Source organism: Mobula birostris, chromosome X, assembly GCF_030028105.1.
Source record: "Mobula birostris isolate sMobBir1 chromosome X, sMobBir1.hap1, whole genome shotgun sequence".
NCBI classification, from domain to species: domain Eukaryota; kingdom Metazoa; phylum Chordata; class Chondrichthyes; order Myliobatiformes; family Myliobatidae; genus Mobula; species Mobula birostris.
Genome location: NC_092402.1, coordinates 41,375,582 through 41,447,670, shown reverse-complemented (window position 1 = coordinate 41,447,670; position 72,089 = coordinate 41,375,582). Strand labels below are relative to the sequence as shown.

The 72,089-nt window shown below is 38.9% G+C and overlaps 1 protein-coding gene across 4 annotated transcripts; it reads right to left on the bottom strand.

Annotated features, from left to right (window-relative positions):
* Window positions 1–25,596: 25,596 nt before the first annotated feature.
* On the bottom strand, window positions 25,597–70,563 carry stat3 (signal transducer and activator of transcription 3 (acute-phase response factor)). 4 transcript variants are annotated; one of them, XM_072249266.1, is made up of 25 exons: window positions 70,304–70,563; window positions 68,630–68,735; window positions 53,005–53,154; window positions 51,338–51,482; window positions 48,711–48,809; window positions 46,586–46,678; window positions 44,727–44,808; window positions 44,495–44,589; window positions 44,258–44,409; window positions 43,328–43,486; window positions 42,502–42,594; window positions 40,021–40,080; window positions 39,104–39,133; window positions 37,110–37,203; window positions 35,580–35,627; window positions 35,086–35,169; window positions 33,826–33,924; window positions 33,008–33,146; window positions 32,337–32,389; window positions 31,865–31,959; window positions 30,842–30,981; window positions 29,123–29,335; window positions 28,489–28,531; window positions 28,140–28,255; window positions 25,597–28,046 (listed from the first exon to the last, which is right to left on the bottom strand). In XM_072249266.1, the coding sequence occupies exons 3-25, from the start codon at window positions 53,130–53,132 to the stop codon at window positions 27,991–27,993; spliced, it is 2,316 nt and encodes a 771-aa protein (XP_072105367.1). In that variant the 5' UTR covers window positions 53,133–53,154; window positions 68,630–68,735; window positions 70,304–70,563; the 3' UTR covers window positions 25,597–27,990. The 4 variants fall into 4 exon arrangements, with proteins under 4 accessions (XP_072105367.1, XP_072105369.1, XP_072105368.1 ...); XM_072249268.1 differs by having other exon boundaries at window positions 33,008–33,143; window positions 70,304–70,562; XM_072249267.1 differs by lacking the exons at window positions 68,630–68,735; window positions 70,304–70,563 and adding an exon at window positions 66,230–66,247.
* Between the last annotated feature and the right edge of the window lie 1,526 nt (window positions 70,564–72,089).

Below are 72,089 nucleotides of genomic sequence, written 5' to 3'. Positions count from 1 at the left end.
AGAGAATTCACCATATACTACTGAGGTTCATTTTCTTGCAGACATTCACAGTGAAATAGAGAAATACAATAGAGTGTATGAAAAGCTACACACAAAGACTGACAAATAACCACTATGCAAAGGAGGACAAACTGTGCAACTGAAAAAAGTAAATTAATAATACTGAGAACATAAATTGCAAAGTCCTTGAAAGTGAGTCCATAGGTTGTGGATTCAGTTCAGCGTTGAGGTGTGTGAACACATACAAAATGCTGGAGGAACTTACCAAGTCAGGCAGCATCTATGGAAATGAATAAACAGTCGAAGTTTCAGGCCAAGACCCTTCATCAGGACTGAAAAAGAAGGGAGAAGATACCAGAATAAAAAGGTGGATGGAGAAGAAGGAGGCTAACTGGAAGGTGATGGGGGGAATCAGATGGGTTGGAAAGGTAAAGGGCCGTTGAGGAAGGAATCTGATAGGAGAGGAGGGTGGACCCTAGGAGAAAGAAAAGGGGGAGGGCACCCTGGGGAAATGATTGGCAGGTGAGAAGATGTGAAAGGCCAGAGTGGGGATAGAGGAAAAGGGGAGGGGTAGGGATTTTTTTTTAACTGGAAGTAGAAAATGAGATTTATGCTATGAGGTTGGAGGCTACCCAGACAGATGTTGCTCCTCCACCCTGAGGGTGGCCTCATCTTGGTACGAGAGGCAGCCATGGACTGACATTCCAGAATGGAAATGGGAATTGGGTTTAAAATGTTTGGCCACCAGGAAGTCCTGCTTTTGATGGATGGAGCGGAGGTGCTCGATGAAGTGGTCCCCCAGTCTACGATGGGTCTCACCAATGTGGAGGAGGGTGCATTGGGAGCACCAGACACAATAGATGACGCCAGCAGATTCATGTGTGAGAAGTTGCCTTACCTGGAAGAACTGTTTGGGGTCCTGAATGGAGGTGAGCGAGGAGGTGAATAGGCAGTGTAGCACTTTGGCCACTTGGAGGGAAAAGTGCCAGGAGGGAGATTAGTGGGGAGGGATGAATGGACGAGGGAATCATGGAAGGAGCGATCCCTGTGGAAAGTGGAGGGAGAAGAAGGTAAAGATATGTTTAGTTTTAGGATACCCTTGGAGATAGTGGAAGTTGTGGATATGTTGGATGCAGAGGCTCGTGGGGTGGTAGGTAAGGACAGGTGGAGCTCTATCCCTGTTAAGGCAGTGGGAAGATGGGGTGTGCGCGGACATACAGGAAAATGAAGCCATGTGGCTGAGGGCAACATTAATGGTGGAGGAAGGAAAACCAAATTCTTTGAAGGAGGACATCTGAAAGTCGTGTCCTGGAAACAGATGTGGCGGAGGTGAAAGAACTGAGAAAAGGGAATAGCATTTTTACAGGAGACGGGGTGAGAAGAGGTATAGTGAAGATAACCGTGGGAATAGATAGATTTATAAAAGTTGTCGGTTAACAGTTTGTCTCCGAGATGGAGGCAGAGATCGAGAAAGGGGAGAGAGGTGTCAGAGATAGACCATGCAAATTTAAGGGCAGGGTGGAAGTTAGAGGCAAAGTTGATAAAACTGACAAGCTCAGCATGGATGCATGAAGCAACACCAATGTAGTCGTCAATGTAGCACAGAAAGAGTTGGGGAGTATTACCAGGGAAGGCTTGGACCATGAACTGTTCTATGTAGCCAACATAGAGGCAGGCATACAGTAGCTGGGGCCCATGGCTACCCCTCGAGTCTGGAGAAAGTGGGAGGAGCTGAAGGAAAAATTGTTGAGAGTGAGGACCAGTTCTAGCAAATGGATGAAGGTTGTGTGGGTTATCCACATTGTTTCAGGAGCCTGATGGTTGAAGGGTAATGACTGTTCCTGAACCTGGTGGTGTGGGACCTAAGGCTCCTGTACCTCCTTCCTGATAGCAGTAGTGAGGAGAGAGCTGGTCTGGATGGTGGGGATCTATGAAGATGGATGCTGCTTTCTTGTGGCAGCGTTGCTTGTAAATGCACTCAATGGTGGGGAGAGCTTTGCTTGAGATGAACTGGGCCATATCCACCACTTTTGTAAGCTTTTCCGTTTTTGGGCGTTAGTGTTTCAACACCAGGCCGTGATGCTACCAGTCATAATACTCCCCACCCAATTCACCAACAATGGTGCTCCCTGAGGTAATTAGCCTGCTGATTACCTCAGGGAGCATGTTGAGTGTGTGCACCTTTACTGGCTAGGACAGATGGAGTGAGTGCTTCATCGTCTGTCAAAAGCCACACTTGCTTTAAGAGTCAATTGTAGCGCAGGTGGGTCTCGTCAGCCTTGGACGGTAGCCCGCCTAGGAGAAGGAAAACTCTGATTTTAAACCTCTGCTGCCTTGTGGCCACACCCACCCATGGGAAAGGCTTCGGGAGTAAACCCCGAGAAAGAGATCCCGAGCCAGGGTCCCGCAGGCAGTTTGATGTTGTTTACAACTTCACTCTGGCAACCTCTGCGACAAAACTGGTGCCAACCTGTATCGGTGCTTGCCCTTTCCTCGGACTACATCAGTGACATGGAGAGGGGGATCCCACTGCATGGGCAACAGCCGGTTCTTCAAATCTCCCCGCCCAGGCTTACGCCCTGGAGAGGACACGGTCCACCAGAGGCACAAACCCATGATCCCCTGGGATCGACGACTGCCTACTACTGCTAGCACAGGTGAGAGCCAAAGCTCCAAGTGAGGGAGCGAGTTAAGCAAGGCTGAATTGTCTGAAAGAAATTCATCATCCGCTCAGACAGGAGACAACTCAAAGCTGGTGAAGTTTCAGTGAGAGTGACCTGGGCCAAATCAGAATGTGCTTCGGCTTCCCTCCGGTGAGTCGACCTATATCCCTTTGGGAAGGAAGGTTGTCATTCTTGGATCTTCTCCCTCACAATCTGCCATGCCACTGACTGACTGACCTTGCAAAATTGCTGTTGATCTACCACAATACTGAGTGGTTTCTCTTCAGTGGTCCAGGGGCTTGTAGTTCACTCTCTCGCCAAGGGGAGGAAAATCAAACTGGATTCATGTTCCTAATTGTTATCTGGTTCCCCTTTGAATGGCAGGTAGGAACAGGAATGAATGATGCACTTACTAAAATCCCAAAGTAGTTGTGTGTTTATGAGTCAGCAGTAAGAGGCGCTATTAATCCACTAATAATTCAGGCACTGTTAATCCAGTAAGAACTGAGTGACAGGTCTCCTGTCTCCTTAATAATTAGTTTCCCAGCAACAGGCTGCCAACCTTTTCCATCATTAAAAGACTCTTCTTGATAAATGTTAAACTACATGAAAGTTTGACACCCTCTAGAAGAAAACGGAAGGAAGAGAAAGAGGAAATAAACACAACCTAAGGATATTGTGGCTGAAGGAGAACTGCTTAGCACACAATAGCTATTCAACAGAATCTGGCTAACACCCTGACTCAAGAAGAGAATGACTTCTTTGGCCAGCAAATAAGACAAAGTGTTACTGGAATTAATGTGGGAGATTCCCTCTAATATATAAGCAGAGACATAATTTACACAATACATAACTTCTATCATTGTACAACAACCCCCACCTGACCCAAACTTCACCATCATCACCACTTAAACCTCAAGCAGAATATTCCTTTACAGTCATAGAGCCATAGAAAAGTACACCGCAGAAACAGACCCTTCAGCCTATCTAAACTGCTGACTCCCATTGGCCTGCACCTGGACTATAGCCCTCCAGACCCCTACCATCCATGTACCTATTAGAAACTTCTCTTAAATATTGAAATCTAGCTCACATGCACTGGCGTTCCACACTCTTATGACCCTCTGAATGAAGAAGGTTCCCCTCATGTTCCTCTTAAACTTTTCACCTTTCATCCTTAACCCATGACCTTTAGTTGTAGTCCCACCCAACCTCAGTGGAAAAAGCCTGCTTGATTTACCCTATCTCTACCCCTCATAATTTTGAATACCTCTATCAAATCTCCCCTTGAACTTCTACACTCCAAGGAATAAAGTCCTAATCTATTCAATCTTTCCTTACACGTAACTCAGATTCTTTAGACCTGGCAACATCCTTGTAAATTTTCTCTGTACTCTTTCAACTTTCTTTACATCTTTCTGGTAGGTAGGTGACCAAAGCTGTACACAGTACTCCAAATTGGACCTCACTAATGTCTTATACAACTTCAACATAACATCCCATCTCCTGTACTCAATACTTCGATTTATGAAGGCTGATATGCCAAAAGCTTTCTTAACAACTCTATCTACCTTGCTGCCACTTTCAAGGAATTATGGATCTGTATTCCCAGATCCCTCTGTTCTACCCCACTCCTCAGTGCCCTACCACTCACTGTGTAAGACCTACCCTGTTTGGTCCTCCCGAAGTGCAAGACCTTGCACTTGTCCTCATTAAGTTCCATCTGCCATTCTTCAGCCCATTTTTCCAACTGGTCCAGATCCCGCTGCAAGCTATGATAGTCTTCCTTGCTGCCCACTACACCACCAATCTTGGTGTCATCTGCAAATTTGCTGATCCAACTAAACACATTATCTTCCATTCATTGATACAGATGACAAACAACAACAGACCCAGCACCGATCCCTGCAGCACTCCACTCGTCATAGGCCTCCAGTCAGAGAGGCAACCATCTCTCTGGCTCTCTTTGGTTTCTCCCACAAAGCCAATGTCTAATCCAATTTATTACCTTATTATGAATACCAAGCAACTGAACCTTCCCGACCAACCTCCCATGCGGAACCTTGTCAAATGCCTTGTTAATGTCCATGTAGACAACATCTAATGCCTTGCTTTCATCAACTTTCCTGGTAACTTCCTCGAAAAACTCTATAAGATTAGTTAGACATAACCTACCACACACAAAGCCATGCTGAGTATCCCAAATCAGTCCCTGTCTATCCAAGTACTCATATATCCAGTCCTTTAAAATACCTTCCTATAACTTTCCCACTGCTAATGTCAGGTTCATCGGCCTATAATTTCCTGATTTACTTTTAGCGCCTTTCTTAAACAGTGGAACAACATCAGCTATCCTCCAATCCTCCGGCACTTCACTTGTTGCTAAGGATGATTTAACTATCTCTGCTATGGCCCCTGCAATTTCTGCACTTGCCTCCCATAGGGTCCAAGGGAGCACATTGTCAGGCCCCAGGGATTTATTCACCCTAATTTGCGTCAATACAGTCAACCCTTCCTCCTCTGAAATCTATATAGTGTCCATGACTTCGCTGCTGCTTTGCCTCACTTCTATAGACTCTGTATCTGTCTCCTAAGTAAATGCAGATGCAAAAACATCCAGTTAAGATCTCCCCCATGTCTTTAGGCTCCACGCATAGTGAATGGATCCATTCTGATCTCCCAGAGGACGAATTTTGTCCCTTTGAATCCTTTTGCTCTTAACTTATCCGTAGAATCCCTTAGGGTTATTCATCACCTTGTCTGCTAGAGCAACCTCATGCCTTCTTTTAGCCCTCCTGATTTCTTTCTTAAGCGTTCTCTTGCATTTTTATACTCCATACCTCATTTGTTCCTACCTGCCTCTTCCTGCTATACGCCTCCTTTCTTTCTTAATCAGGGCCTCAATACCTCTTGCAAACTAAGGTTCCCTAAACCTGTTATCTTTACCTTTTGTTCTGACAGACACATACAAGATTTGTACTCTCAAAATTTCACCTTTGAAGGCCTCCCACTTAGCAAGTACACTTTTACCAGAAGCAGCCTGTCCCAATCTACATAGCCTGATCCTTTCTGATAGCATCAAAATTGGCCTTTCTCCATTTAGAATCTCAATCCATGGACCGGACCTGTCCTTTTCCATATTTGCTTTGAAACTAATAGCATTATGATAGCTGCACGCAAAGTGTTTGCCTACTCAAACTTCAGTCACCTGCGTTGTCACATTCTCTACCAGCAGATCAAGTATCACACACTCTGTCATTGGGACTTCTAGGAACTGATTGAGAAAACTTTCCTGAACACATTTGACAAACTCTATCCCATCGAGTCCATTTACAGTATGAGAGTCCCGGACAATATGTGGAAAGTTAAAATCGACTACTATAACAACCTTATGTTTCTTGCAGCAATCCGTGATCTCTCTACAAATTTGTTCCTCTAAATCCCACGGACTGTTGGGTGGTCTGTAATATAGCCCCATTGACATGGCCCTTTTTGCCCATTTGGTTTTATCTGTCAGTCTGTTTAATAGATTCAGGATTCAGACACATCGACTAGACAACTCAAGTCAAAGAAAATTGAAAAGAAAAATAGTTTTTCTTAAATACCACTACATAACTACACTCACAAATAGAATTACAGAGACTGGATAAGATAAAGATCCCAAGCAAGCCTCTGAACATATTTTCCACCCCCTTTAACTCCAGAAGCTCAAATCTATTCCTTTATTTTAATCTCAAACTGGGAATACCATTTCAGATTACTTTGCATGGTAAAACTTAAATGATTCCATGCAAAAATATTCCTGTGGTAAGAAACCAGGAGACTGGTCAGTTTGGTTACAATTAGCTCTTTAATTGGCAATCAGACATAGCTGTGTCCCTCGTCACTTTTGCACCCAGTGCTGTCAGAGAATGACAAGCTTAAGTATTCTTAATGTTGTTCTTTACTGCTTGGCAAAAGCTTCTTGTCAATTTTTTCTCTGTTCATTTGATTCTTTAATAACTATTAGGTCCCAAAGTCAAATTCATTGAAGATGTTCTGCTGAATAACGCAGCTGCTTTTACCACAAAGGCACTCACACTCTCTCATTTTCTGATCTGTGGAAAACAACGCTGTTGGCACGGCGATCGACGTTCATTTGTAGCTCGCCTTGAAGCAGGCTGGTACGTGAACTTTGATCAGCTTCCACTACCAGTGAAGTTCCTGCAGCTGCTTTGCTGGTCTCAGCGGTTTTTAAAGATAAAAGATTCGCTTTATTTGTCACATGTGCTGTACATCAAAACATACTATACAATGAAATGTGTTGTTTTCATCAAATTAAATAAATGAGTTGTGCTGGGTGCAGCCTGCAAGAGTTCCAACGCTGCCGGCATCAACATAGCATGCCCGCAACTCACGAACTCTAACTGTATGTCTTTGGAATGTGGGAGGAAACTGGAGCACCCGGAGGAAACCCATGTAGTCTCGGGGGAGAATGTTCAAATTCCTACAGACAGCGGCGGGAATTGAACTCTGATCAGTGATCACTGGTGATATAATAGCGCCAGGCTACCATGCCACTCACCCACGCTGCAAAAATCTAGATGAGACAGAACAATACAATGAGTGTGACAGCAATTTATTCACGTGACAAGGCACAGAAGAAGTCATGGTCATCTACTGCAACCAAGGAAGATCCCAGTTGTGTTGTCTACTCGTACCACTGGACCCAGACTTCCAGGGTCTAGAGAGTGGAACTGCCCAGTGCAACGGCTGTTCCACTTTAGAAAAACTCTTGTGCAGGTTTTTACATGCAGTTCACATCATTTAAGAAGAACTGCACAGATCTAATTGTCATCATTGGATACGATGGCAACCAATCATCCCAAATCAATTTCTGGTTATTTTTCTGTAGCAATATAGTTGCATCAGTACCTTGTGGTCTCTGGTAAAAATCTAGTGTAACTGTACCATCTCTAATCTAAGTTCTCCAATGTTTTGGGGTTCTGTGCCTTTATAACTGCTTCCACCTTTTCTTTAAATGATTGCAATCCATTCACATTCATTTTTAGCCCAAGATAAGCTATATCGTTCTGTATGAGTATATACCTGCTTCTTTTAAACTTTACATTGTGTTAATCTTAGCCAGTTGAACACTTAGAGAGTTCAAAGAATTCCTTTTTTTTGTTTTTGTGGATATTAGTACATCTATTTAAAAGCAAAGACTGTGACCTATATATTATGGTAACTTGTCCACAGTAACTTAAAATATATTTAATTAAAATTTCACACAATAAGATAGTTTTATGTAGAACATGCTTAAGGGTATTAATTGTCAAATATGGTTGACTCTCCTTGTCTATATTGAGTGTATGCGGTGACAGATCTAATTTGGTAAACACTTTAGCTCCTGCCATCCTAACATATAAATCAGGGGATGTCATCAACTGCTTTGTTCAAGATCACCTTGTAATCATAATATAGTTATACACTCAAGCTTCTTTTAAGCACTACTACAATTGGTTTGCTCGGCTTATGTTCATTGGAATTTTATTTGCTTTAGTTTAATCACGGTTTAGAGTAGACTGATTTTACATTGGACTTGATATGGATAGGAGCCCAAGCTATCTGCTGCTCCTGTGTGGTATCGTTGAAGTTTTCTGACAACTTTTTTTTAAATATGATTTTGGAGCATCCATTCCAAGCAGCTTTTTCTATACTGGCAAAAAAAAAATTGAAGCTAACTTTGTCCATCAATACAACGTATGTTGGGACCTTTAACATTTGTGATCTACAACTTGGGTGTGAACTTGGGAGAGATAATAAGAAAGTTTGTCGACGCTATAAAAGTTGGTGGTGTTGTAGACAATGAGAATGATTGTTACAGCAAGATACAGATCTGCTGAAAATTTGGGCGCAGCAATAACAAAATGTGGCACCTCAAGAGGGTGACACCCATCATTAAGAATCTTCATCCAGGGCATGCCCTCTTCTCATTACTGCCATCAGGAAGGCGGTCCAGGAGCCTGAAGACCCATGCTCATTGCTCAATGTTTTAGGAACGGCTTCTTCCCCTCTGCCATCAGATTTCTGAATGGTCCATGAACCCATGAATACGACCTCATCATTCTTTTTTCATGCTCTATTTATTTGGTTAAGCCACAGATGGAGAATTGTGTGCAGTTCTGTTTGCCACATAGTACAAAGAATTGGATTGCACTGGAGAGGGTGTGGAGGAGATTCAGCAAAACATTTCCTGCCTTGGAGCATTTCAGCTTTAAGGAGAAATTGTAAAGGCTGTGTTTGCTTTCTCTGGAGTGAGGGGTGACCCGATAGAGGGACCCTGAGAGGGACTGGCATGGCAAATGGTCCAAATTTATTTCCCATGGTTACAATATCTAAGAGGCCGAGGTTTAAGATGACATATAAAAGAATTAGCAGGGATTTTGAGAGGGAGTTTTTATCACCGAGAGGGTGATGTTTGTCCTGAAAAGACTGTGAAGACATCTTGGAAAGTACTTGAATCACCAAAGGATCAAAGAATTTGGACCAGATTAAATAGATACAGTAAGTAACATAGACACAATAGGTCAAAGGGCCTGTTTCTGTACTGATATCTTTATGTTATTCTACTTCTCACCATTATGGCTGCTTAGCTTTAAGTTTGCATGTTAGGGATATGTGCTCTTTAGTATTGGTTTATTATCGTTGCTGTGGGCACATGGCCAAGTGGTTAAGGCATTCGACTAACGATCTGAAGGTCGTGAGTTTGAGCCCCAGCCGAGGCAGCATATTGTGTCTTTGAGCAAGGCACTTAATCACACATTGCTCTGCGATGACACTGGTGCCAAGCTGTATGGGTCCTAATGCCCTTCCCTTGGACAACATTGGTGTCGTGGAGAGGGGAGACTTGCAGCATGGGCAACTGTCGGTCTTCCATACAACCTTGCCCAGGCCTGCACCCTGGAGAGTGAAGACTTTCCAGGTGCAGATCCATGGTCTCACAAGACTAACGGATGCCTTTATTATTATTGTTACATGTAGCAAGATATAGTGAAAAGCTTGTCTTTCATACTGTTCCTACAAATCAAATCATTACACAGTGCATTGATCCAGAATAAAGTGCAAAAGCTACCAAAGAGTGTAGAGCAGATGAAGCACTCAAGAGTCTGATAACACTGGGATAGAAGTTGTTCTTAAGCCTTCTGCTATGTGCTTTCAAGCTTTTGCGTCTTCTGCCTGATGGGAGCAGGGCGAAGAGAAAATGTCCAGGGTGGATGGGGTCTTTGATGATGCTGGCTGCTTTACTGAGGCAGTGGGAAATATAGACAGAGTCTATAGAGGGGAGGCTGGTTCCTTTGATGGGCTGAATTGTGTCTACAGCTCTCTGTAATTTCTTGCAGTCATGTGCAGAGCAGATGCCATACCAAGCTGTGATGCATTCAGACAGAATGCTTTCTACGGTGCATCGATAAACATTGATTAAGAGTTGACGGGGACTTGCCAAATTTCTTTACTGTCCTTCCTTCCTTCCTTCAAAAAAAAATTTTGCTCTTTTGAAATGTCATGTGGTGGTGGATAGCTTCCATTACATTCACAGGAGTGTTACACACTAGTCCCACCCACCTCAGATTTCATCCCTTGGCGTCATTCTGCAATTGTATCTGCACTTTCATCAGATGGAATTCCTTGTTGCTATTCAGTGCCATCTAAAGAGGGGCTGTAATTTTGAGGCAAAAACACCAGTGATCTTAAAAACTTCCATTGAATTTCTTCATTTATTAAACCACAAACCAGTTATGCAGTGTGCATTCAAAAAAGCCATCTAAATAGCAGTATTGAAAGAGAACCTTTAACAAGGCAATTCATTTCAGTGACAATCTCATCTGGCTTCTGTTTCCTAATTTCACATATGCAGCTCTCTATAATTTCAGATGGTTTCAGCTAGAAATGATCCTGATACTTTTTTTTTACCACCTCACTGTAGGAACGATGTGGCCAAACTGGAGAGGGTGCAGAGAAGGTTCATTAGGAGATTGTCTGGGATCGACTGTTTCAGTTATGAGGACAGAGTAGATTTATTTCCCTTGGAATGATGGAGGCTAAGGGGAGACCTGATAGAGGTATGGGGGGCATCTGGTGGGAAACGTTTTCCAATAATAGCTAAAGGGCATTGATTGAGAGTAAGGGGGTTTACAGGGGATCTGAAGAACTTTTTCAGCTACAAGTTGATTCTACGTCGGTGTAACCAAGCACAGACTAGGTGACTGCTTTGCTGAGTACCTGAGATCTGTGAGCAGCGGCTGTCTGGAGGCCCCGTAGCAGGCTATTTTAATTGACCTTAGCATCCCTCTTCCAGCCTATCTGTCCTTGGTGTCCTCCAATGCCAGACTGAGGCCAAAAACACACTAGATTCTAAATCCAAGCTGTACGAACACTTGTGCTCTAATTTCAGGTAGCCTGCTCAGTCTGTGTCCATTTCTCTCTCCTAATCTACCCTAGTCCTCCCACACACACCCTGCTTTCCCAACCCACCGCTCCATTCCCCTATCTCACAGTTTCTTTCCCCCTCTCACATCTATTCCACCTGCCTATCAGCCACACACTCCTCCCACTGGCTTCCTCATCCCCTCCCCTGACTGTCAGCTTTTCTGCATCATCGCATCGCACCAGCAACAGTCCATTGAATATATTGGGGTACTAATGAATCAGGAGAGATGGTCCCCTCTCTCCCACCCACCTTATCTCCACTGCATAAACTTACTCCATACTAAAAGGTTGTGCAATTCTGAAATATGTCTAACTATAACAGTTTGCATTCATCACTATTATAGCATCATGAAAGTCTAAGCCATCTTTTTTTAAGAAGGATAATCAAAACAACATGTTTGTTTAAAATTCAGGAGGATTACTGGATATGGATCATCAATGTGACACAGTAAACTATTGCTTAAGTCTTCCCGACAACAATGATACTCTTGCCAAAAGCCATCATGCATATCCTTGCCAGATTTTGATCCAGCAACACCTTTGCAAAACGATTATTTGATTTGCTGTGTACCCTTGAAACGTTTATTGCAACATGCAGGTGGTTACATTATGCAATTTGATACACTAGTGAGGATGAGCTATATTTTACTTTGTAGACTAGTATAAGTTTAGTTTTGAAGAATATTCACCCTCCAAATATGCCTCCCACTTTATTCTCAGACTGCCCGTTGCTGAGTTGGGGAAGGGTAATATGTTCCCTTATCACAACAGTTTTGTAGTCAGCAGGAGGTGTACTGAGCAATAAGCAAAGTTGTACACTTTTTTTAAAATGTTATTTATAGATACAGCATGGTAACAGGCTCTTCTGGCTCAACGAGCCCCCGCCACCCAATTACACCCATGTGACCAATTAACCTACTAACCCTTACGTCTTTGGAATGTGGGAGGAAACCAGTGCACCCGGAGGAAACCCACACAGTCACAGGGAGAACGTACAAACTCCTCACAGACAGTGCCGGGAAATGAGCCCAGGTCACTAAAGTCACTTTAGGTTAGCTTTATTTGTCACATGAACATTGAAACATCAAACCATACACTGAAATGCATCACTTACCTCATCGTTTGAGGCAGCCCTAGAGGGTTGCTATGCTTCCGGCACCAACATAGCATGCCAACAACTTACTAACCCTAACCTGTCCATCTTTTTGGAATGGTAGAAAACCAGAGCACCCAGAGGAAACCCACGTGGTCACATGAAGAAGGTACAAACTCATTCCAAAAAGCGGCAGGAATTAAAATCTGGGCTGTTGCCATGTCTGTTCAGATTATTCAGTTTTAGTCAAAATGATTCCGTTTTAGTCTAAACTTTATATATGGGATATTTCCATTATATGCAAGTGTCCCATAAGGAAAGAAAGGATTGGTGGGCTTGTGCTGAGAGCCTCTTGGACTCCTTTAATTGTATAGCTTCCTTCTGTATTTCAAGAAAATATAAATAATATGTTTACGAGCATGTGTGGGCTCGGAAGCCTGATCTGCTCCTTGAACTTTGTCATGATGCACTGTCATCTGCTTCACATGGGGAGTTCTTTAAAAGCCCAAGGCCACGTACAGGGGAATTGAGGCCAAAGATAATGGGTCTCCTCTAAACTTTCTTGCAGACCTTTGCACTCAGGGAATGTGTTTTTAGTCATTTGACCCACACAAGAGAATTGCAAGAGTCAGTCAGTTGAGACACTGAAAAATGTTTTTAAAAAATGGTTGGCAAAAAGACTGTCGACAATCTCAGGAAAATAACAGGAAGCAGTGACTGTGGTTGGCTTTATCATATGTTATAGCAGCAGTAGGAAACAGCAGGAACAAAGATTATTTTTTTTTGGTGGATCTCTTGAGATTATATTCAATCGCTTTTCATAACAGTCAATACAACAGTATTACTCCATCTTAGAAAGTAATGTACCAGCCTTTTACATCTAAGTTCAACTTTTATATTTAGATGGTTTGCATCTTGTCAAGGAATCTTTGCAAAATAGCTTAAAGCATTTATTTTTCAGGATTTGAGCTCTGCAGGCAAGGCAGCAATTGTTACACAAGGAAGAACATAAGCCACACTGTCCTTATGTCTGCTCTACCATTCAGCAAGGTTAGAACTACCTCAGTACCGTCCTCCAGCAGTATCTCTGTATCGCCAGTTGGCCGTGAATCCTATGATCTGTTTCCAATAAGTGTAGTGACCAAGTTTCCACAGGCTGTCTCTGAATGATAAAATTTCTCATCTTGGTTCTAATTCTTATTCTGAATCTGTGCCTTCTGATCATAGGCTCTTCAGTCAAGGAGAATAGCTTTCCTCATCTAGTCTGTCAAGCCCTGTAACAATATTGCAAATTTTAGTAAGATCACTTCTCAATCTTCTTAACTGCAAAGAATAATCTCTCCTCAAAGAACAACCTGCTATCCCTACAACCAGCCTAATGAGCCTCCCTCAATGGCAATTAGTCCTTTCTCAGGCAATGAAACCAAAACTATCCACAATAATCCTGGTGCAGTCTTACCTGGAGCCAATACAATTGTAATAAGACTTCCTGTAATCAAACCCTCTTGTAATAAGCAGAATCATACCAGTTGTCCTCCTAATGGCTGACAACAGTTACATGTACAGTGCCTTGTAAAAGTATTGAGCCTCCAACCCTTTGTTCACGTAAATGAGCATTACTACCAGGAATTTTGATTAATTTAACTGAGAGTTTTTATTTGTAATTCACAGTAGAGCCCAAAAAACAGGGAAAATTCTAAAGCATGGAAATTAAAAATTCAAAAACTGAAATGTCAGCAGTTCAATAGTATTCATCCCACTTTACTTTAGTAAATAGTTGAACCACCTCTCGCAACTATTACAGCTATTACAGTCTTTTTGGATAGGTCTCTATTAGCTTTGCACAATGTGATGGAGCAAGATTTGCCCATTTCTCCTTGAAGAATTGCTCAAGCTGTGCCATGTTAGTTGGGAAGTTGTGGTGGACAGTAGTCTTGAAGTCTTGCCAGAGATGTTTGATCAGGTTCAGGTCAGAACTTTGACTGGGCCGCTCAAGGACATCAATTTTCTTGTTTTGAACCCACGCCATGGTTGCTCTGGCAGTGTGCTTTGGGTCATTGTCCTGCTGAAAGAAACTTCCTCCCCAGTTTAAGTGTTCTGACAGAGGCTAACAGGTTTTAATCCAAGATCTCTCTGTATTTAGCTGCATTCATCATCCCATCAATCCTAACCAGATTTCCAGTCCCTGCTACTGAAAAGTATCCCCATAGTATGATGCTACCTCCACCATGCTTTACAGTAGAGATGGTATTATCTGGCTGATGCACAGTATTAGATTTATACCACACATACCACTAAGAAAAAGCATATCCTTGCTTGTAAAGACTTTGCAAAGCGTCACTTAGAAAATACTGTAAAACTGTGGAAGAAGACCTTGTAGTCAGATGATACCAAAGTGAAACATTTTGGCCTCAACCCCTAGTGGTACATGTGGCGTAAGTCTAATACTGCGCATCAGTCAGATAACATCATCCCTACTGTGAGGTAGCAGTGGTAGTAATACTTTATTGATCCCGGGGGAAATTAGTTTTCGTTACAGTTGCACCATAAATGATAAATAGTAATAAAACCATACATAATTAAATAGTAATATGTAAATTATGCCAGGAAATAAGTCCAGGACCAGCCTATTGGCTCAGGGTGTCTGACCCTCCAAGGGAGGAGTTGTAAAGTTTGATGGCCACAGGCAGGAATGACTTCCTATGACGCTCTGTGTTGCATCTCGGTGGAGGTAGCATCATGAGGGAACATCTTTGTAACAACAGGATCACCAGATGCTGCAGGGATTCACACAGGTGTAGTTTTATTTTTCCTTTTAAAGCATACGTAAAAGGCATTGATCTCATCTGGGAGTGAAGCACCACAGACATTCATGATGTTAGGCTTCGCCTTGTAGGAATTAATGATCTGCAAATCCTGCCAGAGTTGACGTGCATCCGATTCCATCTACAACCTCAACTGGAATTGTTTTTTTGCCCTTTAAATCACCTTGCATAGGTCATATCTGGACTTCTTGTGTAGTTCTGGATCACCGGTCTTGAATACCACACATCTTGTCCTCAGCAGATAATGAATCTCCTGGTTCATTCATGGCATTTGGTTTGGGTATGTCCAGTATGTTCTGGAAGGCAGACACACATCTACACAGGTCTATGCGAAGTCAGTGACCACTGTGGTGTATTCATTCAGACTCAAAGATGAATTCCTGAGTATTGTCCAGTCCACTGATTCAAAGCAGTCCTTTAATAGAAACTTAGAAACAGAGAAAACCTGCAGCATAATACAGGCCCTTCAGCCCAAAAAGCTCTGCTGAACATGTCACTCCTCTGCCTCCCTTGACCACACCTTCTTGATCCTCACCACTGGTGCTGTGGTCTTTAGTCTCTGCCTATATGCTGGAAGTAGAAGTATAGCCAGTTCATCGGACTTTCCAAAATGTGGGTGTGGGATGGCACGTTGTGTTCTTGATGGTGGTATAACAGTGGTCAAGTACGTTTGGCTCCTCTGGTTCCACAAGTGATATGTTGGTGGTTGTTGTTCAGAGGCTTCTTCAAGCTGGCCTGGTTGAAATCTCCCACGATTGGGAAGACATCTGGGTGAGCAATTTCATGTCTACTGATTACGTTGCTCAGCTCATCCAGACGCTGGCCTGAGGTGGAATGTACACAGCTACCAGGGTGATGGTGGAAAACTCTCTCAGCAGGTAAAAAGGATGACATTTGACCGCTAGGTGTTCCAGGTCGGGTGAGCACGACTGAGACAGAACCCAACCACGAACCACAGCAACTACCTACTCTTGCCCACACTGCACTAGAATATGTGGATCCTGGATCGGCATCTACGTCCACCTGAGGACCCACCAATAGACAATCATACTGGACTCGAGTGATCACACTACTACTAGTTCAGATGAGGAACTGGGGTGCATTTTGTAGATGGTATTCATTGTAAACATTGTGCAATCGTGGTGAGAATGAAGTTTTAAGCTGGGCTACCAACAGGAAGACAAATTTGTCCAGGCTGATGCTGCCCTTCTTGAGCGCCATCAGAGCTGAGTTCAAAAGGAGAATCAGGTTTATTATCACTGATATATGTCCTGAAATTTGTTGCTTTGCAAGAGCAGTTCAGTGCAATATGTGAAGAATTACTATCCAACTAAGTAGAGGGTATTTCATGGGTGGCATGGTAGCGTAATGCTTCCTAGTGCCAGTGACCCGGGTTCAATTCTGCGCTACGTGCAAGGAGTTTGTACATTCTCCTTATGATTGCGTGAGTTTCCTCTGGGTGCTCTGGTTTTCTCCCACATTCCAAAGGTGTACATGTTAATAGGTTCATTGGTCACGTGGTTGTCATCAGGCACCACGGGCTCACTGGGCTGAGGAGGGGATGCGGGGGGGTGGTGGGCCTGTTACCGTGCTATATCTCTAAATAATGCATGATACTCCTGACTTACATCCTTGAGAAAGATTTGTGGGTGGCAGTAAAGAGACAATTTTCCACAGCTTCTGCTCTTTTAGCCACAGTACTTGTGACAAATTTCTAGTCAGTGGTAACCCCCAGGATGCTTTTGTTGGGATATAATCGGATATTGTAGGTGGTTTGAAATAGTCACTCACTGGCAGCTTTGTTGCCTTATAGTTACCTGCCACATAGCATTCTATGCCCAATTTTTTGCACTGCAGGCATGAACTAGTTCACGGGTTGAGGAGTTGCAAATGGAATTGTACATTGTGCAATCATCAGCAAACAGCACAGTCTCTAACCTAATCATAGCAGATCGATTGAACGACTACTAGGCCTAGGACACTGTCCTGAGGAACTACTGTAAAGGCTTCCCAGTGGATGGATAATTGATCCCCAACTATCTTCCTTCTTGTGAGGTACTGTACATCTACAACATCAAGGGAATATTTTCCCTTGATGCTCATTGATCTCAGCATAAATGATACATCACTTGGTCAAAAACTGTCTTGACAAACCTTGACAACTACCTAGTCACTTGCCCCTCATCTGCGGAATCTACTTCTTTAATCTATGCATATTATTGGAGAATGGTTGCCACTTAATAGAAGTATCGAAAACATTCTTCTTCATCACTTGACAGGTGATTGACGATTGATTAATTGAGTAGTAATGACCTAGATTAAGAATTGTCTTGCTTTTGTGAAGAAGAAAAGTCAAAAGTCAATCTCAGAGTAGAATTTATTGTCAAAGTATGTATATATGACTATGTATTACTTTGAGATTCTTTTTTTGCAGGCACTTACAGGAAAATAAATACAATAGAACTGACAAAAAGTATACATAAACAAAGACTGATAAGCAACAAATGTGCAAAAGAAGACAAGTTGTGCATATAAAAGAATTAATCTTGAGAACACGAGTTGGAACAGGGCACACCTACGTAATCTTTTACATTGTTGATGTCAATACCAATTTTGTAATATACAGCTCATCCTGGAGTGCTTGTCTTCGGTGCTACAGTTGGGTTGTTGTCTGATTTATTTCAGAATCAGATTTATTATCATTGTCTTATATGATGCAAAATGCATTGCTTTACAACAGCAGTACAGTACAAAGACATTTCATACACAATTAGGGGTAAATAGTATAAAAAGGACGAATGAGGTGTTGTTCATGTATTCATGAGCCTTTCATAAATCTGACTGTGGAGGGGAAGAAGCTGTTTGTGAATCTTCCCTGTGAGTATGGATCTTCCCTGACGGTACTAATGAGAAGAAGGCATGATTTAGATGGTGAATGTTATTAATGCTGTATGCTGCCTCCTTGAGGCACCAGCTCTTGAAGCTGTTTCTTAATATTATATGGGGTGCATTGAACTAACTGAAGGCTGGCTCCTGTAGCAGTGATGTCTGGGAGAAGCTATTTGGGCTGAGTATGGTTGCAAAGGTTTCAGCCTGGTCTTTTGCACTCTTGTTGGGATCTACCATTATTGAAGACATAGATATTCTTGAAGCCTCTTCCTCCCATTTGCTGTGTAATTGCCCACTGTTATTCACAGCTAGATTATAGCATGCAAAACGTTGATTTGATTGGTTGGTAACAAGATTCTTCAGTTCAGTCTATTATATTTCTGCAGTTTAGCACATCTTGTGTTGAAACATGTCATGTTGACACTTCATTTTTAGGTATGCCTTGTGCAGCTTCCAGCAGGCTTATCTCTCATGTTGGTTCATGTACTATTTGCTGCTGACCTCATTTGGGAACTATGTCCTGCAGACTTCAGCCAGCTCGGTCAATGATCTCACTACTGATCCACTCTTGGTCATGGATACTGAAATTTCTCACCCGCAGTGCATTCTGTGTGCTTATGGTTTTCAATACTTCTTCTTTCATGAAACCCATAAGTGAACTGGATGAGGTACTTTCCTCTTGACTGATTGAGCGCAGTTGCAATATCAAACCGGTTGTCCTGAGTGACAAGTTAGCTGGTCCCTACATCATCTGCATGACTACTTCGATTACTTCCAGACTTACAGCATCATCCAACTTGCCTTTGTTTATACCACTATAGTGGTTTCATCCCAACCAATCTACTCAGCAAAATTCTCCACCTTGTGTTCTGTGTCCCTCTCTCCCTTAACAACATTTTTAAAAATTGATCTGCTTGGTCCTAAAAATCTTTGAGCCTTTCAGCTTTAAGGGTTGAATGCCAAGGGTAACTACCATCTGACAACAACTGGCACTTCCCAAGTGCATGGGATACCTACGGCAGAAGAAAATTGCAATACGCTATAGTGGTCTAGTTTGCATTTAAGGAAGTACTTTCTGACCAGGCATAAGGCAGTCCCAAGACATGACTGCGGACATATCTGTATACTACACCAAGTCAGTTTAGGTCAATGGTACAGTCAAGTCCCTTCAATATTTAACTTCCTGTTCCTCTTTTCTCAAACAAAAATATGGTTTGTTAACATTTAAAAATTATCACCAATGACAAATGACAGTTTTACTAAAATGCAATATTTTATTAACAGCATTCAATTTTAAAATTGATTAATACCCGTTTCTTCATTTCCTACTTGGAGAAATAGGTGCATATCAATTTTGTTGATGTTTATGCTGCTCAAAACTTGATAAAAAGGCAAGCAATCCATTTCTGTGGAAACATTTTTAAAAATGCATACTACCTACAATTGCTGCAATTCACCAAAACTCCTTTGAAAGGACCTTTCAAACCCATGATCTCTACCAGCTAGACAAGGGCAGCGAAAGCTTGGGAACATCATCACCTCGAAGTTGCACTCCAAGCTGCATACCACCCTAACTTGTATTACTTTTCCTTCACAGTGGCTGGGTCAAAATGCAGGAACTCTCTTCAAAGCCCTGTGAATATACCCACACCTCGAGAACTGCAGTGGTTCAGGGAGGTAACTCGCCACAACCTTCTCAAGGACAATTCAATGCTGGCTAAGCCTGTAGAGCCATACCCATAAAATGAATTTAATATTTACAGCACCTGCAGAATAATGCTAATATTAAAATACTCAATATTCACAAACCATATGACTTCAGGAAGTTGATTGTTAATGTATATTTCTTGTTCTGTGCTCATCTAAAACCAGCAAAAGTGGGTTATATATTAATGGGGCAGGCAAGACAAGAGTAGGAAAATCATTGCTAAATCATTTACCATGCAACTAAATCCTTCAATCGACTTCACCCACTCTTTAAGAAAGGAAGGAGGCAGAAGTAAGAAAATTATAGGCCAGTTAGCTTGACTTTAGTGGGTGGGAAGATGTTGGACTCCATTATTAAGGATGAGGTTTTGGGGTACTTGGAGGCACATGATATAGGTCAAAGTCAGTATGGTTTCCTTAAAGGGATATCTTGCCTGATATATCTATTGGAATTCTTTGACGAAAAACAAGTAGGATAGGTAAAGGATAGTCAGTGGATGTTGTATACTTGGATTTTCAGGCCTTTCACAACGTGATACACATGAGACTGCTGAACAAGATAAGAGCCCATGGTGTTACAGGAAAGATTCCAGCATGGACAGATGATTGGCTGGCTGGCAGAGGTCAAAGAGTGGGAATAAACTGGTTGGCTACCAATGACTAGTGGTGTTCCACTGGGGTCAGTGTTGGGGAAGCTGCTTTTTACGTTTTACGTCAATGATTCGGATGACAGAATTGATTATTTTGTGGCCAAGTTTGGGGATTATATGAAGTTAGGTGGAGGGGCAGAGAGTGTTGAGGAAGCAGGGAGTCTGCAGAATGACTTGGATTTGGGGATTAGGCAAAGAGGCAGATGGGATATAGTGCAGGGAAATGTATGGTCATGCACTTTGGTAGAAGGAATAAAGGTGTGGACTACTTTCTAAATGGGGAGAAAATTCAAAAATCAGAGGTGTAGAGGGACTTGGGAGTCCTTGTGCAGGACTCCCTAAAGGTTAATTTGCAGGTTGAGTTGGTGGTAAGGAAGGCAAATGTAATGTTAGCATTTGTTTCGAGAGGACTAGAGTATAAAAGCAAGGATGTAATGCTGAGACTTTATAAGGCATTGGTCAGACTACATCTGGAATACTGTAAGCAGTTTTTCCCCCTTTATCTCAGAAAATGTGCTGGCATTGGAGAGGGTCCAGAGAGAGGGTTCACAAGAATTATCCTGAAATGAAAGGGTTGATGTTTGTGGAGTGTTTTATGGCTCTGGGGCTGTATTTGCTCGAGCTTATAAGAACTTGGGGGGGGGGGGGGAATCTTATTGAAACCTATCAAATATTGAAAGGGCAATGTAAAATGGATGTGGAGAGGGTATTTCCTATAGTGGGGGAGTCTGTGATCTTAGGGCACAGCCTCAGGATAGAGGGACTCTCATTTGGAACAGAGATGAGGAAGAATTTCTTTAGCCAGAGGGTGGTAAATCTGTGGAATTCATTGCTAGTATTTTGCACATGGTTAATCTTTTAATCAAAGCTGGACATCACCAGACAGATGCAGAATCAGAATTAAGCTTATAATCACTGACTTATATGATGTGAATTTTGTCTTTTTGCAGTAGCAGGATAATGTAACCACATAAAAATGCATCATTAATTACAAAATTAAATAATAAGTGCAGAGAAAGAAAGGAAGTGTTCATGGGTCCATGGACTATACATAAATCTCATGGTGAAGGGGAAGAACCTGTTTCTAAAACACTGAGTGTGGGTCTTCAGGCTCTTGGACTTCTTCCCTGATGGTAGCAATGAGAAGAAAGTATGTCTTGGGTGGAGAGCCCTTAATGGTGGATGCCACCTTCTTAAGGCACTGCCTCCTGAAGATAGCCTTGATAGTGGGGAAGGTTGTTGCGATGATGGAGGTGACTAAGTCTACAACCCTCTCGAGCCTTTTTCAATCTTGTGCATTTTTTTGCCTCCATTGCAGGCTGTTTTGCAGCAGTCAGAATGCTCTTCCTTCCACATCTATAGAAATTTGTAAGTCTTTGTTGACATACCGAATGTCCTCAAACTCCAAATGAAGTATAGCCACTGGCATGTCTTTTCGTCATTACATCAATGTATTGGGCCGAGGGTACATTTTCCAAGATGCTGGCACCCAGGTACTTGAAGCTGCTCACCCTTTCTACCACTGACCCCCTAATGAGGACTGGGGTGTGCTCTCCCAACTTCTCCTTCCTGAAGTTCATAATCAAATCCTCAGTTTTGTTGACATTGAGTGCTGTTGCGACACGACTCAATAAGCCAATCTATTTCACTCCTGTAAGCCTCTTTGTTGTCATCTGAATTTATAAATGGCGCAGGATCTGTGCCTCGCCACACAGTCACATGTATAGAGTGAGCAGAACAGTGGGCTAAGCATATATTCTTGAGGTGCACCTGTGTTGATTGTCAGTGAGGAGGGTACGTCGTTGCCTGTCTGCACTGACTGTGGCCTGATGGTTAGGAAGTCAAGGATCCAGTTGTAAAGGGGGGTACACTTAATCACAGATAACTTCTGTGGTGTCACTGAAGTGCTCCTTTAAATAAAAAAAATTACTGTAGCAATTTTGTTCTATCCCAACTCTTGGCTTCTGAGACCTCATGTGACATCCTACAATTGTGGCTGAAAATAGTTTAATAATTCCAAAGAAGGGCATGAATATCGACAGCAACCATTAGTCAATCTTATTTTGAGCTTTTGAATTTGGAAGGATGGAGATTATTTTAGATGGCAATATACATACCTCACTATGACTGGCTAACTATTCATATTAAAATTACTGAGTTTGTTTAGGATCTGCAAAACCAGACATAAAACAGAAATGTGGCAAGCTCTCTGGTAAAAGTTAATTCTTAATCTACAAAAAGGTCTTGAGTCAAACATTGGCAGAATATTTATTTTATACTGTATATGCAGTATATAGGACTTAAATTAAATATACATTACCTTTTAAGGCAACAACATCAACCATGCAAGGCCGTAACATTAAAATCTCTCACATATTTAGATTGTGGACCTATGCCAGACTGTAAAGAAGCATTGCCAACAAACTCCATTTGTGGAGAGTGTTAGTCTAAGACTAATAAATTCTACTGAGCAAATATCCAAATGAAGATAAACACGAAATATTTAATTTGCAAGAATCTTCTCACAGCGTACTTAACAAAGAAAGTTTATAGTGACTTCAACTTGCTATTAAGTTCAAAGATGTCCATTGCTTGCAGAGTCACACAAAGATGGTGAAACCCTCCTCTTTAACTGCTAGATTATATTTTGGATTTGTAATAAAATTCAGCGTGACTGGACATGACTCATATTTCCCAAAGGCACATTAGGAAAAGAAAATGTTTATTAGACTAAAGTTCTGCCATTGGAGTACTTGACTGAATTTGGATGAAAAAAATGTGAGATATAAAATGCTTTCTCCTAATGTGCAAATATGTTCCTAAATCACACTGCAAATGAATGTAGTCTTGATTCAGATGTATTTATCACATGTACATCAAAAAATAAAGTGAAATGCATCACTTGCATTAACAACCACACAATGCCCTCAATGTTCTGTATAACAACAGTAAAACAAGCCATTTTCCCATCCTTTCCACTCACACACAGGCCTTCAGGCCCAAGACAGGCCACCTTGAAACCCTCGGCCCTGGATTCAGAGACATTGGGCCCCAAACCTCACCCCAGAACACTATGTTTATGGGTTTGACTTCCAGACTCATATGGGCCTCCAGCCCCTTGTGCCTCAACCTTCAGTTTATGAAAATAAAATAATAGAATTTAGAAATAGGTTTAGAATGGTAGTTCCAATGCTCACATTTTGTCAAATAAGCCTTTTACAATTGTTAGTGACTGGAAACCTAGTAATATTAATTCACAACGTGACCTTGCTCTGGCATGTCTCATTATCATTTCCTGAACTGTGGCAGGCCATTGTGCCTCAATGATTTCACCATCCAATTCCTTTCAATATCCTCCAGCTTAGTCCTATCAAATCATAAACCCCACCCCCAACCACAAGACACTGATCTCTCTAGACCACACTTCTTGAGGCATCAATTGAGCCACTTGGGCCTCTGACAGGTAGCCCAGCATGTCTCTCCCACCTACCCCAATCCAGCCTTATTCCTGAATAATATTTTCCTTCATGTACCCTGAAGTGTAGCAGGAAAATATGCAAAGCTGCTTTAGTGCTTCAGACCCAACCAAAGTCTGCTGCAATGGATCCACAGATTGAGATATTTGTCCTTTACAAAATATTCTTGGCCACTGCCATCATCAACTTGATTCCATGAACGTAGTTATTCCTGTTGAATTGTTCTGTCGCTCAAAGAAAAAAGGGTTAATCCTGGAAACCCTAGACCAGCAAGTCTCACATCACTGGTAGAGAGGATTTTTAGGGTTAGGATTGAGTATTTGGAAAGCCACGGTCTAATTAGGGGCAATCAGCAAGGCTTTGTGCAGGCAAGTTAATGACCAACTTGATTGGGTTTTTCAAAAAAGGTGAAGGTAAATTTAAGGTAGAGCTGTGGATGTTTCCTGTATTGATTTTAGCAAGATATTTAATAGCACCCTCATTGTAGACTTGTCCAGAAGATAAAGATGCATATTGACTTTGCCATTTGGATTCAGGGTTAGCTTACCCATTGATGACAAAATGTACGGGTCAACGGGACTTTGGGAGGTCCATGACCAGTGGTGCTCCACACAGAATGAAAATTCAGGTGGGCCAGTTAGCAAGTTCATAGATAATACAGGGACTAGTGGCATTGATTGCCAAAGGATACAAAGGGATATACAGGTCAGTTGCAGATACAAGCAGAGAAATGGCGAACAAGTTTAATCTGGTCAAGTGTAAGTGTTACACTTTCAAAGATCAAATATGAAAGTTCCTCAACTGTGTTGACGTACAGAGGAAATCTTGGAATCCCAGTCCATAGCTCCCTGAATGCGATTGTAGAAGTTGACAGACTGGTAAAGATGGTGCATGGCTTGTTTGTCTTTATTAGTGAGGCACTGAATTTAGAAGTCAGGTGGTTATGTTGCAGCTTTATAAAACGCTGGTTACTGAAAGATTTGGAGACTTTGGAGAGGATGCAGATTAGGCTCATCAGGATGCTGCCTGGATTGGAGGGCATGTGCTATAATGAGTGGTTTGACAACAGGTTGTTTTATCAAGAGCAGTGGGAGTTGAGAGGAGAACTAATATAAGTTTAAGATCATGCAAAGCATAGATACACAGCCAGTATCCTATTCGCAAGAGTTGAAAAGTCTAGTACTAGAGGGCTTGCATTTTAGGTGAGAGGGGATTTTCAAAGGAGATGTGCAACTTTCAGTAATTTTTCCCCCTTCCATTACCCTCTTCAAATCCTCCCTCCAACCTCTTCACTTCTTATCTGCCTATCACCTCTCCCTGGTGCCCCCCTCCTTCCTTTTCTCCCACGGTTCACTCTCCTCTATCAGATTCCTCCTTCACCAGTCCTTTACCACCTATCACCTCCCAGCTTCTTACTTCATCTCCCTCCCCCCACCCCCTGGCTACACACCCATCACCTTCTATCCCCTCCTCCCACTTTATTCTGGCTTCTTCTCCTTTCCTTTCCAGCCCTGATGAAGGTCTCAGCCCAAAACTTTGATTGTTTATTCATTTCCATAAACGGTACCTGACCTACCGAGTTCCTCCAGCATTTTGTGTTGCAAGCGGGCACATGAATGCAGAGAATGGAGGGCTATGAACATTGTGTAGGCAGAAGGAACTAGCTTAATTAGAAGTTTGATTACTAGATTAGGTGGTTCAGCACAACAAGTGTGGGCTGTACTGTTCTATTTAAACACAGTTTTATAACGATGTAACTGGAAAGATGCATTTTGAGTTAGCTGAACCATTGCACACAATACAAAAACAAAACTGACACCATAGGACAATTAAAGCTCAGCTTTTAATCAGTAAAAGGGGAAGGAAATATTTTTCAGTAGTACAGCAATAAAATTTACAGCAAATGAATGCTGCCTGTTTATACACTTTTCATATACACAGTCAAACCATACATTTCACAAATAAAATTAATCTATTGAGCATTTCAATTTGATGCACTGTAGTAGATTGCTTTATAGTTTAATGGTGATTATTAACCAGTTTTAGAATTAATTGTGTTCCGCTATTTCTCTTTATCCAATATACAATGGAAGGGATTAAAAACATGCCTCTGCTTTTGAAATACACTTTAGAAGTTAATATTTGAGCTACACAGAACTGCCTTAGTACTGAACTATTTAAATTGGAAATGGTTTACTCTATCACAAAATGAGTCATAACTCCATTTGGACATCTTTGAAGCTCCCTGATATAGGTTACTCTTTTCCCATGCCCTGTGATAAACTGAAATCTTTCTACCCAAAACCAGTTTTAAATGTAGTATATTCTCCCCATCTCTCCCACAAGGCTTTTGGAAAACTTCTAAAAATGTCACATAATACTGCTTGTGAGGCCCAATTGTGGACTTCTGAACCGAGCTGGTGAAATATTGTGATAATGCAGTCTAAGTCAACTTTCCCCATGTGTAGCATAATGTAGGCTCACTGATAGTAAAACATTATATTACATATCACTGATAGTAAAACTTCATTAGTATGACCTTCTAAGGGTTTGCATAGGGATGAGAAATAAAACATGCTAATAGACTACCTTTTCAAATTGGATTTCTAGTTCTCTCCCCACTGACTTGAATAACAGAACTAAAAATGGCTCAGTAGACCTTTGCTAAATTTGCAAGATGTTGGCTCGACATTTTACTTGCATATTCCGTTTATTTCAAGCAGCCTCAAGCATTTGGGCAGCATCAAAAAAAATCTTAAAAATGCATTGCCACTTTTTCCTGTATATACTTTTGTCAATAATAAAGAGCTTTACTGAAATAGGATGGTTTCAGACCTTAAATTCTTAGTTAAATGCAATTGCAAAATTTGAATCTGGCTCTGACCACAGCTGATACAAGCAGTTTCCATTATTCATCTCTACCACACAAACAATATGCCTCAAAGTTCAAAAATCACTGACAACTCCCTGCAGCAAAATGCAACTTGTTTTCAAATATTTCCAAATTTTAGTAAACTTGGATTGTTCTCTCCTCAGTGGTAGCATACCACATGGATAGTTTTAACTTCTGAATCCCAAAAGGTGTTTTAAAAAAAGTGCTTTTAATATAAAAACAATTTTAAGGGCTTTACATGTACTTGACAATCAGCCTCATTAACATTTCACTGTACTGCTAAATTCAGCATTGCACAATATCCATTCAATCATAGCAGACTATTGTAATTATACACTGAACATGTCGTGGCCACCTATCTGTTTCTCCTTTAGGAGAAAGCCGAGCTGATCAGCAGAGAGACCAATATTATTTTCCTTTGGTCTATCTTTAGGAACAGTCAGAGCTCCATTCAGTATAAGTAATTAAGAGGCCTGGATTGATGATCCAAAGCATGCAAATTCAATTCCCATTATGCCAGCTTGAGAAACTAAAAAAGAAAAATCTTGAAATAATAAACCATTTTCATTTAAAATCCATCTTTGGTCTGTTATACAAACCAAATTATATACTGATATCCTTTGAAAAGGACCATCCGCAGACTGATCATTTTCTGACCTGTATGACGCGAAATTTGTTGTTTTGTGGCAGCAGCAGTGCAAAGACATAAAAGTGACTAACAGGCTACTCAGCTCAAAGTTCGGCAACAGCTTAAGAGAAAATTCTCTACCACCACCTTGGCAGTAACAACTACTTCCCACATCATCACATGCCCTGTATGAATAAAACACAATTCAAACACTGGTCATATATCAACAGCTTGTTTCTGCACAACCAAGATTCATTTTCTAAAGCAGGTGCACTGCAGCCAAAACATCTCAAAGTGCATCATCTATGAATTTAAACCAAGAATTTACTTTTAACCCCAGATTGTGCTTGAAGCTGTTAATAATCTACTAAATCCACATGATAAAGGACCAAGAAAAGATCACATTTTCCCCACAGTGTACCAGGTTTTCTTTTGAACCATCTGCAAAGGAATGATAGGACCCAAATTGAAACATGAGACTGGTATGATACAAAGCCTTTTGTTGGGTTAAATTTAAATCAAGCAGTCAGAAAATGAGGTGACAATGCAGTAAAAGCATTATATGCAAAAGTAACTTAAGGTACTGGTTCTCAAAAGACAAATATAAACAATTACTTGTAAACCACTGTAATTAGTTGTTCATCATATTGAAACAATAATTGAGACAGGACCCCACATTGGCTAATGCGCACAGAATTTACATTGGAGAGGCAGCACACTCTGTGCCAAATTCCATGTCCAGAGTGATGGATTCTACAAAACCAAAGAGGAAAAGACAAGTAAATTTGACAGAATTTTTTCAGATCAGAGTATCAACTCTTGGTATTTTTTTTAATATACACTTACCAAGGCCACCTGCTGCTCCTTGTTCATTTCCCTCATTGTTGCTCCCACAATGCATTAATGAGTCCAGCGTGCGAGGAGACATTGGAAACAAGTCACTGGTGTTACCAGAATTTGTTCTGTGCAGATTACATGCATGAAAAACAGATTTTCTAATTATCCAATTTTCAATGCAAATGAAATTTACATAATAATTACCAATTGAATTCTTGATGCAACTTAGAAGACATTTCAATATATTCTAACACTGTTGGTATAAAGTTATTCAAGCAACACAATTTAATTACAAATTTGGCACCAAAATATACACAGCAAATTACTAGGACAAAATAATGCATCTAGCATTACTTACGGCGTCACACAAATGAATTTTCTCTTCAGGTATGCAAATGTTTCTACAACACAAAATAAGTTGAATATTAAGTAACATTAAATGAGGCAGATTTAGTCAATTAATAATAAAATTATATAGATCTAGCAGACAAGCTAAATGGGAAATTAAAATAGAATACTCAGAACTAAAAGAATGCATAGTCTTCTGCTGTGATATTCAGTTTAGAAAGATCAGCAATCTTGCTAATTTGAGAAATTCTTTGGTTTCTCAGTTGTTCTGTTGATCAAGAAATTCTCAAATGGCAGTCCAGCCATTTCTTAGAACAAAGGAAGACCTGTGGCTCTGCCTGACAGTGAACTCCAGCATGGGAAACAAAAGTGCTGCTAAATTAACTGATGGAGAATTCTCTGCAATTGGCTGATCCAGAACATCTGGTTGGAGAATTTGGCTGTGCCGAAATAAATGATACATATGCAATTTCAAGTATCTGATGTTTCAGCTTAAAAGACGTTATGGTTATAATTTCTCTGGCTTGTCTCTTTAGAGTTTGAATAATTATGTCCTGAGTTTGGACTATTGAGCAAGCTCACAATAACAGCGCCTTCTCAAAATTCCAAACGTAGCATTTCAAAATGAGTGATTAAAAATTCACCTGGATCATTGGGATCAATAGCTTCTGAAGGTTCACTGCAGCAATATTTTCCAAATGCCTCTTCTTTTGGAATGTCAGGATATAAATACACCAGTGGTGACACAAGAATGTTGGTGGCATCCATGATCTTGTAGCTTATAATAATGTCAGCAAAGGACATGTTGGTCAGCTGTTGCTTGGTGTATGGCTCCACAGACTGGATTTGGGTTTTTCCTGACAGAAAGGTCAAAGAAGCAAAAAGCCACAGATAAGATATGAAAGGGCTTATTGTGCTGGAATATTTTCTTTAACAACATTTACATCATGGAGTTCTCAAATCTTGTGGTTTGGCAACATTTTGGCCCAACTCACATGCTCCACATCACATCTTGGAAATAAAATAGTTGTGCTTTATACACCAGGTGCAAGTGCCAATCAATTATTAAAGCTTCAAGAATGATTCCACCTTGTGTGCCATAATGTGCACCATTGCCAAGTTCAGAATAGCATTTCTGGTGGAACCAGTTTGAATATTCAGTCTTTACACCAATTATAACCGTGCCTTCGGATGTAGTGGGAGTCGTAGGGCAAAGTACAGTGTGGGGGAGGGGGGGACCCACAATGCTTGCTTGTTGAAACTGAGCAAAATGCTTTCACATAGCGACAATTTGCTATCTTGTAAGATGTGATCCATTTCCAACACAGAAAACAGCTTTCATTTTATCTCAAGGCCAGCATCTTAAATTGGACACAATCTGCCAAAAGTACTGAAACAATGCTGCTTAAAAAGTTGAGTAAACCACAGCACTTTTGATCAGATTTGCAACTACAAGAACTATGTTTAATCTAGCATCCAAACACCATGTGGCGAATAGCTTGGCATAATTAAATCCAAATTAACTTTAGTGTGACTCTGCTCTGACTAAAATTAAACAGATTGGGATTCAATTTAAAAAAGGCTAGCAACACCAGCTGTGTAAATCACTTATGGCTCCTACTCTAATTTCTCTAATAGAGTCTTCACTTCAATTTTACTCAGAACATCAGAACTTTGCAACACTTTCCCAATTAAAATCAGTAAAAGCTAACTGACATGGATTTTAAGATCTTTCCAAATATTTTTTTCTCTGTACTTAGTTTAAGAAAAGTACACAACTAAATAAGATTGCATTATTCCATGACTGGGAAACGTCATGGTATATCTTAAGTGAATAATTTTTTAAAAAACACTGAGTGTGCAGAGACAAGGGCAAGTCCAGTATTTACTACCAATCCCTTCCTGATCATGAAACAGTAATTAGAAGATGGGCTGGTTTCTTGAATAACAGCATGGATTGCAGACCGATTACAATAGGCATAACTTCAAATGGAACTCAGCTTAGTCAGGTTAATGCAAAGCTAGAGTCATACATGGACCCTACTGGGCAAAGCAAGCTTCCTCTGTTCTAGGACGATACTCAGTTGAGTTCAACACTAACTGTCTGATATCAGCCCTTTATCAGAGCAGTTCTAACAAAGGATTCTGGATCTGAAATATTAACTATTTCTCTCTTGATAATTGCTGCCTGACCAGCTGGGTGTTCCATAATTTTTTGTTTTAAACTTTATATTTCCCACAAATGTGGTTTTTAATTTTCGAGTAGCAAGCTAGTATCGAAAGCTTATATAATTTTCTTCATACTGACAAGATGAATTTCTCCAGCTACTGAAATTATTTTGTAGTCAAAAGCAGCTACATACCATTGATATCCTTTTCCACCCAAGTAAATGTGATACCCCCTTCTTTGTTGCTCTCACTAAAACGAAGGAGGAATGTGCCCGGGGGTTTCACGTTCAGCAAGGCTCTCTCTCGTTCTTTACTTATGAAACCCATGATATATCTGAATGGATAAAAATACACATCATACAAATTTATTAAAAGTTGGTTAAAATTTGGGCACAATGTTACATTCAGAACATTTCCAAGATCAATATAAAAGTACTAGTAAATTTGCATTATCTGCATGAATCATTCTCAACATGGGTGCCCTCCACCTCACAGAGCTGTGTGCTGAGCCCACTGCTGTACACTCTGCTCACACACCAGTGCACAGCCAAACACCTGAGTAATCACATTGTCAATTTTGATGACGTGACAGTGGTGGGGCTCATCATCACTGCTTGGTACAGAAAATGCAATGCAGTGGACAGAAAGGCTCTACAACAGGTAATCAAAACTGCCCAATGCATCACCAGCACCCACCTACCAACCAAGACATATATACAGAAAGGTGACAGAAAAGGACCAGTAACATCATGAAGGGTCCCACCTACCCTGCTCATGGATTGTTTGTCCCACTTCCATCAGGGAATAGGTTACATAGCATCCATGCCAGAACCACTAGACTTAAAAACAATTTCCTTCCCCAAGCAGCAAGGCTGATCAACATGTTTACCCACTAACTCCCACTACTTTATTATTTCCTGTCAGTCACCTTATACGCAGCCTAGTGTCACTTTATGTACACAAGCTTTTTTATTTATATTTATTATGTTTTCTTTTATTATTGTGTTCTTTATATTTTATGTCTTTTCTGTGCTGCATTGGATCAGGATTAACAATTATTTCATTCTCCTTTACACGTGTGTACAAGAAATGACATTAAACAATCTTGAATTTAAACAAAAACAGGTGCCTATTAAATTATGGACTTTGATTGTGTTGCACAAAAAGCATGTAAAGAGTTAAATATAATATAGATGCATGTCAGAACAAACACTTACCCATCATTCCAGAGAGAAAGAATGAATTTCTTTACCAAGTCTATAATGTTGTCCAGCCACACCCAGAATGAAAATGCTTTGCCAGGCATATTTTCCTTGATTAATTAGAATTGAGGGGGAAAAAAAAGGTTATGCAAGTCATTGAAAACATTCACAGTTTCCTCATCAAAACCTTTTTTTTTTGTTTGTATTACAAAAAAATTTTAACCTGAAAATGCTCAATCATTTACACTGTTTATCTGCCCGACAAAACATTACGCTGAACAACATGTCACCAATAACACAAAAATTGTTGGAGACTTCAGACAGCAAGTTGCAGCAAGGATTCTGCTCAGTTATTTACAAGGCGGCAAGATGTTGCTTAATTCAAAAGAAACCCAAGTCATTTTCACTGAACAAATGAGGTGGAGGTCTAAAGATTACTGCAAGTATTTGGATTTAAAAAAAACTGGGAAAAGAAAGGTTTACTCACTTTACAGAATTTTGCCCAGGTGATTTGGCACCCAGAATAGGTGACACCAGGACCTTAAAAACAAAACATATGTTACAATAAGAGATCAAGTATATACAAGTAGAAATAAAAGACTTCAGATTTTCCATTACACCATGTATTCACCATTGTAATATTTATATTTCCCATATTGGTCAGAACAGTGTTTTAGGATAACTGGAAATGGTTGTAAATGACAGATATTTGACAGTAACCAATTGCCAGAGAGAGTAAATATTAATAATGAACTTCAAGTCTCATTGAAAGTTCTAGTTTTGAAAATAAAATTTTCTTTAGCAATAAATTTATTACATTTATTTTTATTTAAACAGAAACTGTCCCTGAATATTTCCAACTGAATTATACTTTATATTATGGAGTTTCATTTTGTAGCCAAAAAGACAGCTTACAACATTATGATCCAACATCACAATAAAGATGGAGAGGTATGTTATCTGAACAACAGAAAATCTTTAGGCGTTTAAGTTGTGTCTGAGGGACTTTATTACAGCACAGATAGAATTTGATTTCACATTTCATCAGAAACGATATTTCCAACAAGAACAGAACTCCAGTAAGTTATAAATTATAGTGCTTGGTATAGTACTTAATACTCATGGAATAACTCCCATGACAAGTTTTCTATGACTCACCAAGTAGCTTCTCAGCCAATGTTGCCAGCTGTTCCATATTGAGTCCTCTTTTTGTGGTGGAAGAGAATTGCCAGCTGAGAATCTCTGCTACTTGGTCCCATGTGGCAACTGGAGGTTTTGTGAAAAAGTTCACATTCTGCTTCAAAACAATAAATAATAAATAACTCCACAATGCAAAACAGCAAATTGACTGTCATTAATTAGCAATAATATTGGCTTAAATGTAAATTGCTATTTCTTTAACACTAAAATTTATCACATGCAACTGCATTACCTAAGGCTGGACTGAGTAATAATCTTTATTTAATTCAAGAATATGAAAATATACAGAGTAATGCAAAATTTAATTCAAACATTATCCTTTGAATTTGGAAAATTACATTACCATCATTGTGTTTAGTCCATAATTTATTCTACCACAAAAAAATTACAAAAGAGAAAAATCAACATAAAATCTTCCATCCTTCTCCTTCAGAAAGCTTGCTGAGAGATAACATCACAAGGATAATCAGATTTTACATGCCAAATTGCATCTTTCTGAATTTTTTTCTCATTAACTTAATTCTACATTTAGCATTCAAGTCTTTAGAATGTCACAAACTCATCTTTTTTTGCAGATTAACCTTGGTAACTGAACATATCCAAATAGCTCTAACTTTATCTTATCGTATTAGAAAATGCATGAACAACATTAGACATTGTCCTAAATGGGCCATATTAGAAATTTCTACTTTATTACTCAATTAAACATTGCTCCAAATATTCCTTTCCAGAGAAGATTGGATAACATTAAATTTAAGAACAAGGCAATTTCATACCTTTGGATTATTGGTTAACATATTGTACCAAAGGATTGAGGCCCAAGCATTAGGCATCTGGCAGATGTTAGAGATTACAACAACTGGCAGTGAAGAGGTCTGTTGGAAAAAAAATTTAAAAGTTACAAAACATTGCACACTATAGGAAAAATGGCATTCTCATTTGTTCATTCAACATGATACAAACATCTAAAAAAAATTTTCAAAAACGCATGCAATAGTTTTCTTCTGCATTGCTCTGTACCATTGACAATACAGGAAATAATGTTGCTACATCAATGCATGGCATGTAAAACAAGTAATCTACAAGTAAAGATGAAAGTAATCTGAGTGTGAAGACTGCTTAATCCATCAACACACAAAGAGAATGCAAAGCATTTTTCACAAAATGATGACATCAGTTACGTAGTTGCTTGCACCATCACAAATATTGGTACAGTTACTCCCCGAGTTACGAACATCCTACTTACGAACAACTTGTACTTACGAAAGGCCTGCTATAAGGCCTATATTAAAAATTCGTCGGCTCGAGGAAGGAGAACGCTGTCCGCCATTTTAAGTTGGATCACGTTGCCATTAACACTGTGTAACTTTGTATTTGGCTTTAAGTTTTTCTTAGCAAGATTCATCCTGACCCCCCTTTTCCAGTCAGCACTGCCCCCACTTGTCCCTTATTTAACCTGTCTCAGTGCGGGTGGACTTTAGGACCCGGGGGAGCTCAGGACCTGCCGCCCGCGGCTGCTGCTGAATCCGCAGTGTTTCCGTTCTGTTGACAGAAAACGATCACGATTGAAAATAAAGTGAAAATAATAAAGTGATCGGAAAGAGGTGAAACGCCATCAGCATTGGTCAACGATCGGAACAATTTTAAAGGATAAATGAGAATAATGGAGCATGTGAAAGGCCCTGCCCCGATGAAAGCTACAATTATTACTAAGCAATGCAGTGGTTTAATTATTGAAATACATATGTTTCTTAAGTGTTTTATATGCATAGAAAGGTAAAATATATACTATATATTAAGACAAACGTTTGAAGAACGGACGCTAAATAAGACTGGATTGTACCTGTTCCGACCTACGTACAAATCCGACTTAAAGACAGACTTAGAAACGGCACTCGTTTGTAACCCGGGGACTGCATGTACACTGTTTTGCCATGAAAGTACATTATGATTTAGGTTTATCAAATACACTTAAATGGCTGCAAGTAAAAGGTAAAAAGAAATGCCATGGAAGGAAGGTAGATGGCACAACACACCTCCAAATCAATTTTAAGTCCTTGATGGTAAACTTCTGTCTCGAAAGTTATCAGATGTAGCTCTTCAGTAACGATGAGGGAAGCCTAAAACAATATTGAACAGTATTATCTCAAATGAAGGTCATTACAGGTGGATAAACTGCATAAACATGCATCTTCACCAAAACACAGAAAGATAAATAAAACATCCCCTACATCTTCCTCTATATCAATTCTACAAATTGTACTACATCAATATGAAATGCTTGTTACTAAGGGGTGTAGTAACTATGACAGCTTTTATCCATGATTCGGAAAAGCTTGTGACAAAGAATGCCGAAAATAATCCACTACACTTTGAAGTACATGAAGCAGGTCCAAGACCACCTATAAACAAATTTGAGATACTAGTAACTTCATAAAATCTGATGCACAAACTTCACTTGGATGCACTTGGAGAGTGATATTGAAAATGTAGTTTCTTTAAAAAAAGTGGATTTTAAATTTGTACCTACATCACTACTTGCTCTCCCTCCATTTCCACACCTCTGCTCTCTCAGTGTCTAAAATGAAAACAAAACTGATTAGCACAGTCATCACTTAGAAAAAAACATTGTACTGCAGTTTCAGTTTAAGAGCTCAAAAAGAAGTAGTATACATAAAATAACTGAATATATTCCACAATGCCAAACACTAATCAAGATTTTTTTAATTGTTATGATTTATCACGAAATAAGAATGCAAGTAAATGGAAATTAATTTACGAGTGATGGGTTTATCTGGGCAACCATATCCATTCCAGCCATCTGGTATCCATCTAAATTAATACCCTTTGCCAGCACCTGGTCCAAAACATTTTATTCTTTGGCAATTCAAGTGCTCATCAAGATAATTAATCATTGTGAGTACCTGCCTCCACTACTTCTCAGTCATAACTTTCCAGACTGCAACCGTTCTCTGGATGAAACTAAAATCTCAAATCCCCTCTTTTTAAAATCTATATCCTCTGATTTCAGTTATTTCCCTTACGGGAAAACATTTCTTACAGCATGCTCCTCAAATTTTGTAGGCCTCCCTCAGGCTTCTCTGTTCCAAGGAAAGCAGAGCAGCTTTTTAACAAATTACAGTCAACAAATTTCACGACACATGCCGGTGACAATAAATCCGATTCTGAACTCTCTTCATAGTTGGAAGTGTCGCATCCGAGGCAGCATTCTAGTAAGTCTCCTCTGCATTCCCTCACATACATTCACATTCTTTCTATATTGTGACAACCAGAACTGCACACCTCAGCTGTGGCTGAACCAAAGTTCTGTAAAGTCACACCTTCACAAAATATTTTTATTTCTTTAATGACCCAACTAATGAAGGCAAACATTTTGTATAGGTTCTTTAACCCTTATCTATCCATGCACAACCTTTAAGGATCTATGGATGTGTACTTGGATCCCCTGTCCTTCTAAGCTCCCTCAGGTCCTACCATTTATAAAACATGTGCTACTCGGAATCCATTACCTCAGTTATCAAGATTTAATTCCATCTACCATTGCCCCACCCAATTTCCCATCTGATTAACATTGTCTGTAACTTAAGACCTTGCTCTTTATGATTAAAATAACCAATCTAACACTTATAATTTATTTCCTTTTAACTTATGTTGTTGGATACTCTATAAATTGCATTTGAAGGGCAATACCAACAGCTGTATTTTATGTTGAGAAAATGTTACTAAGTTCATAATCTTTACTGAAGATTTTGTAGTGAATTAGAAGGCTACACAGAAAGCAAGCATAATTTACGAGCCTTACGTATGATACTATAGTAATGCATCAATTATAGCGAAAGATAGACTGCAGAAATATATAGAGATCCAGGTTTATACTCACTAGCAAAATTATCTCAATTTTAGATACTTAGCTAAAAATGCAAATCTAATACTTAAGTATACATAGGCAGCCTTTAAATACATACCGATATCACAGAGAATAATGAGCAAGCATCGTAAATCAATATTAGAGTATTCAACATCTCTCCATAATACTAACCAAATGCTTAAATTCTGCTGAAAGACTTCCATTGTTTGATTCTTCCATATTCATAACTTTTGTATTGGTTCCCAGTATGTTGAATTTCCGTGATCTAATTAGAAGAAACAATGAAACCATAACTGCTGTTCAAGCTGGTAATCTACTAGGACATTCCTTACAACTAATTTCAATTCTCTAACAAATTACTTGTTCAGGCTTCTTCAGTTAATCCAGAATTTAACAAACAATTATCAATTAGTTATGGTTGTGATACAGCTGAGATGGTAATCCATATTGTACTTGAATTTGTAGTTGTAGAGCAGACAGGGAATTAAAATCAATTTATGCAGCATCTTTATGACTTGAAAGTTTACTAAAACTTCCAAACACAAGTTTTACTAAACCAACAGCTGATTGTTCAGAAATCCCGCTGGTCCAATTAGTTCAGAATGTGAGCTGGGAGCCCAGAGTGAAGAGGGCTAGAGCTGGGGGTCCACAACTCTGACGGTCAAGAATGTGGGTAGCTTTGCAGTTGGCACTGGGGTCCAGAATGCCTGCATATATTCCATTCCTTTTCAACGCACTAGTTTCTCCAGAAAATGTGTTGTGCTACTTTGTAACAATGGGGGGGGGGGCAGGGGAGGAAATGAAATCAATATTTCGGTTTAGAGGCAACATCCAATTGACTGGAAGATCCACCAACCTGCCCTACCAAATTTCCAATGGTGCTCGGTTTTACTAGATTACAAACACACAAATTCTGCATTAAAATTCAGGATTTTTCCAAGCACTTAAGACGTTGGAAATGAAAATAGACATGTACTATTAATCCGCAATTCATCTATACACCAAACAAGATTTATAGATGAATACATGATTCATACTGGATCTGGAAATAAATGCTTAATACACATTTGCCTAAAGTTTTTCTAAAAACTTAAAATTGTAGTCTACAATTTCTATACCTTATTTTCACTTCTTTTTGCTAAAGTAATACAAGTAATAATTTTAAACAGAACTTACTTAGTAGGGCTTCAAAATAAGATTTCTGCATCCTCAGAAGTGCATTTGGATTCAACCGACTGAAAACCTAACTAACCATATTATGAAACAGAAAGCTCATTGCATGATAACAATTTGAGATCTCTCATTCTAAAGTAGCCCACTAAGCTATACAGTTCCTGCACATTAGAGATGGGTATTAAGAGCAGCTCTCTGACCATAACCCACATCCCAAGAATAAATTTTAGTACAACTTTTGTAATGCAGAGGCTGGAATGGCATTGACCTTAAGCAGATTCACATTTGGCTATCAGACGATATTTTAAAGACTCAGAGTTATAGAGTAATTACCTTGCATACATCTTCAGTTTAATTATATCATAAGCAAATGGAAAAGCAAGAACAATATTCATTGTACAAAGGAATCTTCTAAAATATTGAAGTGATTGAATCTAATTTTCCTGTGCATAAACAATGGTTTATATTTTTAGCCTGAATAATATAGGTGGCCTATCCTGCACACCCCTTCCACTGTAAGATGGCCAGGTGTGCATGGTAGGCTGTCTATTTAACTTACAATGTTAAGTATTGTTGTAAGTTTCTAGTTCTATGACATACTATTAAAATGGTGCTTGGAAGTAGGTACTGAGGAGATGTCAGGGGTAAGTTTTTTTATGCAGAGAGTGGTGAGTACGTGCAGTGAGCCGCCAGCGGTGCTGGTGGAGGTGAAAATGATAGGGTCTTTTAAGAGACTCCTGGATAGGTACATGGAGCTTCGAAAAATAGAGGGCTATGGGTAACCCTAGTAATTTCTAAGGTAAGGACATGTTTGGTACAGTTTTGTGAGCTGAAGGGCCTGTATTGCGCTGCAAGTTTTCTATGTTTCTAAATTATAAGGAGTAAAGTTACAGTTTGATAGAGAATATAGAGAATGGTGTACAAACAAAAAATTGTCAATATATCTTCCAGTATAAAGAGAAGAGCTGAAAAAGGTAAAACAAAAATCTCACCCCCTCAGTGCAGAACCATCTCCAGAATCCCTGAAACAAGATTGACAGAAAACATTAGTACAAATCTTGTTAAGGTCTGTAGTGCTAGAAATTCAGAGGAAATTAACTGAAGCTAAAAGGATTTTCCTTCTGCAATTTTAATTAGGTGAAGGTATTTTTTTCCTTTTCTCTCCCCACCCCATAAAAGCATGGGGCAAACCAGCCACACTTATGTAACTTCTCGTATATCCTTACAATTTGCATTTTCTTGATTTTCACACAAGTGCTTTTTCCAGAACACAAAACAGCATTCTAGATACACCAAGGCTCTGTGAAAGTGAACTACAATTCGCTCCCCTTTGCTTTCCAGCCCTGATAGTTCTACTGCCATTCAACTGTTAAAAAAAATCTGGATCACCTCTACTATCTTAAACAATAAACTCTGCCAATTTATTGGTGCCAATGATGTCTTCATGTACTGACTGCAGGAGGTTCTATCTATAGTCTCAATACAATTGCAAATACATTATATCGTATGGGAGAACACTTTCAAATTGCATCAATACACTAATCCTATACTACCGGCAGGATCAACAGTCATTTTTAGGTACTATTGGGTAATAACATTGTCTCTTGATAAACAAGACTAAAAACATGACAGAATAACATACATAAAAGTGAAACTCAGAGTGGAGGAGAAGGGACACTCAAACATGCAGAATGGAAAAAGGATGTTACTTAAAACATATGCATCATTATAAACACATGGACAAAGCATATTATCATTTACTTGTTTAAAAAAGTTATGTACACGAATTGGAAACAGAGTGAAAGGAATTACATTTGTATAATGGAAAAGCACATTTGTTAGATAATACAGCAAGTATTCCCAGCAAAATAAAACATATGTAACGGTTTAGTCAATAATTTGCACTCACTTGTCAATGGCAACCTTTATCTTTAGCTGATAATTTAATTCAGGAAATTTAACCAGCAACCTGCGAATGGAAAGCATATATTAGTTACAATGCAAAAGGAACGGCAGACTGAAGTGCAAATGTCATTACTATATTACACATATGAAAAATACATTGTGGTTTAAATGCAGGAAATCTTTAAGACAAATAATGCTGCAAATAATTAGCAGCAGGAAGCTACTCAATGCTACAAGATCTTGAGGGAAATTACCTCAGTTTAGTACCAAATTAAGGTTGCTCAATCTACTTGCAAGATGATTCAATATTCATGCTGTAATTGTCATTTCATTAAAGTGATTTAACTGTTTACAGACACATAGTTGAGTGTGACAATCTGACATGAACACAAGGCACATATGTGAAATCTATTTAAAGGGAGCACTTCACTTTCTAGGGGTTTACATCAATTGATGAAAACTTCTCCTTCGGGATTGAGGGTGACATGCTTCCATTCTGGTTTTGTGGGTTCGGAGATAATTAACGAAGGTCACAATGAGAACCACAGACTCTTCCACAGATGGGGAAGGAGGTGGCTGATGCAACAGGTGGCAGGATGGTTTGTGAGGTGATACTCTCTTCTTGCTTACACAAGGCTGCATGCTCCTAACAGACAGCCTCAGAAGTTCTCAGTACAATCACAAATGCACCTTGGCTGATTGTGGGTCAGTTTGCTGCTAGGGCAAGTGGTACTCTATATTTGCGTACAGCGAGATGGGACTGAAACTCAAATCAGCGTGTAATACGAATTGATAATTGCATTTTACTGGCCAAAACAGAATTGCAAATTCAGATTCCTGCTTTGCATTTTGAACCCAATCATTCAGCATTCAGTGCTCCAGAACTGCAGGAAGACTGAGCAAGCACAATGATGCCTGGCAATTCCACTTAAAAAAAGTGTCCCCCACACAAGCATCCAACAACTTGGCGAGGGCGGGGGGGGGGGGCGGGGAAGAGAAGTTTTCCCATAAATTAAGCCATTTCTGGCTTTCCTATATCACATTCATTCCACCATGCACTTACATGATGTCTTTATTACAGCAGCAAATAATTGTGCCATCATTAAAAATAAAGCTTGCTTTGCAGCACTGCCAGGGAACATATTTTGTCCTCGGCACCAGTCATATGGCATTCTCGGGACACTAGAAGACCTACACATCAACTTAAATCCTTGCCTTCATCCTTTAGCCCCTTCTCCCTCTGATTCTCAAATCTCAGCCAAAACCCCTAACAGATAACCTGTCACTTGAACCTCAATTCCATTCTAAAACCTTCACCCCATAACCCTAAAACCCCTTACCTACCAGGAATCTATCAACGCTGCCTTAAATACACCCAATGACTTGGCCTCAATAGCTCTCCATGGCAACAAATACATCACTCCATCTGAAGAAATTCCTCATCTCAGTTCTAAAGGGATGTACCTTTGTGAGGTTGAGCTCTCATGTCCTAGATTCTCCTACTAATGGAAACAACATCTTGACATTGAAACGTAATGAATACTTAATTGCCTGGATAGAGTCATTGAGATTCCCCCCCCCCCCCCCCATTCTTCTGAGCTCAAAGTACAGGCTCAGAGCCATTAAACTTGGAGGCCTGTATACAACCCCCAGAGTCTTGGCTGGCTCATTCTACATGTTCTGATCCATAATGAGTTGTTATCAACTTAGTTTTTTTAAATAAACAGAGCCACAACTCCCCCTCTGCCCACCTGTTTGTCTTTTCAATAGGATGCTCCCCCTTGGATGCTCCCTGCTCTGGCTCTCTTTTACCCATATCACCATGATGCCCATGACACTGTACCAATCAATTTTGATCTGCACTAAAACTTATTTATCTTGTTATGTATGCTGAGCAGTCAAGTGCAACAACTTCAGTCCTATACTCATGTCTCATGGTTGAGCACTCAGTGTACACAATATTTTTGAAGCAGTCTCACCAAACCTTTATACAAATAGAGCAAGACATTTCTATCCCTGCAGTCGAACTAAAACCTCATGCAATAAACACCAACACACATTTGGCCCTCCTAATCACTTACTAAACCTGGGCGTTAACTTCCAGTGCACAAGGACACCCAGGTCCTTCTGAACACAAAAACACCTTTCAGTCTCTTGTCATTTAAAAAGATACACTGCAATTTGCTTAAATCTCAAATTCCAGAACATGAGATTGCTACAGATACATTTAATTGCACAGAGGAAATTAAGCAAAACTTTTGAATATTCCATGATATTTAGTGGTGGCAGTTTTAAAAAGAAATATTTACAGTACAAATCCTACTAATGATCACTCTAAATATCAACTCTCAAAATTTATGTAAGCTAATCAATTAGCAACCAGCCACAATAGCAGGATAGGTAACCAATAATTCAGGTGAGTATTTTGCCAATATAATCCTATTTTATTGTAGTGGTGCATTACCAGGACAGCTCTGCTACCTACCTCACTTTAGTCGTGAATTGCACACCTGTCTTGATCACTAGGGGACGATCTGGATGCATTGGCATGCAAGGCTGTCTCTCCACAACAAAAGCACTAAGAACGAACAGACACATTAGGTCAATCAGAAGCTCTATAAATGTTATGAATAAACTATATCTGATAGTGTCTGTTGCCACAGTACGACTTATTTAAATTAAAAACTTGGCTTATGTTGGTTAATCACTGCTAATCTGAAAATGGACAAGTGCACTATTGGGTGACTGCAATTGACTAATACATGTTAAAAACTGCAAATACAAGTTTGCTGTATTGATATGTGGCATGTACTTCATAACCTGAGTTTACATTTATTTCAAGGTAACCCGATAACACATACGTTTTGAAATAGATATTTTTGCGCCAAATACAAAAAAAGGCAAAACACTTGGCAGTAAAGGCTGTAGGTAAAGAAATGGGAGCAGTAACTCAATCGTATGCATTATAACAATCATCTAACTACAACAAATAGCCTGATAAAAAAAAATGCAGATGTACTATTGTCACCAAATTGTCCTCTCAATTTGCATTTGGATGTTGCAAAGCTGCACAAGAGGCACAAAGACACAAAAATTAAATGGAGCTTGTGTAGTTCTATTTTATCAAGTTCCATTGTGGAAAATTACTTCATTATTTTCTGTGAAAAAATGTCATTCCTTGTAAGTTGTATGTACAAATAAATGAACTAGATTGCACGCACAAAATAACACAGAATAATGGTAGAGCAACGGTTACCAGATCAAAGGTTTGTATAAATGCAAAGGATCAACATGCACAAAACTCAAAGTACCTTTTAATTAAGCTCCTAAATAATTCAACAATCCTCTCTTCCAGCACAGGTCTGTGGTGAACAATAGGATCACCTTTGTACGAAACTTTTTGCTGCAGTTCTTCCAGTTTTTTAATCTGTTGTCTTGTCTGAAGCTGAGACTCGGCCAAAGATGTAATCCTGATACATAGAGAAACAAAAAACATTATGCCAAATAGACATTTGATCTGCATCTTAGATTCTCCTGCCATGGTTTTTTTTTAAATTTCAAATAAGATTTATACTGTGCCAGAGCAAAATCCTGTAGATGCTAGAAGTCTGAAATAACAGAAGGCTGTAAGTATTCAGAAAGTCACAAAATATGTGTTGAAAGGTTATTGACCCAAAACATTAATTTAGCTCCTTGCTTGATAGCTGCTCCTGAATTTATATTGCAGCTTTCTAGAATTTTATTGGGCTTGGCTGAAGGCTGATCTGAAACTTTTTCCAAGGCAGTGATATAAAGAAAACAACTACGTAAGTGAGAAAATACTACTTTGCATTCAAAATTCGTTTAATACAGGCTGGTAATCTCCCAAAAAAATCAGTGAAAGCTAATTGCATATTAATACAACCAACTGTTCCAGAAAATACAGCACCATTAACTAAATTGTCTTTTAACTAATACGAGTTACAGCCTGCCAACCCCAGAAAGACTTGTTTATTCCTATTGTTCTATTTGTTAATTAAGTCCAGTAGAATGTGCACCCTTTCCATGCCCTGAAATTTACTTGTCAGCTTCCAATGTGATACCTTAGTGAAAGCTTTTCAGAAATCCAAATACACATCTGCATCCTTGAAGAATGCAACAGATTAGCTAAATAATTTCAGTTTCATAAATCCATGCTGTCTCTACTCTCATTCTATTGTATAAGAAAAGAATAATCTTTCAGTTACTATATGATTTTATACCAGTTCTCAAGACGGTCAAGGCAGATGTTGGGGGGACCTCCTATACATGCTACTTGTTGCCGCCTTTTCCAGTCAGCCAGTTCCTCATCCATTAATGTCTTCTGCACAAACTCCACAGTAGACAGCAGGGCAGCTAAGTCAGTGACTATTTGCTGTTTAAAAGTAAAGGTTTATGGTAAGAATAATCATTTTAAATTTTGAACAACAGGCAAACAATTTTTTTTTAAAAAACCTTACCCTTCTCATTTGATCTAAAGCAGTCAACATCTGTTCCAACTGTGCCATCTTCTGTCTTGTCGCCGCTTGTGAATTCCCATTTAAATCTTGCACATCTGTTAACATTTAGAATAAGTTTCTTTTACTTGAAAAAAACATGTGATGGTTAAATTAACTATTTTCAATTTATAATGCCTTGAAAAGTTACTTTGCTATCATAGATCTTTTCAAAATAGCATATAGTACAACTCACCTCCTTGGCTCTTTAAGGTCTTGTAGTTGAAATCAAAATCATCCTGTAGGTTTTCCAAAACTTTAATTTTGTGTTCAAGATCCTGAAGAACAATTGAAAATTATTGTTTCTGTGATATGATCATTTACAGTCAGGATGCTCAACTACTCCTCCCTCCTCATTATCCTCAACAATGGGTGAACCCCCCCCCACCCCCAAGGGCTGTGTGCTGAGCTCACTGCTGTACACTCCACTCACACGACTGCATGGCCAAACACCCAAGTAATCACATTGTCAAGCTTACCGATGACATGACAGTGGTGGGGCTTGCCCCCAACAATGTGATGGTCTACACAGAAGAGACAAAAGAGCTCAGGGCCTGGTACCAGGCAAATAATCTGTTCCTCAATGTCAACAAAATAAAGACGGTTATTGACTTCAGGAGAACTCGCACCACTCACACCCCACCCTTACATCAGTGGCACAGCAGTAGAAACTGCAAGCAGTTTCAAACTCCTGAGAGTGCAGATCACACAACCTCTTATGGTCTCAGAACACATCCTACACAGTGAAGAAAGCTCATCAGCAACTCTACATTCTGAGGAGGCTGAAGAGAGCAGGACTATGCACATCCATACTTACGTCATTGTACAGATGCACAGTAGAGAGCATCCCCACAGGCTGCACCACTGCTTAGTACAGAAACTGCACTGCAATGGATAGTCAGAACTGCCCAACGCACCACAGGTACCAGCCTACCCGCCATCAAGGATATATATATATAGATAGATAGATAGATAGATAGATAGAGCGCGAAAAAGAAAGAAAGGTGCCAGAAGAGGACCAGTAACATCATGAAGGATCCCACCCACCCTGCTCATGGACTCCCATCAGGAAGGTTACGTAGCATCGATACCAGGGCCACCAGACTCGAAAACAGTTACTTTCTCCAAGCTGCTCAACATGTCTACCCACTAACTCAACCACTACTTTATTATTTCATGTCAGTCACCTCATGTACAGCCTGGCATCACTTTATGGACATACAATCAATGTACACAAGCTATCTTATTTATACTTATTGTGCTTTCTTTTATAATTATTATTATTGTGTTCTTTATCTTGTTTTTTTTTTGTGCTGCATTGGACCCATAGTAACAATTATTTCATTTTCCTTTGCACTTGTGTACAGGAAATTACATTAAACAATTCAATCTTGAATTTGCAAATTTCACAAAGCAAAAATAACTTCAAGCTACATGTTTTTGAAACCATTCGAATTAAATTTATGCTATAAAGCTTCAAGATAAAATACACTTAAGAACCACTGAGTATCAGGTGGTTGAAGTAAATAAGGCTTGGGAACATGAATTTCAGCATGTTAAACAGAATGTAAACATACTGAGCAACAACAAAGCAACTTGAGTGGCTTAACAGTAAACCCAAATTCTAAATTTGACATTAGCTGAGGATTCTCAGGTACATCTGTCTAGCCATACACTTGACAATTTTGCATTGCCAATCACCCTGTACTGCTTGGCAGTCCCAAGCAATCACAGCAATTATTCAGGTTTACAAAACTGATTTTAATCTACATAAATAGTTTAGTAAAAATCTTCAATGAAGAAATTTATTTATAATATTTTTGCCAAATGCCAAGTACAAATGTCTAAATAAGAATTTCTACACCAAACTCCAACCTATGATACCATAATTTGATACATTTCTACATGACCAACCATCTTTGTCAGACCCTTTTTAACTAGAATATTTATAAGCAATAATGTTCAGAGGAAAGAAATTAATTTACTTCCATGTAGCCAGTTCAAATAAATGCTAAGATACAATTTGTATTGTTTTGAAAATTCAAATGGACTCACCTGCACTCTTTTCCTTACATCCTGTAGATTATGTTCAAGAATTTGCTGCTTCTCAGTTACTACAGAACTGTGATGTGGTGACTGTCCAGGTTGCTTTAGAAACAAAATGCATACATTTTCAAAGCAATGAAAAGGTAAATGTGTGGAATATGTAGAATGCACAATTGAATCCCGGAATAAATGTGAAATAACAAGACCAAGCATAATTAAGATTGGTAGTTCTTTAAGACAACTGAGAAAAACAATAGGGGTGAATAGACAGAATCCTGCTTTTCCTCCAATAACAATTATGTCAAGTTCTGATAAAGCCAATCACTCTTAAATAGCTGTGAATATATTTTACTTGCACCCTTCAGGACACATTTCTGGAAAAAACAAATAGAAGCTCATTCTGCCATTCAAAATGACCACATGGCTGATCTTTCACTACAGCACCACTCCAAGTATGGTCAAACCGGAGTTTTGGAGAGCTGCAACATTACCTTGTGGCTGTTGATCCTCACACCATACACTTTCTTAACCATCCTGTCACACGGCAACTTTGAAGGATCTATGAACTTCAACTCCATGATCCCTCTCTGTTCCTCCGCACCACAAGAATCCTGCACTTTTCCAAGTGCATCACACCATCCTTTTCCAGATTAAATTCCATCTACCACTCTCTGTCCAGCTCTGCATCCTGATTATATCCCATGTAACCTATGAAAAACTTCCACGCTATCCACAACACCACCAATCTTAGTGTCATCTGAAAACTTACTAACTCATCCTTCTGCTTCCTCATCCAAGTCATTTATATTTTCCCCAATCCCATGTATTCTAATTGAATAACTTCCAAAGTTGCACCTTATTAAAAACTGAAAGTTCAACTCACCAGGCCCATTGGTTCCCCTATGTAATGTTCATTATAATCCCAAGAATCGACCCATTTACCAAAAAGATTTACCATTCATTAATCACTGCTACATCCTATTAATATCTTCCAAATGCTCTGTTATGACTTCCACAATAAAAGACTATGTCCTTCTTCTGACATCAGGCAAACTGGGCTATGGTTCCACATTTTTTCCCTCGCCCACATATTTTTCTTTTTAAAATGTCACAGTGATACATTTGCTAATTTCCAATCTGTGGCACCGCAGCAAATTTATGAAGGCTTGGAGGATGATAATCAGTCTCCTCAAATTTTATCTCTTTCAAAGCCTTGGGATCAAGATAATCAGACACTAGAAATTATATATAATATTGGAGAATTTATTTTTTCTTCTCAAGTACTATTGTCATAATAATGCTAATTAACTTCTGTTCTTTGTTCAATCGCGACCTGTTGTTCTTAACTATTTCCAGGAAGGTTTCTGCAGTTTCTTTAATGAAGATAGAAAATGTGTTTAATTTCTCCTCCTTTTTCTTAATGCACTTTCTCCTTCTCTTAAGGGACCCACATTAAGTTTTGCTTCTCTTTCCATCTATAGAAGCATTTACTGTCTGTTTTTACATCTTTGCTCTGGTTAGAATAGTCTCATATTCTACTTTACTTTCCCTATGAATTCCTTGGTCCTCCTTTGATCATATCCTAGACTTTCTCAATCCTTAGGCTTACTGATTTGCTTTCACAAACAAAACTTAACTTGTGCTTTTCCTTAGCTTTTCAGTAGCTACGGATAAACCTCTTGGGTTTTGTGCTTTAGAAACAGGATTATTTATTTGCTATAAACAGTATAAACTCTTGAAATAATTTTAATGTGGTTAACTCATGCCTTGTGCATTTAAAAAAAAATGTTCTCCTTTGCTTTCATCCTATCTACATTGGAGGTTCTGTCACAGACCACAATAAGCTGCTCTTTTTCCTCCTACTCCAAGATTCCCTTCAGCCCCAAAGGAGACTCTGGATATGACACCAGACATGCAAACAGCCTTCAAGAATCCCACTTCTGAGCTGCAAATAACAGAGCACATCCTGCTAACTATAAAATTCTCTATCACCAGTATATTGTTTCATTCTTTCTCCCAGTTTCAGTTGAACACGGAAGTACATTGTATAAAATGTGAATGCTGCTGCTAAAGAATACATTTCTATTACTATTTGAGGGCAAAATATTTCAACAACTTTATTTAGACAGTTTACCTGCGAGACAGATGCAGCAACTTGAAGGAGACGAGCTTCTTCCCATAGGCATCTTGCTATGATTCGCGCAATTTCCATTGGCCTCTCCAAATACCGATTCTGGAAAAAAAAAGGAATAATTATTAGCAAATTACACTGGACAACAAAGATTTTGCATCCTGAATACTTTTGGGTGCGTCTTATGGAATGTGGGCTACTGATCATGAAAATCACCATGAAATTTCCCTATCATGCACCGATTTTTTTTTAAATCGCCGATATTTGTTATTTCAATTCATAATTCTGTCAATTAAAATGTTGCCCACAATGTAAGCTGAAAAGTTTTCTACTTGTCCAGGCATGCCTGGGCAGGCTTAGTCAGGGTGAATTCTGCATGGCAGGATAAGTTTCAGAGAGGCTATAAAAGCATCACAACCACACCATTCTATACATTGCATTTACACGTATATGAGTTTGCGATCATGTTGATGAGCATGCTCTACGCGCATAGCATATTGTGCGTATTTATTATAATAAAGTAATTGTATTTTCAGGAGTATTTGTCACAGCAAGATATTTTGCCAATGTTGCGACAGCCGCGATGCTTTCTGGTATATTTGTGGTGAGTATACGCTTAAATCTCAAAGACGGAGCATGACCCTTATTAAGAAAACCTTAAAGCTCTACTTGCATGTAAATTTGGCGACCAAGACAAAACCTGGGCTGCTCACATTTGTTGCGCAACACGCACTGTCAATCTTAGAGCTTGGCTCAAAGGTACTTGGAAAGCAATGTCGTTTGCTGTTCTGATGATATGGCAAGTGCAAAAGGATCATGTGACAGACTGCTACTTCTATCTGACTAGCATGCCTGGTTTCTCTGCTAAAAACAAGAAATCCATTGAATACTCCAATCTTCCTTCAGCCATGAGACCTCTGCTGCATGACGATAGTCTTCCAGTGCTGAAGCCAAGAGAGACGTGAAGCCTCGAGGAGGCAGACGAAGATGCCACGATGTACAAGCCAGGAATGGAAAGACAACACTGATACAGATTTTGAACCATTTCTGTTGAGGGAGCCTCATCTGATAACTCAAACTGAGTTAAATGATCTGGTCAGAGACTTGTGTTTGTCAAAAGCAAAAGCAGAATTACTGGGTTCAAGACTGCAAGGATGGAATCTGCTGTCACCAGGCACAAAAACCTCCATGTGGGTTTTCGATATTTGAGACAGACATTTCCCAGAATAACTGATGCCAAGATTTCGGAAGGCAATTTTGTTGGTCCACAAGTTAAATAGGTCATCATAGGCAATTCGAAGACCAGAGAAGGACGTTCAAGGACGTTTTTGAAAATTTTCTTGGCAACTACAGAGCACCAAACTACATGCAGCTGGTTGACAACATGCTTCAAGCATACAAAACCATGAGGTGCAACATGTCAGTAAAGCTTCATTTTCTGTGTTCCCATTTAGACTTCTTCCCTGCAAGTCTTGGCATTGCCAGTGATGAGCATGGTGAAAGGTTTCACCAGGACATTGCGGTCATGGAGAAAAGGTATCAGGGCAACTGGAAACCCTGCTTGGGTGATTATTGTTCGACACTGAAGCAAGAAGCCTCAGACAAAGAGTACAAACAAACAAACAAAACATATTTAGCTTAGTTAGCAAAGCATCAGCACCATTATGCAATTAAACACATTATATTCAATAAAACTTAACTTCATTTCTCCAAATTCCTATTGATACAAGTAGTCTGAAATTAAATTTGTGTTCAGCTTCGAGCAGTTTATCATAAAGAAAAAATATTTCAGAGGAAGCAACACTTGCAAAAAAATTTGCTGTCCAGTGTTATTTTCCACAAGGCAAGACAGTTCTTGTGAGGCTTTAGGGTTCTGACTTTTATTGCCCCTCATTCTTTGGGGAAACCTTCAGTTTTCATGGATGTTTGCAAAGAGCAAGAATTGCAGATTGTATATTGTATACATTCTCTGGTATTAAACGGAACTATTGAAAAAAATGAAGCAATCAAAAACTTCGTTTTGGTGGTTTATTAAAGTGATTTTTAAAAACTGATGGTCACAATGCATATCCAATGAAAACTTAAAGACAGATAAAGCAAGTTAAGTGACAAATTTCCAGATGACTAACTACGGCAGCATCAGGAACCTCTTTACTAGATTCTTTCCACTTCAACCTTGACAATTTACTAGTGTAACCCCATGAAAGTGTTAAGGCAATTGGATATGCTAAGCAGGAACCTTGGAAATTTTAATTACCAAAAGTTAGCATCACTGTCTCAAATACACTTCATTTCCTCTACAAACTTCTACTACACTGGAAAAGTATAACATTAATCATAAATAGAAGCCATTCAAGGCAAGTATCAACGAAGCTTGCAAATGGCATCATTCTATGTTACATTTAAAGGAAAAAAAGCTTGTTAAGTTTTAACCAAGTCTTTGCAGGGATTCATTGTTGAAGCTCAACATATGCTTAAGGGGATTAAATATGGGCTGTGTTATTCAGGCCATAAAGTACAGGCCTAATCAGCATCAGTTATTCACTGCAAAGAATATCAGCTATTATTATATTGAAACTATCCACACTCATCTTTAATTACATATTCATTCACCAACAGTAGATAAATACCTGGAGGTACTGCTTGATCTTCCGCAGATTATGCTGATACAAGACATTGGATTCTTGCAAAAATCTGCTGTACTGTTGGTCAATCTCACCCAACAGATTGTGGAATACCAGTGTAGCATGTGATTCCTTACTGGCAGCATATGCCCTAGAATGTTAAACAGTTATTTCAATGGCAAAATTAACTCGTCATCACCACATTGGCATCTTCATTATAAAATTAATATTCTGGATAACAGCAACCAAAATAAATTAAAACAAATTCAGAGAAATCTAAAACTAAAATCAAGACAAATTTATTGAGAGATGTGCAAAAGAAAATCAAAGTATACTGCAAAATTTCAAAACTGCACGAAAAGGAGTTTTCCAGATATTTGACTTTCTATAACATTCACATGCTTTTGATGATACAAAGGTGTTGCCTGTGATTTTCCATAGAACTGCTCCTGGTTTGTGCAGTATTTTGGTCTTCCCCTGTTCCAGCCTACACCCCACCCACCCCAAACCATGCACACACAAATTGAGTTTCTAAACAAGTTCCACAATGATTAAGCACGTAGAATAAGAGATTTAAAAAAAAAAATCCTAGATTGCATTTTAGTAGCATAAATGATAAATCAAAGATCAACTTTATTTGCTATATACACATTTACATGTATTAGGAATTTGCTAAAGAATTATATATAAACAATTTAGAAGTTAGAGTGTGGACATGGAATAAAATGTGCATAAATACATAAATACTAGCATGTATTCACAATGTAAACAGCATTATAAAAAGAGGTTTAAAGTGTTTACAATGCAGTGCCTGAGGTAATAGGTAGAGGTGCTGGGGTGGGGGGGGGGGGGGAGGAGGGCTAACTAGCATAGTTGATCAGAAAAACTGCTTGAGTGGAGAAGCTTTTAGATGGCATGAAGTTTTTGTTTTAATACTCCTTTCCAGAAGGGAGCTTTTGGAAAAGGCAGTTCACTGGGTGGGTAGTGTCCGTAATGATTTGTCCTGCTCACATACAAGTTCTGCAGTGATGGAAGACTGCAGCTAATGACCTGCTGTCCTGTCAGGTCACTGTCGTTTTCACACACTGTGAGAGGATGCTGCACCAAACCAGACAGTAGTGGCTGATGTGAGGATGCTCTGAATGATGGCAGTGTAGAATTGCACCAGTATGTGCTGGGGAAGATGGAATTTTACCAACTGCCACAAGAAGTACATCCTCTGCCAAGCCTTCTTTTAAATGAAGGAGATATGGTTCTCCCAATGAGATCATGCAAAATAACGATGCCCAGGAATCAGAATGTTGAAACATGCTAACTTTATAGTTGTTGTTGATGAGAGGATTGAGAAGAGACATTTCTCCTGAGGTCGATATGCAATCTGCGCAGTTTTGAGGGCATTCAGCTCCAAGTTGTTGTGATTGCACCAGGACACAAGCTTGCTAATGGAAGCCGCAGTGGAGTATTAAAAACATTAATCTTTAAATAACAATAAATAGATATTCAATAACTCAGTGTGCAATCACGGCAAAAAGCATACTTGCAAAAGGCAGCAGGCCCTAGACCAAAGAATTGGCAGCAGAGTCAATTGATCTGTGTTTATCTTTAAAATATTTTTAACACATTTGGTTTGATAACCTCAACCCTTAACAGTCCTCAACAGTTGTCATACATACCAATCCTGAGTTTCAATCCAGGCTGCCAGAAACTGCCTCAGCTCCATAGGAAAGCTGTCACTATAAAGTTGGTGCAGTTGCTCCAGATACCTGGTATCCAACTGTTGTAATTGATTCCACTGTGCCATTGTATGAAGGTATTATAGAAAGCTGAAATAAACACAAGAAGTTAGAAAAGGTGACAAGTGGCAAGTTAACAAGTTTTCTCATAAATTCAGCAAGTCCTGTCCCTAAAGTACATTTCTCTCAGAACATTCAGAATGCAAGTTGCAGTTCAAAGAAATACCTCTTTTAAGGCTTAAGGCATCTTAATGCCCGTATTTTCAATTTTCCTAGAATAGTGCAATCATCTCCTTCAGCCAGTTTTGCAAACCCATAGATATATTTTAATTTACAAAATCCATGACATGGAATTGCAGAAACATTGAACATCCTGGAAATGATGCAAGCCTTCAAACAGAACTGTAGGCACTATGTATATTGTGTATATTTCCAAACAACTGTCATTTTAAGGAAATGTTAAACTTAACTGATGGTTTCCCATCTTCATACACAAAAGGTTGTGTGTATTCCAAATAAAATTCCTACTACTTTAGCAGAATTAAATCTATCACTGACATAGGATGTGAAATGTGTTCTTTTGTAGCAGCAGTACAAAATTGTAAACAATCTAATTTACAAAGCTAAATAGTGAAAAGGAAAAAGTTAGTAGTTTTCATGGATTCATGGACCTTTTAGAAATTTGATGGCAAAAGGGAAGAAGCTGTTCCTAAAATCACTGATTGTGTGTCTTCAGGCTCCTGAACGTCCATCCTGATGGCAAAAATGAGGAGGGCATATCCCGGGTGTCAAGGTTACTTAATAATGGATGCTGCCTTAAGGCGCCACCTCAAAAATGTCCTCAATGGTGGAGAGGGTTGTGCCCATAATGGAGCTGGTTGAGTCCACAATCTTCTGCAGCCTCTTACTATCCTATGCAATGAAGCCTCCATATTAGAATGTGATGCAACCAAGCAGTATGCTCTCCATCTATAAAAAACTTGCAAGAGTCTTTGGTGACATACCAAATCTCCTCAAACAACTTGACGCTGCATATCCTTTCTGTCACTGACCCTCAATGAGGATTGGTGCACGTTCTCCCAACTTCCCCTTCCTGAAGTCCCTGACTTCTCTTGGTCTTGCTAACACTGACTGCAAAGTTGTTGTAACACAACTCAGTCAGCTGATCTATCTCACTCTTGTATGCCTCCTCATTGCCATCTGGAGATTTAAGTAATGACAATTGTGTCACTCACAAATTTAGAGGTGGCGTTTGAGCTTAGCCACAGTCATGGATGCAGAGTGACAGTAGGTCAAGTACACATCCTTGAGATGTGCCTTTGTTGATTGTCAGCGAGGAGATGTTATCATTTAGCTCCATACTGACTGGTCTCCTGATTAGCAAGTCAACAACCCAGCTGAAGAAGGTGGTACAGAGGCCCAGGTTTAGAAGATTCATAATTAATACTGAGGGGATGATGGTATTGAATGCTGAGCTATAATAAACGGCATCATGACACGCTTCGCTATTGTTCAGATGCTCCAAAGCAGAATGGCGAGCCAGTCAGACTGTGTCCACGGCAGTAAGCTTATGATAATTTAATAACAATTAGTTTCCAGTTATTTCAATATCAAGATTTAAATAAAATATGTCAGAAATTGATACGATAGTGTAATTGTGGAGTTCAATGACTTGTTGCTTTTTGTCATTACAGAAAATTATTAAATAATTCTGCAATATGGTTACAGGAAATAAGCTTTTAAGTGAACTAATAATTCTTTATAATTTATTTTTCAAAATGCAGGAAATGGTAACAACCTAGTCTGTTTCAAAGGCAAAGAACAAATATAATGCTGTAACTGAGAAAGAAACCAGCAATTTTCAAATACCGCGTGGTATTCCCTACAGAATATTTGATAATTCACTAGTTTTTCCAAAATTCTAAGATACACAAATGGTTTCAATTGCTATTAGTAGAAATATACAACTCTTGTATGCTTCAACATGCAAAAATATATACATTTTTGATTTGTCAAGAATACTAAGTTCTGTCAGATTCTTGTAGTGAGAGTAAACCCTACCATTTACAATTTCAAAATGCAACCCAAGTTATTTAAAGGACAAATTTTTTGTTTGCATTTTGTTCTATCTGATGTTGTGCTTTTCATTTAGACTAGTTTTACACCTTTGTTTTAAGAAAAGTGTTCTCACTATTAAGTGCCATTGAGAAAGTAGAATGTTTTGGATTTTAGTGCCATTCTAAAGTTAAGCAAAAATATCTTGGTTTCACTAAGAGATCACTGATGTCAGAGGTGGCAATTTTCAGAAGGCTTGCTAAATTCAAGTTCCCTCCATATACTCAAATGGATACAAATGATTATGTGGCACTTAATCTTGGCCAATATTTTTCATTCAGTAAAATTCTTCTGACTTGTACAAACTTACTGCATCCAAAATGACTGAACTGTTCCCTACAACAGTATCACTTTGAAAAGTAATGCATTTTCTGTAAACACTTCTGCATATCCTGAGACTGCAAAAGACCTTATAGAATTGCAATTCTTCATAAAAAAAATTACCTACAAAAAGTTCACCCTCTCCATCTTGTTTTAAATATTTAACTTCCTACGTTTTCACTCGTTTCCAGCACTAGTGACAATGAAAGAAAAACTGCTAACAACTAAACAAAATGTACCCATGCAATTACTAAACCACAGACAGAAGTCTAGCATAACCACACAAAAAAATCCTCACAATGGTGCTACACTATTCCATAGTTTCTTCAGAAGGTCTTAAAGTAGTCATTCGAAAATTGGTCCTGAATAAAAAGGTATACCCAAAATGACGTGAAAAAAGTTAAATAGTACTAGACCCAGATTCATTCTATTTATAAATAGGAAATAAGTCTGAAAACTTTTGATCTTGCAAAGCCACAGGAAAATAACCCGTGAATCACAAAGTACAGTGATGTGTCAACTAATTAAAACCAAAACCAAGGGCAGTCGTCAGATCCATAACAGAGAATTTTTTTTTATACATCAAGATGCACAAGTATGAATCCTTATTTTAAAACTGTGCAATCTCCTATTCCCTCAGGTAGGGGGCAAATATTTAGGGTGAAAAGGGCAAGAATTTAAAGGGACCTAAAGGGAAAGCTTCTTCCCATATAGAGGGTGGTGAGAATATGGAATGAGACAGGTACAATAGTATAATTTGAATAGGTACTTGGAGAGGGAAGGCAGGGCTTAGAGGGATATAGGCAAAATGCAGAAAATTGGGACTAGCTGGTTGGTCATCGTGGTCAGCATGGACTCTGAGCTGAAGGACCTGTATCCATGCTGTAATGCTCTATGACTCTATAGAAGAAATCAAATTTACAGCAAAATGTTTGTCCCACAGTACAAATACGTACTGCTTAGTAAGTTAATTGGTCAGTGTAAATTGCCCTGTGATTAGGCTAGTGTTAAGATTGGTGGGTACATGGGTGGCGTGGCTCATTTGGGCCGGAAAGGACTGCTTAACGCTGATCTCTAAATAGATAAATACATTTAAAGAAACACATGCAAAAGAACTTGTGCAGCGTTAGCCAAAGGACAGGAGACTCCAATGAAGAGTTGAACTACAACATTAAAACAGGAAAGTATAAGGTAACTTTACACAATTCTCATTGTCAGAAATTCATTTAGACTGCAAGATTCAGATGCAGGGCACTAGCATAGCTTCTCTGAGAAATCGATATCAAAGCATTTCTTTTCTACCCCTGGTTGTTGGGGATGGAGAGCAGACTTCATGTCTAAACTAAGATGAAACTGATAATCAAGTAACTAAATAATGTCCGTTTCAAATGCCAACTAAAAACAGCACAAAGTAAAACTTTGACATGAAAAACTAAAATAAAACACTGCCCAGTGAAACACAAGCTTTTTCGAAATGTTCTTGTTATGCTGTACAAATGCTTATAAAATTTCATATGAAAACAAAACAGTTTAATAGGTCAGAATTGACTGCAACTTCCTGTTAGAAAGGTAAATTCCCCAGCTAACGTATGTTTACAGCTATTTTCCATGATATTTACATCATTCTGAGTAGGCAAATAAGTTTCTTAAAGTCCTTTGAAAAATACCTACACCCAAAGACAATCGAAATTCCCAAATCAGCAATGTGAACACTTTAAAATAATTTACTACCCAAGATGTAGGGTTCTGGGGAAAACCCCCACTAATGCAGAAAGAATGCTAATGAAACCAACAGCAGGTTGTGTTTTCCCAGTGGGTGACATTAAAAATCACATAATTCATAGTCATGCAACAAAAAGATACATAATGTGTATGTACTAGGGTCAAATTAAAGTATTCCTGGAAATTTGCAATGTTAGAAATTCATTTGTGGAATGCAGATGTTATTAGCAAAGCCAGATCTTACTGCCCATCTTTAACTGACCATTTGAATTTAGCTGCTTACCAAACCACCTTGGAAGGCAATACGGAGTTGATTTGTGTCCCCAGACCCATCAAATAGCCAGACTAGTTAAATGGTGTATTTCCTTCAAAAGAAATTAGTGAATCTGGCTGTTTTAAAAACAATATAGTAAGTTCATGATCACCATTATACCAGCTTCTTTCTTTAAAAAACTATTCTGAATTTAAATTACTTGAATTTAATTTGTTTTACTGATTTTGAGAGATTCAAATACATCCTTTATCAATAGCCCAGGCCTCTGGATGCTAATACAATAAGCTAACCATAATGTTACTGTCAATGATACCCAATATGAACTGTCCAGAATTTGATCTACAGAAGAGATAAGGCCAAGTCAGAATATTGACCCATTTACAGGGATCATGGACAAAAGCAATATATATGCCAGGCTACTACTCATCGATTACAGGTAAAAAAAACATTATCCTCTCAGTACTAATTAGTAAACTTCAAAACCTAGGTCTCTTTACCTCCCTATGCATCTAGATCCTCGACTTCAAGTATAGATTGTTATCATCTCCTCCAATGGCAATCGACACGGGCGCACCTCAAGGATGTGTGCTTAGCCCACTACTTTACTCTCTCGATACACAATTGTGTGGTTAGGCACAGCTCAAACTGCACCCAACACATTTGTCAATGACACCACTGTTGTTATTAGAATCCCAGTTGACAACAAGGAGGCATACAGGAGTGAGATAGATCAGCTGGTTGAGTAGTGTCACAACAACATCAGCAAGACCAAAGAATTGATTATAGACTTCAGAAAGGGGAAGTTGGGAGAACACCCACAAGCCCTAATTGAGGTGTCAGTGGCAGTAAGGGTAAGCAGCTTCAAGTTCCTGGGCAGCAACATCAAGATCTATCCTAGGTCCAACACACTAATGCAATCACAAAGGAGGCATCCAGCAGGTCTACTTCATGAGGAGATTTGGTATGTTACCAAAGACTCTAGCAAACTTCTACAGATGTACGATGAAGAGCATTCTGACTAGTTGTATCAAAGCCTAGTAAGAAGTCCCCAATGTGGAGGATTGAAGGAGGCTACAGATAATTGTAGACTCACTCAGCCAGCTCCATCAAGGATATCTTCAAAAGGTGGAGCCTCAAGGTGGCAGCATTCATCTTTAAGGACTTTCACCATCTGGGACATACCCTCTTCACATTACTATCATTGACGGGTATTGAAGTCTGAAGATCACACTCCACATTTTACGCTCTCCTTTGCCATCAGATTTCTGAACACTCTTGTTACTCCTCTTTTGCATTATTTATGTACTTGAGTAATTTTATGTCCTGCACTGCTGCTCCACAAAGCAACAAAGCAATAGAAAACATGCAACCATGAAACAGACATCAATGACATTGCCCCAATCCACATTGATTGCATCACTTTATTTTTAATTGTGAACTCAAACAAATTCATGCATCATGTGCCATTAAGAGATTTGTTGATTCCTTGTATACATTAGATCCCAAATTAAATTACACAACATTTTAAAAAGGTAATTTGCCAGGCTTCTATCAGTTACCTCAGCTTTAAATCCCAAAATTGAAATACCAATCTTTCTCATTTGTTATGAGCAATTTGATGTGACCTTCAGTTTCAATTTTGACATACAAAACTAAGTCAAGAGTAATTCAGTGAGGGCAATACCTACTTCACTTTCTGTGAATTAAAGGAAGAAAACCTTAAAATTACTCAGCTCTGATTCACCAATGACAAAGATACCTACAGTCTAAAAGCAGCAATACTATTGCACTATTTGAAATGGGACTTTTTTTTTTATAAAAGGGAAATTCTAAAACCATACAAACTTTTGAAGAACTATTTAACATTCACATAAGACATACTATATAAGCAGACCAAGTGCAAGGTCACCAAACATCAAAATACAATGCATCTTGCAATAAAAGCCATAAACAAAATACTCTAATGCACAATGAAACTATATGTGATACAACCGAAGTATTATAGAGTCCAAAACAGGGGAAGAAATTTTTAACTACACAGAAGTTCAACATAATTAAGTTTCAAATTTCCAAATAATACTTGATATGGATTAAACCCATTTGTGCCCTTTGCACTTTCTGATTTATGCATTTCCAGTAACTACACCATTTCTACACTGTACCCCAAATGATCAAATCCCAAATTCAGTACATTAACAGTTCAATATTCCAGCATGGATAGTTTCCAACAACACAACCTCTGTGCTTTATTCATAATCATCCCTTATAGGAGGTTTCTTGAAAGCTGTTGAACATGGGATAGAGTAAAAACAAACAATGCAATTATTTTTTGTCTGAATTAAGAATGTGCACTCGTCCTGCATTTTAATAAGGCAATATTGGGAATACTAGCAACTTTTAAATTTCACAAAGAGGCAGGTGATAGGTCATGACGCTGTCAATTACTAGTTTCTGGTTCCACCACAAACCAAGAGCATCACAAAACAGTTACAGAGTGGAAATTGATGAGACAAATTTCTTCCTCTTATAGAGGAGCAATCCAAATACCCATTTTGTTCACTGGAATCTCAATCTTTATTACTTTTCTTAATGTTTGCCTCCAAATCAGAAATACTAATTCAATTTTATTCCTTGCTAGGACTTCCAAGTTACTTATCCTGAGTTAACAGACTACTGTACACATCACAACCAGTTATTCACGTACTCTTACTCCCTTTCCCCAAAATCACCAACACATCTTTTTAAAACAGTATTTCACACCTTAAATTTTAATTTCTACAAGATAAAAGCATTTACCAAAATTAACATATGCAGACAAACTTACAATGTTATCATTGTTATTTTCACTTGTGCTAAAGCACAAGAAATGAAAATTTACATCTGAAAATTCTACACAAAACTATTTCATATTATGCATGAACAAGATTGGATTTAGAGTCTACAGAGAAAGTGACCAATTGTCAGTGACAATTTTAAATGCAAGCACAGCTGGAACAATTGATCAAAGACAACTTGATTGAAATTGAGAAACATAAATTGGTGCCTCCAGCAAAGGTACAGACATAAGCCTGAAGTCCTTTGCCACTCCTGTTATCTGCTGATCAACAAGTGTTGTTTTGTGTGTGCAAGGACAGACAAGCCTTAGGCTTGTAGTTTCTAGCCGTCTTCCCATGAACTGCATCAGAATTAGTTACACTACCAACCCAGATCCATGACAGTTAAGCCTTAAGCAAGCACATTCAGAGAATTTTCACAGATCTTAACCAATACGCCGGCATCTGATGTATGGAGAAATGGAAGGGAGTGGGGGAAAGAGAGAGAAAAAATATTTGGGCTGATTTTACTACTTTAAAAACAAACCCATAACCAAGCTGGCAATCTACAAACATGATTGTCAAATTGAAAGAGAATAGATGTCCATGGTTCACATGAAAGCAGACAAAAAGCAGTCGGCTTACTCCAACTGGCATTGTGGCAACACATTTCTAAGTTATTTCCCTATTTTTAATCTCAGAAGATGAGACACACAAGCAACCCAAAGGAACCATTGTGCAACAACTCTTGGAGCGTTTCTATACAATACTTTTGCTGACACTATGCAATCAGTTGAACTAAATGGAGAAATAAAAACAAACTAAGCTGTAACTCTACAAGAAATCAGTACTTACAAATGCAAACTATGTTAGAGAGAACAGAATTTCACAGAAAAAAAGACAAATAGGGTGAAAATGTATAAAATTGAAAACTTTCATCCATTTAACAATTCAACATTAGCAAAATCACAGATGCAAAGATTTTCCTTTATTTACTGCGGGACTAGACATTGCCAACAGTGATCAACATATTTTGTTTTACTTCTGTAATTACAGAGAGGAATGCAAGTTTAGACATTAAACTTTAGGAGTGCAGGTGAGGTGGGGAAAACGGGGCTAGGACAAAAAAAGGAAGCAATTGAACTGAAGACAGAGGTAGGAGGTATGAATTCGCTATGGTGTTTACGAAATGAGTACTAAAAATGTCAGCCTAGATTGCATTTTGATATAATGAAATAGAAAATTAAATGTAACAAGACCCACACCAATGAAGGAAGCATATAAATATACGAAGGTAAGTGGAGAGAATCAGCTTCATATTTGTAGATTTTGTTGAATGAAGTGTTTAAGAGTGATTAAGGTCATCAACTCAAAAGATATGCTTCTCCACAGAACATGCACAACTTAGTTATTTCCAAAATGTTCTTTATATTTCATAATTTCACGGCCTACATTATACTTTGCATTCCAAAAAGGTACTAGATACAGACAATCGTCAAAGGGGCTTTGGATGCTTCAACCTGAGATGCACTAGGCTATGGTAAAACCTTTGAACACACACACGCCCCCCCCCCCAAGAAAACAAGTCACATGTAATAATTATTTGGGAACTGGGAGCACTTCCTTAAACACAAATTTAGAAATCTGTGCAGATAATCCAAGACATTCTATATACCAAAAGAAATCAATGGCCTTTGGCTTGATAGGGCCTCATTCTTTGCTTGGTTTCCTTTTTTATCTATCTCTGGGCTTGCCAGAACTAGAAATTCTATCCAAACCCTTTTCTTTATCTTCTGACCCATAGTCATTCATTTCACACACATTTAAAGGTGAAGGCGAAAAAAAAAGTAATGAAAATAAGTTTATGCACTGCATTTGCAAACAACAGCATAAAGCTGATAGGTTTTAATTATGTTTGTTTTGTTAAAAATAAACTATATAAAGAAAGTATTTTCCCCCAGGGTAAGAGTGCTAAAATGGATCAATGCCCTTTAGCAGAGCACCAGTATACACAGTTATTCCACAACAGCAGTGAAAACAAACCTGCTGCTATGTCTAGGAAAATTATCTTTCATAAGAAAATTTGACTTGGCCATAATTATTTTATCCTTAAAAAAATTTCAAGTTAATCAACTTTGTTCAAACCATTCTGGTTAACACCATCACAGTACCAAAAGCACCCTTCTCAAAATCACAATGACAAAACTGCTTTCACTTTCCTTGCCTTTTGGGTCATCTGCAGCTTGACACAATAACCACCCCATCCTCTAAAACTTCTAAGTTCAGGGGTTCCCAACCTTTTTTTATGCCATGGAAGTTTACCATTAACTGAGAGGTTTGGGGACCCCTACTCTAACTGTTCAGGAATACTTTGGTTCCATTCTCATCCATAAAGTCATCTACCGGCGGTGGGAAATCACCAGAAATTGCTTCTTTATCATGGTGCTCCTCAACAACTTTTCTTCAGCCCCCTTCAATTTCGCATTCACATCCACCTTCTTAACAACATCAGGAAACATGAAATCAGTTTCAATACACATTCTCTTCACCCCTCCAGCTTCAAATTATTAAACTTGTTAACTCAATATTCTGGTCTGTGAGAACATGGACAAGGAAAGTTTGGAGGGGCAAGAGCCAAATGAAGACATACGGGATTAGCTCAGTAAGGCATCTTGATCAGCTTAGACAAATTAGGTCAAAGGACCTGCTTACAAGCTGCACAACTCTATGCCTTGACAGACACCATGCAAATGGCAGTAGTTTTAATCTCCAAGAGCTTATAATGGTGCTCCCAAAGAGGCCATGAAGAACCATCTATTTGCTACCTTACATTAATCCAAGTACAAATTTTATGGGGTATTAAAGGAAATCCACTGAGAATAAAGTGAAACTTTCAAAACTCACCCTCTTTTCCTACTTAACTTTCTCCAAATTACTTCAGGAAGACATTTGAATTTCAAGGGGGAAAAAACTCAATCTTTCAGTGCCATGGAAGGCAAAACAAATGACTTAGCTATTGTATGAATAATTTTAATAAAACAGTACAAAAAAACCAGGTGTCAATAGAATCATTTCCACATTTAGAAGAAATGCAAACAGGGCAAAGCTCATATTTAGCATCAACAGCCAAATATGTGCAAATATAGTTGCAAATTGCAATCAATACTATACACCTAAACAGGCAGCGTTGTGTTAATAATCGGCAATTTAATTCTCCTCTGTAATCACATCTTTAAGAATATAATTCATGCTTTACTGGTATACATTTAGAAAGGTTCTCCAAGTTTACTGGTTGATCTAATGAGATCTTATCACCACCCCCTCTGCAATTTAACACACTTTTTTCTGTCTTTTCCAGTTTTCACAAATAGTCTTCAACCTGAAACATTAACATTTACCACAGATGCTGCCTGAAATGCTGAATGCTTAAAGTGTTTTGCTTTTTTCATATTTCCAGCACCTATAGTTTTTGATTGTCATAACGAAACTTGTATTGTGTGTAACCATATTCTTTCATACTTGACTCTCTACCAAAGGGTCATGTGGGCCACTCAATTTGAAAGTGGATTAGTTCAACTCTAATCTCTTGCAATTAATTCTATGCCCAATACAATGGTGAATATCTAAACAGTTCACTCTTCACCCCCCCCCCATTTCCATGACCAGATACATAAAGCACAAGACCTTTCCCCCCATATATCAATAGATTACAGAATAACTAGGTAAAATAAAGCACCAGATTTACAAAATACATTGAAATCAATCCTACTTTTCTCTTATTCTCTAAAGGGTGTAGAATTAAGTTTAAGCAGTCAGTAATCACAAGATAGAAAGATCAAAAACTGAACAATCCAGTGGTATAGAAGGTAAGGTTTATAATATGATGTATAATTGGATCAGTAACACGATCTCTAAATAATTTTAACTGCAACTGGGTTTGTTACTGTGCTAGTTTTAATGACATTGCCAGTGAGTTGGTTGATGGTAAGGCCATTTTTTGTGCACTGATTTTTGGAGTTGCAGATTTTGTAATTATGCCACTTTCTTATTCTGGCTTCTGTCCCTTCCCCTTCCTTCCAGTTCCAACTGTTTATTCTCCTCCATAGATGCTGCCTGATTTGTTGAGTTCCTCTAGCATTTCTGTGATACTCAAGATTTTCAAAATCTGCAGAACCTCGTGTTGATGTCTAATGGATTTCCTTAATATCTGCAATTCGTGCTATAATCTGGGTAAAGCCCCCTGAACAGTGGAAGGAACATTACCTCACAAGCCACTCACTTGTCAGCATCTTCTGCCCCATTTGTGGAAGAGAATGTGATTTCCACATTGGCCTAGTTAGCCACCTCAGAACCCACAAAACTAGAGTAGAAATTATCCTTGATTCTGAGTTGGGGATTTAGACGCAAAAATCACTTTATGGAGCAAGATGTTTAATAGCTGAACAAGTCATTCTTAGAACTCATAGAATGCTTTTGAACATAGACCAATACACACGATGTTGTGCCAACCTTATAACCTACTTCAAGAAGTGCTATATTCTAATTATTTTTGGATCAGTGGCTGAGTGAAAAGAAAAAGGGAAATTCAGGATCAATCTTATTTGTCTTTCTGCAGAGAACGTATCTAATCTGATCCCTTGATAAGGACTGGTGTGTTTTCCTTTGACTTCCCCTTCCTGAAGTCTACAATCAATTCCTTAGTCTGAATGATGTTCAAGACAAGGTTGTTGCTGCAACATCACTCAACCAGCTAATCTGTCTCACTCCTGTACACCTCCTTATCACCATCTGAAATTCTGCCCAATACAGCATAAAATAACACAATTCTTTAAAACAAATCTCTGCTGCTATCAACCTTTTGCTCAATATTACTCTAGTTAAGTAGTGTGATTAAAAACCTCAAAAGGATGAAATTAAATTATGTGCTGTTTATTTTTAAATCATTATGAAATCTTTTCATTCCACAAGAGTAATGACAATGCAAAACTCAGAATCAAGTTTAATATCACTGGTGAGCATCGTGAAATTTGTTGTTTTGCAGCAACAGTACATTGCAAGACATAATATAACTAAAATATTTTATATATATATATATATATATATATATATATATATATATATATATATATTTTAAATAAGTAGTGCAAAAAGAGAGAAAAAATTGAGGTAGTGCTCATTGTCCATTCAGAAATCTGATGGCACAGGGAAAGAAGCTGTTCCTGAAGCAGTGAGTTTGCCTCTTCAAGCTCTTGTACCTCCTTGTTAATTGTAGTAATGAAAAGAGGACATGTCCTGGGTGGCAGGGGTCCTTAATGATGGATGCCGTCTTTTTGAGGAATTGCCTATTGAAGGTGTCCTTGATGCTGTGGAGGCTAGTGTCCATGATAGAGCTGGTTGAGTTTACAACTTTCTACAGCTTTTTCCAATCCTCTGCAGAGGCCTCTCCATACCAGACAGTGATACAACCATAAGGAATGATCTCTGCAGTATATCTGTAGAAATTTGCAAGAGTCTTTGGAGTCATACCAAGTCTCCTCAAACTCCAAATGAAATATAGCCTCTGTTGTGCTTCTTTCTAATTCCATCAATATGTTGGGCCCAATATGATGTTGACACCCAGGAACTTGAAACTACTCACCCCTTCCAGTGCTGATCCCTTGATAAGGACTGGTGTGTTTTCCTTTGACTTCCCCTTCCTGAAGTCTACAATCAATTCCTTAGTCTGAATGATGTTGAAGGCAAGGTTATTGCTGCAACATCACTCAACCAGCTAATCTGTCTCACTCCTGTACACCTCCTCATCACCATCTGAAATTCTGCCCAATACAGTTGTGGCTTCAGCAAATTTATAGATGATGTTTAAGCAGTGCCTAGCCACACAGCCACGGGTGTAGAGAGAGTAGAGGAGTAGGTTACGCACGTGTTGATTGTCAGCGAGATGTTATTTCCAATCCGTAGTGACTGTGGTCTCCCGATGAGGAAGTTAAGGATCCAGTTGCAGAAGCCTAGGTTTTCGAGCATGTTGATTAGAACTGAGGGAATGTTAAACTGTATTGTCCATTTACATTTCAAAGCACGCAATGACTCTAGTTTCCACATTTGTTTCCCTCCTTCACTCACCTGCACCCACACCACACCCCAATACAAGATGCCATTAACATTCACAAAACTTGATCATGCCACTAGCGTATCCAAGGGAACTGATTAGTTACTCACTGGTTTATAAGATCCGAATATGATCCTATGAACTCGTCCCCACACCACTCCCATTAAAAGGTACCTGCAGCAAATGCTACCTTTCCAAAAATTATTCAAAACTGAAGCAAATACAAGTGAATACAAGTGAAGCAACTTAAGTGAATACAAGACCTTAATTTCAGCAGGATTAAAGTGTTTACCAATTCAAATTCTATGGCTTAAAAATAGGACTTTAAATCAAGTATAATTACAGGGTGTGGAAATGATGAATGATACATAAGAGCACAAGGAGAGCAAATTAAAAACACTCAGCAGGCCAGGCAACATCTGAAAGGATGGAAACAGGAGATAATGCTTCTGGCCAAAGTCAGTCAGTCAGCGGGTGCCGTCCCAAATCCGGGGTTGGCGGCTATGCACCCCCATCTTCTTCAATCTTGCGACAGCACCGAGTACAGCTTCTCCTCCAGTTTGTTCTCGCTGGCCGCCTTGGCACCACCCGCCGCCGCCCCCGCCGAACTCGAGCCCGAGGCCGTGTCGGCCTCCATCCACGGCCGCTTCTTCGAGCTCGGCCCTTCCTTAGGCCTTGGGCAGGCCCAGGCACACGGTGCAGCGCCCAAGTTCATCACGTCTCTTCTAACGAGGTGCATAGCATACGATTCGTAGATACGTGGTGAGGCTTTAGTCTCTTCCATGGAAGATGGCTGTTAGCTCACAAGGAGCTCATCCACCCTTTGTCAGGTCTAGTTGTTTTTTAAGTCCTGCTGGGTGTCCTCACACCCTCCTCACCAGACTAAGTCCAGTGGGGGAGCCGGCCCAAGTTGCCGTCCACTCGACCAAGGTCCCTGGCCGAGTGTCCACCCCCCGCCAAATCTCTCTGAGCGCCCGGCGCCCGACCGAAAACCATGGTCAAAGATCTTTCATCAAAACCAAGAAAATAGTTAGAAATCGAGTAAGTTTAACATTTCATAAATACAGCAGTCTGTGATAGGGAAGAGAACAGAACAAGTGACAAATGCTGAAGGGCTGTTAAAATTGTTGAGATTAAGTCCAGTGAGCTATAACAGTTGGGAGCAGAATGGCTTGTTCTGATGAAAGGCTTACTGCCTGTATATGTCACAATTTTTGTCTCCTCTCCACCATACTGCCAATCTGCTTAGCATTCACATATTTCAGATTTCCAGCAACTGCAATGTTTCATATTTCATCATTCTAGTGTTGTACCCCCACCACTTTTCTAGTTGTCTCATCTAAATAATGGAGCTGAAATTCACCAGCCTTCACACCTTCCTTCAGCCAGCATCACTATTTCTGCCAACTCTGTTTGTCTCCTCACACATGCTGCATGATCTGCTGAGTATTTCCAGAACATTTCATTTTAATTTCAAATTTTCAACATCTGCTGATTTCTTGAGTTTTGATGGTAAAATTGAAGCAGCAAAATGTCTATTCTAGAGACCATAACCACCTTATTTTACAAGTTCAATATGAAATCAACAAATACCATTTGATACACTATCTTTAATGAACTAGCTGCAGATTTTTAAAATCATTTTGGGCAATGTATCTCACTTTAGCTAAAGTGTTATGAAGAAACATGTAATATACTCAAATTCCCAGGACTTTTTGCAATCTGATGAACAGGGAATGCTGTGGTATTCCTGCTCATGAGAAAGTGAACTTGTGGCACTACCAGCAAACGACTGCTAAAATCAGAATATCCTTCCTCATTCTTGTAAACTGAAGCAAAATACTGCACTTCATGTTTTTTTGTTTTAGTTTCAAAATCATTTTACAATATTCACCTTCAACTGTGGACTAAATGAAATTATATTCAACTTGCATTGCCCAAATAGCTTGTTTGAAATGTCAAATTCTGAATTGCACTTCCTCTGACTGACATGTGATACTTCTTCCAAACTGAGTTTGCTGCTCTGAGATTAATTAGCATGAGAATACCATACAAACCTGTTCATCTATTAGCAATAGATTTAATACAAAAGTTAACAACAGAAACGTGGTGGTGGAGGGTGCATCATTGTAATAGTTTGGGCCCACATGTAATAATCATTTTTAAGATCAGAACCAACCCCATGTGAAATGGAGATGGAGAAAAATTACTCACTGATTTAAAGAAATGTTACTTCACTTGATCTCCTCAAATGACTAATCAAAATGATCTCTCTCCACGGCTTTCTCGAGAGACAGGATATCTTTTCGGTACTCTAATACTGAAAAACAAAATGATTAACAGGGAATCAGATAACAGGAATGAAAATTGATTGGCAGGGGGAAGAGAGGGAGGTGGGAAATGTAATGGCTTAGATTAAGGGGAAATCACTAAAGATCTTGGAAATTCCAAAGACATCTAAATCAACTGAAAAGCAAAAAAAACTGACAAAAAAGTGTCATTTTCAAAGCATTAAGTAGTAAGGATTTTTTTAAACCAGCTCATTTATGCACAAAATCCCTTTAACGAACTGCAGCAAGTGTTTCATCAGTTATTCTGCAAGATGGACACAGGCAAAGTACTGCTTTTTTTTGATCAAAATCATTGAGGGATTATAATGCTAATAAATTTCTCAGATGCACATGAAACACAGTAGGATTTTGCTTGGTATTCAAATAATTAACATTTCCTAACTTTAATAACTGAGTTATTTTGTGAGAAGCCATTTTCAGTCAGCTGTGTATAACACTCTTTGGTTAGATGGCACCGTACATAAATAAAAACATTATGGAAAACACAACCAAGGGTTAAGGTTAGTAAAATCGTAGATTTGTTTAACCATGAAGTTACAAAACTAATTCATCTTTGATTACTTCCAGTTAAATCTCCAGATCACACTATCAAAATAGGTTATTTCTACCTTAAAATGCCAACACTTGTTGAAGCAGCTGTTTATATCATGAAAGCGCACAAATGCCAAAACAGTTCCATCCTTTCTGTATAACTTTTAACACACACAAACATTACTGAAATATTTATGTAATAGATTAAAAACAGACCAATAAACTGAAGATCAAACATGCACTTTCACAACACACTGGATTCTCTGAAATTCTGCAGCATTTACTATGCAGTTAAGATAGCCGACCTTCATCACGGAAGTAAACTACCTCTGGGGTTTCTTTTCGTATCTAAAATAATTCAAAAAATAGCCCAAATTGGATTTGCAAATCTAAAAATATTTTACATGATATAGTGAAGGCAAGTAATCTACTGAACAGGAATACAATTGTGTTGATTTAGAATGCATAAGGCCTCCAACAAATTCCAGATTAGCCCTCCACAACCTGCTCCAAGCATCAGAAGCTACTTCCTGGAGACAAACAGAATTTACAGTTAATTGCGCTCCTCTGTATTATGTTACATTTGTATTTTTTAAAAAAGCTATTATTCACCAAAAAAGTTAGTCCAACAGAACTAAGCTATAAATGATAAACTGCAGCTCGCATAAACGAACTTCCTTTCACATAAAAATAGCCATTACTCTTCCTGTAACCGATGGCCGAATGAAAACATTTCAGTTAGTGTTATCCATAATCAAAGTGCAGCGATTTTCAGAAGCCAGTAGTCTATCGTTTGTACATAAAATAGCTGATTTGAACATGATTAATTGCGATGGGGGGGGGAGTGTTAGAATTTTCTGTATGCCAAATTCCAAGTATCAAAATATAAATAAATCTTCACAAAATAATTTATATTTCTTATGCAATTATCACCTCATACCCCTTCCAGAACCACCTTTAGTGGTGAAAAGGGAACATCAGGTCTCGGGCCTGTACCAGCACCTACCGGTAGCTCCCGACAAGAGCAACAAAAGTTTCCAGCCTGTCAATCCCAACTTTCTGACACCTCGCACTAGGGCTGAAACATCTTTGCCTCGGTCCACTCGCCGACCAGCTAATATTTTGTCACACAATTGATCCTTTTCGTCTCCAAAAAATTCCTGGAAAACCGTTGAATCACAGGTTTCAATGAATATTTTTGACGCAGTTTCCCTCCCCCCTTTACAAACTTGACTCACAACCTAGCCTGCTCGCCTTGATTGATAGTCGAACCGACCGCTTGAGAGCAAGTATCTGCATCCTCCCACGAAGTATGACGTAGAACGATAACCAATCGGCGAAGGGCAGAGGCGGGACCAAGGTTGGTTGAGAGGTGCCGAGCATTGGACCCGCCCCCGCGGCTGTTCCTTTGTGCCTGCTCCCTCCCTCAACAAGTTGCAGGAAGACGCATACACTCGCGCTTTTGAAAAGGAACTCGAACGGAGGGAGGAACGAAAGGTTTCTGTAATCACCTCAACTGCGAAATCATCTGAGTTCCTGGCAGTGATGACGTATTCGCCTGATCGCCAGTGCCAGAGAACAAATTGATGGGAGTTTTGCTGTCAATCAAATGAGTAACCTTTTGACGAAAAGAGAAAGTTAATTGCATGTGCCTTTATACAGCATAATGAATGTTTATTAAAGCTAGATTTTAAGCTTCTGACTCGAATTGAGAAGATTGGAAATCTTTTTGCGACTTAAGTATTGACTATTTCGATAGAATTATTTTATTTGATAAATTTTGCAAAGCAAAAGAAGAATAAGGCTACATTGATAACTAAGTACGTGAAAATACTAAATTATGTGATCAACAATACCCTATTAATGATTACTCGGCAAATAAAACGATAACATGGCTCTATTACCACGTTTCTGCAATTATTTCTATAAGGGAATTAAATTAAACTTTTATACATGGTACACTATTCAATTAATTATCATTTCTAAACAGAAAGTAGAACTCTTAAATTGGAAATATGTTGATTTTCTGCAGAAAAAAACATTTTTAATAGAATGTCTAACGTATTTTCATTTTCACTGATATTAAATATCTGGCTTGACAGGTTTGGGAGATAATTATAGAGCTGGTAGTCTCATATCAGATCTTGATCACATGTGAAATTATGCATTATATAAGCTTATTTCAACTAATTTCTGCAGCACATCCTGCAGTATTTGAGCTGAATTCTCAAAATAGGGTCATAACCTACCTAAAGACAATCCACATGGCTAATATCTCTTTACAAACATACCTATGACACAGAACAGAACGAAAACAAATCATTTGCCAATTGCTGAAAGTGACTGAGTAAATTGACAAACCCCACCCTGCCTTTGCATTGTTTCTGAACCAACTGCCTTTGCCTCACTCATTTTGGGATGTATTTGCTGGTAAACTCATCTGGCTTCAATCCCTGCATTGCTTGGAATTTGAGAGCCAGTTACAGTATTGCAGTTTGCTGCCTCTTCAGCAGAACAGTGGCTATGGTTATAGAGACTGCCAACTAGTTATGCAATCAGCAACCTATATTTAGGTTTAGAGATATTTTATTGAGGGAAATTGATGGTGCAACAATATGAATAAACAACTATGTACTAGAATTTAATTACTTAATAGAACATGATCAGTCAAGCATAAGTTGACAGGCTTCTCCAAAAATTTTGAATCAGCTTTATTATGTACTGAGACAAGTATATCATTCCCACAGTTTTCTTTCCTGGAAGCAATTTGTGGAGTATGGCCTCGGAGAATC

Coding starts and splice junctions, on each gene's coding strand:
- stat3 (XM_072249266.1), bottom strand. CDS start 53,132: ATGGCACAGTGGAATCAATTACAACAGTTGGATACCAGGTATCTGGAG. Junction 39,134..40,020: donor ATAAAGGTTGCCATTGACAA/GTGAGTGCAAAT, acceptor ATCTTGTTTCAG/GGATTCTGGAGATGGTTCTG. Junction 28,256..28,488: donor AAATTCATTTGTGTGACGCC/GTAAGTAATGCT, acceptor TAATCTGCACAG/AACAAATTCTGGTAACACCA.